This window comes from Larimichthys crocea, chromosome XV, assembly GCF_000972845.2.
Source record: "Larimichthys crocea isolate SSNF chromosome XV, L_crocea_2.0, whole genome shotgun sequence".
NCBI lineage: Eukaryota > Metazoa > Chordata > Actinopteri > Sciaenidae > Larimichthys > Larimichthys crocea.
Genome location: NC_040025.1, coordinates 21,956,143 through 22,028,231, shown reverse-complemented (window position 1 = coordinate 22,028,231; position 72,089 = coordinate 21,956,143). Strand labels below are relative to the sequence as shown.

The 72,089-nt window shown below is 39.9% G+C and overlaps 3 protein-coding genes across 8 annotated transcripts in view; 2 read left to right on the top strand and 1 right to left on the bottom strand.

Moving 5' to 3' along the window:
• LOC104935857 (dedicator of cytokinesis protein 3) overlaps positions 1-9,906 on the top strand; it is a 51,061-nt gene extending 41,155 nt beyond the window's left edge. For 3 of the 5 annotated variants that reach the window (XM_027288841.1, XM_027288840.1, XM_027288844.1), the window contains 14 exons: positions 29-170; positions 544-710; positions 2,555-2,641; positions 2,782-2,961; positions 3,043-3,126; positions 3,222-3,338; positions 3,411-3,553; positions 4,060-4,195; positions 4,427-4,508; positions 4,700-4,815; positions 5,036-5,120; positions 5,200-5,319; positions 5,482-5,564; positions 6,956-9,906. In XM_027288841.1, coding sequence (XP_027144642.1) covers positions 29-170; positions 544-710; positions 2,555-2,641; positions 2,782-2,961; positions 3,043-3,126; positions 3,222-3,338; positions 3,411-3,553; positions 4,060-4,195; positions 4,427-4,508; positions 4,700-4,815; positions 5,036-5,120; positions 5,200-5,319; positions 5,482-5,564; positions 6,956-7,564 — 2,151 coding nt within the window. In that variant the 3' untranslated portion in view covers positions 7,565-9,906. The remainder of the gene's footprint in view (positions 1-28; positions 171-543; positions 711-2,554; positions 2,642-2,781; positions 2,962-3,042; positions 3,127-3,221; positions 3,339-3,410; positions 3,554-4,059; positions 4,196-4,426; positions 4,509-4,699; positions 4,816-5,035; positions 5,121-5,199; positions 5,320-5,481; positions 5,565-6,955) is intronic. The other 2 variants (XM_027288842.1, XM_027288843.1) reach the window with 2 other exon arrangements.
• A 1,820-nt stretch (positions 9,907-11,726) lies between these two features.
• On the bottom strand, positions 11,727-46,945 carry LOC104935553 (poly(rC)-binding protein 4). The gene is made up of 14 exons (XM_010751419.3): positions 46,526-46,945; positions 34,020-34,209; positions 33,812-33,835; positions 32,561-32,593; positions 30,762-30,878; positions 26,532-26,663; positions 24,088-24,216; positions 22,823-22,897; positions 20,286-20,357; positions 18,041-18,082; positions 17,871-17,946; positions 17,326-17,375; positions 14,163-14,332; positions 11,727-12,928 (listed from the first exon to the last, which is right to left on the bottom strand). Exons 2-14 carry the CDS (start codon positions 34,125-34,127, stop codon positions 12,583-12,585), a joined length of 1,374 nt encoding a protein of 457 aa, XP_010749721.1. The 5' UTR covers positions 34,128-34,209; positions 46,526-46,945; the 3' UTR covers positions 11,727-12,582.
• A 16,410-nt stretch (positions 46,946-63,355) lies between these two features.
• The window catches only part of LOC104935580 (dystroglycan), a 10,727-nt gene continuing 1,993 nt past the window's right edge, over positions 63,356-72,089 (top strand). Inside the window, exons 1-3 of one of the 2 annotated variants that reach the window (XM_010751440.3) lie at positions 63,356-63,690; positions 69,128-69,694; positions 70,911-72,089. The exon at positions 70,911-72,089 is cut by the window's right edge and continues 1,993 nt beyond it. In XM_010751440.3, the coding sequence (XP_010749742.3) occupies positions 69,272-69,694; positions 70,911-72,089 (1,602 nt within the window). In that variant the 5' untranslated portion in view covers positions 63,356-63,690; positions 69,128-69,271. Of the gene's footprint in view, positions 63,821-69,127; positions 69,695-70,910 lie in introns of both variants that reach the window. The other variant, XM_019258574.2, reaches the window with a different exon arrangement.

Below are 72,089 nucleotides of genomic sequence, written 5' to 3'. Positions count from 1 at the left end.
ATTAAATCCAGCTGTCCCCTCTCTGCAGAACAAGGAGTTTGTCTGTCGTGGTTATGACTATGAGCGGCTTGAGGACTTTCAGCAAAGGATGCTGGGTGAATTTCCACAAGCCATCGCCATGCAGCATCCCAACCAACCTGATGACACCATCCTGCAGAGTGACGCTCAGTGTATCCTACAGGGCTAAAACCAACAATTATTTCCATTATGAATTAAAGTGTGATTTATTGTTAGGACTGACAAACAGCCACAAACCTCAAAGATCAAAATTTTGTCAATATTTGTCATTTTTGCTTGATGAATAACTTGAACGATTAATCGCTAATTAAATTTGTTGCCATTAATTTACCTCAATTAACAAACTAACAGATTACACTGTGAATCAGTTCATATAGGATCACAGTCAGACAGTGAGAGCAAAACCCTCTCTGTAAGCATTTCCTTTGAATATTCCTCATGCTCTTCCTCCTCTGTGAATATGCATGTCTGTCTGTCTGTCTATCTGTCTCTCTGTCTGTCAATTCCTTGACACTTGGCTTCTAGACTTGCAGATCTATGCGGTGACTCCAGTGTCAGACATCTCTGATGTGCCTCAGCTGGAGCGTGTGCCTGAGAGGATTAAGAGCTTCTACCGCATCAACAATGTCAGCCGCTTCCACTATGACAGGCCTTTCCACAAGGGGCCGAAGGACCGCGAGAACGAGTTCAGGGTACGGCAAGCCAACTCTCAGTTTCTCATTTCTGCCTCACAGTTAATTTTTTTTTACAAAGAAAAATTTGGATGCAAACAGGAAATGCATCAAACTTGATTTAGAAAAACCTAAAATACCCTTTAAGATGGATTTTTACAAGACATGCAGACATGCAGTAAATGTTGCGTGTAAAGAATAGACTTTTAAATTAAAACTACAGTATAGGGAATGATTGTTAACATAGATGGAATATAAGAAATAATGCATGACCCTCTCTCCTCCATGGAGACCTGGAAAGAGGACAGACTACGCAAACACACAAGAGGCAAAGCATGAGCACATCATTTACACAGATAGGGAACACACAGAGGGAGAGAGAGGCAAGGACAACGTGCACACAACGGAGAATGGAGGTGAGGCTGAATGTCCTGGAGGACGAATATGCAGATCTAAAACATCGAGAATGAGCCACAGACCACCAGAGGGAGAGACAGAGGTCCTAGGATGGCTGATGGTCCAGGCTGAACAGTCTGCCTGGGTGAAAATAGAGGGAGAGGACATTCATGTGGGACATTAAACAAACAGGGTCAGAGAGATACAGCGTTTTGGGTTTTTTTTTTTCATGTCAAACATGGACTATAAATACAAGGCTTAACAGATTAATTGGGACTGAGAGGAATATAAGGTTTAAGCAGATCAGATGGGCATGAAGGAGGCGAACCCATTTACAATTTTGTAAATCATCAGAAGCACCTTAAAATCTGATCTGACAGGGATACGCAGCCAGTGTTGGGAAGCTTAAATTGGTGTAACGGGGTGACATTTACTAGTTTTAGTGCTGCAGTATTCTGAACCATTCAAAGACTTTTAGTCTAATAAAACAACAACAAAATATTACAATGTTCTTTTGACCCTAATTCACGCCTTTGTTTCATTGTAAAAACAAAGGCGTGAATTAGGGTCTCTGTGTGAGCCATCAGAGTTTAACTAGGAAAACATGATTTATTTAATATGCTGATGAAAAGAGCCGGAAGGATCAAATGTAACTCCAACACAATCACATGAACTGAGATGATTTTTTTAGAGGTTTCTTCTTGGCACATCATATGATGTTTTGTTGAAATCTTAAAATTGTAATTGTGATTAGATATTCACCCAGAAATGACTTTCCTCTGTGGCAGCCTTTGCAACTGTGACTGACAGTACTTCCCTGCATGAACCTGCAGGTGCATTAGTCATAAACACTGCAACATGATGTAATGTAGCAAGAGGAAAAGTTTCCAGAATCATGACGACATAAGCCAGAGAGAGAAAACTGCACAATGGAAATGACTTGAAATTGATATATTGATATTTCAGTTAGTGATTATTTTAGATCCAAAATCCAAATCAAATTTTCACATTTTGAGAAGCAAGAAACACTTGATGTTAAGCAGTTAAGCATTTTTCCTTGAGAAATGACTTCAGTGATTAACTATTTACATTTTTTGTCAGTTATCACTTATCAGTTAGACGTTTTAGTGCAAATTTTATTGCAAGCTGTCATTACTTTTCTCACCCCTCTTGAATCTAGTACAACTGCAGCTAACAGTGCTAGAAAATCTACAACCAGCAGGGCATTAGAGACTTGATACTGTACTGTAGTTTCCTCTGACATAGTAACCTACATTTTGATACAAACCTCAGCAGGACTTTAACTCTTTACTGAACTGACCTACATGCTCCACTAAAACTCTGTTTTGAGGTTTCACTTTTCCCAGCCTGATTATTTATCCATTACACACAGTCAGCTCTCCGCTAGGCCTTCAGTATGTTACCTAATGTGGCAGACTGCCTAAACTCTGTTCTCTGATGTTTAACAGAGTCTGTGGATTGAGAGAACCACCCTGATCCTGTCCCGTCCTCTCCCTGGGATCTCCCGCTGGGCTGAGGTGGAAAGGAGAGAAGTGGTAAGGAGCTCAAACATTCGTTCTCTAGTTTTTTTGAAGTCACCTTGGTAGCCAAGCTTCTGAGGGAGTATGAAAACTTTTTATATACACTTCCTCCCCTTTTATCGTGGATTAGGATAAACGTATCTATTTATTTGCAGGTGGAGGTGAGTCCTCTGGAGAATGCCATTTATGTAGTGGAGAATAAGACCCAGGAGCTGCGGACTCTTATCAGCCAATACCAACACAGACAGCATCATGGCAACATCAACCCGCTCAGCATGTGCCTAAATGGGGTCATAGATGCTGCTGTGAATGGAGGCATTGCCAGATATCAGGAGGTAGAGTGGATTTATTGAACTTGGTTTATGAATTGAATTGTTGTTGTGAGAGATTCTCATCTTTTGATTTCTGTACACCAGGCCTTCTTTGATAAGGACTACATCAGTAGTCACCCAGAGGATACAGAGAGGATCACACATCTGAAGGATCTGATGCAGGAGCAGGTCAGACTTTGCTTTCAGTATTTATCTTATGTAGAGCTGCTGGTTAAACATACTCACATAATAACGGTGCTTTATCCTCTCATTTCCTGGAACAGGTGCACATTTTGGGTGTAGGACTGGCCGTTCACGAGAAGCTGGTGCATCCAGAGATGCGTCCCCTGCACAAAAAGCTTGTGGATCAGTTCCACATGATGAGGACAGGTTTACATCATGTGAGTAGTCCCACATGTGCAGAGTGCTGTGTGTTTTAATGCATGTGTGGGCAGTATAAATATTCAGAGCAGTATATGGTTGGGTCCCAGCAGGGTGTGCCCGGCGTGGATCGATTCGGCCCTGCAGGTTGCCAAGGGGTCAACTCTCCCAGAGGCATCCTCTCCTCCCACAGCCACATGAGCCCTGAGAGTGTGCGCCTCATACATAGACACAGGTCAGTCAGACACACGCACACACAGACACACACACACACAGACACAGACACACACACACATTTTGTACTGCATCTCTAATCTCTCTTAAGTGTTTTTTTCATTTTCTAAACTAATCATGTTCATGATAACCTGAACTTCACAGGAAATACACATAATAATAAACAGCTCCACACTAGAATTACTTTTTGGCAAATGGAGGAGAATATTCAGGTCCCAATTAGAGTTGCAGCCCCACCTGGCTCATAAGGTGGGTGTATTGTACATTAAAACATTTCCTAGAGAAAGACTTTTATCAATACATGCAGCATATTAGAATCTGAATTAAACTCTTAACTAAACACTTACTGCAACTAAAAGTAAAGTTTAACCACTCTAACAAGACACGAAAGAAAGAAAAATGTCCTCTCTTCTACAAATGTTTGAAAACTGGTACATAAAAGTTAGCTGCACAGGTTCTACAGGAGATAAACATTTGTCTCCAACATCATCTCTCTCTGTCTTGCAGCCCTCTGAACCTCCAGGGTTCGATCCGTCACTCATCCTCCTCCCTGTCCTCTCACACATCGAGCGAGGCGGGAAACCTCGTCATAATGACCGACGGCCTGATGGGGGAGCACCCCGAGGAGGCACTACACATGCAGGTAAGACTTGAAATAATATATTTTTTTAAATATGATGAGATGAGATGGAGATGAATTGGTATTTCACATTAAAAATAGCAACTACTATGAAAACTAGTCTTTTCAGGCTGTAAAACATTATATAATACTCCCATGATTCAACATTGATATTGTGGATATAACTTAGTTTCTTTATGAGTTTTCTGTTACAGGACATTATTTGTTCTATTTTGAATATATTTTGTTTTGCAGCCGAGCCCCTCCTCCTCCAGTCTGAGCTCAATCCGCTCCAACTCTTCCCAGATTATTAACTCTGCTCCCTCGAGCGCCAGAGGTGAGTAACACAGCAGCAGAAATGATATTGATTGTCATATGTTGTTATGGAGGTTTTATCAATGAAAGACGCTTGAGAGAAAAAAAAAAGATATCTCTAGAAGGCAGCAAGACATAAAATATCTGAACATGTATGTATGTTAAGAAATCTCTGTTGTACAATAATAAATGTCACATCTTTCGTCGGTCCAGGCTCTCCATCCTTACCTGATAAGGCCAAACACAACCGGGAAGTCATGATACTGTTGCCATCTCATCGTGAGAGGGCCAACAACTCCATGTACTACAACATGGCAGAGAATGGACAGGTAGGGCAGATCAGGGTGTGTAAAACATATCAAAATGTGTTCATAATCACATTGACATGAGACAATTGACATGAGATTCATTAAATTATACAGAAAAATACAATAATATTACCAACCATGATGTTTACAAACAGAAAATTGTGTTTTCTGAAGTGTGTTTGGACTTAAAAAAAAAACAAAACTGTCACCAACTTCTAATAACTATAAACTCTTTTTACAGAACAACCACATGCAGCGTGCCTTACTCCAGCAAGTTAGCCCCTGTAAGCCGTGTGCTGATCCTCACATGAACCTACCAGAGAAAGGTAAAGGTTGAAGCGTACAGTGTTATGTAGACGAGATGTGTCACAGTGTGTGCTGACATGTTAATGTATTCCTCCTCAGTGTTTCCAAACGCACCCAGCAGCTGGAGTCTGGACGGAGAGAACAGGGAGCAGGTGTCCTACATGCCAGCCTCTACTGGAGGGGTAATGCCCCCTGTCCCACCCAGGTCCTTCCCACCAGGTACTTTATCCTTTTACTTCACACTACACTAAAATGTACTTTTCTTCCTGCATTTATCAGCTACCAAACGAACAAAACCTGAGCTTGTGAGGCACTTTTTAAGACAATTTAAGCTCCTAACTTCTTGTATGAATTAATAATCATGTGACTTTCACTCTCCAGGACACTTCCTGATGCACTGCGATGCGTTTCACCATCAGAACAGTGACCCTCCTCCTGCCCTGCCGGTCCGCTCACTTCGAAAGGTACAGCCATTAAAGAAATATTATAATCATGACAACAGCTCTGTAGCAAAATATTTGTTTTAATATATTGTGAATATTTGCATCAGTTTTGTGCCAAGAAGTAATTATAGCTTTAATTTCTGGAACATGTTCTGGCAACTGGTTTTGGATCGTGTAGAATTTTTGTGGTTTGATTTTTGGTTTTGGTACTCTGAGTGCTTCTTTTAAGTGAAAGTAGCAATACAACAATGTAAGAATACTCCATGACGAAGTGAAAGTCCTGCGTTCAAAATCTTACTAAAAGCAGAAGTACAGTATTATCTGTATTCATTCTGCAGAAATGTGTCACTGTTTTTATGTTTGATTGTTAATACTGATGCTTGAATGTATAAAGAGCATTGTACTTGCGTGTCGAGGTGAAGGTGAAGCCAGTTTTAACTACTTTACATGCGTCTAAGCAGTTTAAACCAGTGGCTCTGAACTGAAAAGGGCCAACAGATAAATCTGAGGGGTTGTGACAGGACTGATAAGTTCTGCTGTGTTTCTTTTTATTCTAAAATAATAGTTAATTTTACATCTTAAGACCTCAAACAGTTATTTGAATAAAAACAATCAGAGAGGTTTAGAGGGAAATTTCAGAATATAGACATCAGAAGTACAACAAGAGACCCCTCATTTGGTCTTTGGTCACCAGCCAAAAAGATTGGGAACCTCTTTTTTAATCCATAACAGTGTGTTGTATTTTTGAGCTTATCATGTAATTGCTTGATGTAAAAAATGAATATGATAAGTATCTACTAGCTATAGCTGAATAACATTTCCATCAGTATAGAGAAGCCGAATCGTAGAAACAGTAGAAAATCTCAGTCATGTAGACATAATGCTGAAATGTCTTTTGTCATGGTAAACCCGGCCTTTACAGAGAGAAGCTCCCACACATTGTTTTCACTTCTAGTCAATTTATTAAATATATAACATTGCGAGGCTTGATGATTGAGTGTAGACACAGTCTAAGTCATAATTACAAAGCCATATTCAAGTGGCTGAATGCAGACAATGTCAGAATGATGAAGTAGTTGTTGACTCTGCTCTCATTTATTTAACTATATAATATTTCTGACAGCATGTGTGAAGTGAAATTCTGGTTGCAACAACACCGTGCGCTCCGTCCTTTAATGTAGATCACTGGTTCTCAAACCTTTCCTGGCATACCTGTCTTTAGAAGCTGAAAAAGGTTCATACCCCCGAGCGTAAAATATTTATTATTAACACTGAAGCAAGTAATAAAAAAGGTATCCAAGTTGAATTTCTATTGTTAGCACAAGAGCATCAGTAAACTATTGATTTTTTATTTTCCTACATAAATCATTTTCATTCAGCATCTCTCTCTCTCTCTCTCTCGTTCTTTCCAGTCTCCTCTCCACCCGATTCCTGGCTCCCCCACCAGTCCTCAGTCAGCTTTGGGTGGCAGTAACTCCACTCTGTCAGGCAGCGCCAGTAGTGGGGTTTCCTCTCTGAGTGAGAGTAACTTTGGAGGCCAGTATCCAGACCCTGGCCCCATCAGGAACGATGCTCTGGAGCCTCTTCCCAGTCACCTGTGGTCCCCTCCTGAGGAGTACTTGGCCTCTCCCTACCTGCACATCCACTACGGCGGACCAGAGATCGACACCATGGACCAGGTCCGCCCCTTCCACTACCGCAGCCCTGCCTCACACCCGCACACCCACCCACATCCCCACGCTCATGCCCACCCCGGGCTGGACAGCCACTCCCACGGGCCACCGCCTCACCACCATGCTCCCACTCACGGCCCTCACCACATCCCTTACCGCAGGCCTCAGCCTCCAGCCGTGCCACCTAAACCTTACCTGAGAGAGGGATGCATTCCTGAGGAGGAGCTGCCGCCTCAGCCCATCCCGCTTCCTCGCAGGATCTTCCACTCCCCTCACGGCCACAGGGAGGACCAGGGGAAACACGCCTGGGAGCAGTGCATCAGCGAGGAGCACGAGGAGACACAGTGATAAGGAGGCTCCAGCTATAGTTCAGTCAGAGCTTTCTCCTCCTTGTCTTCTTCCCTTCATTTGCACCAAGTTAAAGGGGCAGTAATAGAAAGAGTCTTATGTGAAACAGTGGAGTGTGTTCTCCTTCGTGCTTTTAACTTCAGTGCTCATGAAGGAAAGAAAAAAAAGGAGCGAACCTCAACGAATCTACACAAACTACAGGCACAAACTGCCGTCACTGCTCCGTGTGGCCTCTTAGATATAACTAAAAGAAAATTATCTGTTGAACAATGTGACAGATCAACTTTGTTCAGAAATTGATATTGATTGTACACACTTGTACAATTTGTCTGTGAGCATGTTTTTCATTCGAGAATAATACAACAACAGTTTTGTGAAATATGACAACCGTGATCATAACCAACGTGATCCCAGGTGCAGTATAAGCTCTGAACTCCCTTCATTTTTGCTTTTCATGCCATTTTCACAACACAAGGCTGCGACAGAAGGCGATTACGCACGGTGAAGTGACTTCTCTGCTTTAAATGCTTCATATATATGAATTCTTATTTTGATAAATAAATACATTATACAAAATACATTATAGTGTTTTCAAAGGCTTATCTCCATTATGTTTTTCAAAACACTGTTAAGTGCTCCTTAATAGTGAATCATATCAAATGGCACACTCGAATCGTGTTGGTGCCGGACTGTCATGAATCGCAGGTCTCTAAGGTTTGGACTCACAGCTCTCCTCTCAGACCGGCATCTCAAGGGACATGAACTTCAGTCACAGATGATTCCCCGTCCGTACCACGCGTATGGAAACCTACGTGAATGTATTCAGATGAGATGTTATATTTGTATTGCACAAGCTGCAGTGCTGTTTTTTTTTTTTTTAAGTGCTTTAAGTTCAGTCTTTGTTGAAGAAGTCTTTATTTGTCTCTCTTGTGTGACAAAGATATCTCTAGAGGAAGACTGAGGGGAAACTAAGGACAGTGACAGACACCCATCATGTCTCATGTTCATGGTGAATGAAGAGGGGATGGAACAAGAACTCTCCACACCTCAACCACCTGCTAGACACTGAAAGCTAACACAATTCTCTCTTTCTCTCTTTCTCCCCCCCATCGTTTTCCTCCTCTGTGTGGTTGTCAGACCATATTAAGCGGTGAGGGCTGAACTCTGGACGGCTGCAATGGCATTTCATTGTGTCTGATGACACTGTCTAGAACCCTCACCCGCTGAGTGGTCAGTCGATGAGCCCACTCAGACAGCGTTGGAAACGCCTACCTGCCTTAAGTGCACTCAAATGCAGTTTGACCTCTCCTCCGGACTGTGAGAAGCTCATTTAGTGACAGCCGCTCTCCTTTTCACTCTGTTCTTTCACTATAACACGCTCCCTGAAGGAAAAAAACAAAACAAAAAGATATCTACCTAGTGATGTTTTTGTATGGTTTTGTCCTGCTTTGGTTTCAGATTGTTGTTTGGTTTGTAGCGCTAATATTTCTTATTCTGCCTGCGGCTCTTTCTCGATCACCTTCTGTTGTGTGAAAACTAATGATGTGTTTCAAGAAGAAGGCGGACTTAGAGAGAGAGAGGTTCACTTTTTTTCGTGGAGCAGAAGAACAACACTGTTTATTGCAATGTAGTGGGGTTGGAAGGATATAGCTAATATTTTAACAATTACTAGTTTTCCTGGTTGTTTTTTTGCAGGTGGATGCTTTGTGTTACTGTACATCAAGTTGTCAGCTGACTAGACAACATCTATTTTTGTATGTGAGATCATCAGTTTGTGTGAACATATTTCAGAAACCGTACCGAGACAGAAGGCCCAGGTACCGCACAAGCTGCTGTACTCTGTATGGAGATGAACCTAAAGATAGATAGATATATACAATATGTGAGTATCTCCTGTGAGCCTGATGGCTGTGCGGATAACTGGTGACTGAAGGGATGCTCAAAATATAGGTACAATAGAATTTTTCAATGTAAATTCTGTTATTGTACATACAGCAGTATTGTGAAATATTTTTGAGAATTATTGCAGATGCCCCCAAAAAGGTTTATTGTTGTTTTGTGTATATACATGTACTCCAGAGATCAATGTAATTGATAAATATCTATAATCAGTGTTTGAAAAAGGACAAATCCATTAGACTGTGGCCGTCTCCACCGTTCTTGACTTTGAGTCTTCTCATATAAATACTTTATACACTTTTCAATGTGCTTTCCTGTACATATGGTGTTAGCATGATCAAACAGTGTTTGGTTGTAAAAGTGGTTTTCCTACTCCCATAACTGCTGTGGTATGGAATTCATTAACGATGCCAAACATTAAAGACAATCTTTTATCAGCTTTACCTTTGCTGTGCTGTGATTGGTGGAGCAGTATGTAAAGTGAACAGTAGAGGGCGCTGTTTGTCATGAAACTACCTGAAGGTTGGGTGAACGCATGTTTTTGTTTTTGAGTGAGTGTGTGAGCTTCAGCTTAAAGTGTCTATAGTAGTGATGAACCTTTAATACATTTAATTATCTCCTGAATCTACAGCCTCTTTTCAGCTTCACAGAGGCTTTATAGTGACCTTCAGCTCATTGTTTCAGCTGCCACATTACTGTTTTGATCACTGCTCTCACAGCATAGCATTGTCCCCCACTGTACACTACCTGCTCAGCACCAAACAGCAGCCAGACACAGTTAGTGATGAACACAGTGGAGCCTTTAGCAGCTAAAGAGACAGGATATCTCCCTCAGGAGTTCTCAGGAGACTAAAAATTGGGCTGAAATAAGAGTAAATATTGAGCTTACACTCACCAGGTTGGCCAGAAACACGACTCCAAATCAATGAAAATGTTGCTCTGCGCCTGCTGGGTGTGTCGATAAGCAGCTGTTTCCTAATAAATTCACCATGGCAACATAAAAGGTGATGATATGTTAATGTTGTGTTTCCTTTAGCCCACAGGCGGCCAAAGAAAAAAAAAAAAGACAGTTACTGCAGGTTTAAATAAAAGTAGGAAATAAAAATAGGCCACTACAAGTTAAGCAATATCAAAAGTATTTGTTATGCTACATATAAGGTACAGTATATATAAATGGAATATTATTACTGATAAACATTTTAAAAATCACAAGTAGGAGTGAAATAAATGAGGTGGAGTACAATAACTATCTGAAATGTAGTAGTGTAAAGTAGCCCAAAATACCTAATGATATAGTGTTTGAGTGAATTGTGTTTAATTGTGTTTACACATTATCACACAACCCCTGGGTCCACCACAAACTTTCACTAATATTACACTTTAATATTCAAACATATTGTTTGTTGGATATGTGGTAATTCAGCCGGAGTTTAAAGATTTCTTTGTTCTTACAACAAATATATTGTCGTCTGTGGAGCAAGTTGAATTTCTGTGAATATCATAAACACCATCTCATTAATGAGTACTGATGTGTGGCCAACAGGTGGCACAAGTGACCCATTAGGATGATTCATAAAACATGTTAAATACACACACATAGATAGATAGATAGATAGATAGATAGATAGATAGATAGAAAAAAGAAAATTAAGAATGTATTATTGATTTAAGGCTCCTCTGTGTCATATTTAGGCCTTGTCACTTGCTGAACTACAGCTGATTGACAGTGAAGTTGTCTGTTTGCCTCTCAAAGCGAATGCCTTTGCTAACAATGAGGACTGTGCACTCTCTGTGTCTCACATCTCCCAGATGCAGTCACAGAAAAAAAAAAAACAGAGAGAGAGGAGAGATAGGATGAAAGGATCCTTGCTGCCTCTCCAGAGGATGATGATGCTGTGGTGCATGTTGATGCAGTTACTGAATTTCATTTTTACAGCATCGCCGTAGCTCACCTTATTTTTCCACTTCTCGCTCTCTCTTTTGCGTCATTTTCTTCCTCACAAACTCCTTTGTGCTAAAGTCGCACTGTATTTTGTCTTAAGGGACTTACAGTGAGTGAATTCAGTTTTACAACGTCTCCACACAGCACAGAGCACTATGTGATTCTGTGTCTGCTTTTTTTGTGTTGATGTTGTTGTTGTTTATGCACACTTGCATACATGTCAGGGTTTTTTTTTTTGTGCCTCTTCTGGGGTTTGCTTGCTCTGTCTAATTCTGCTGTTATTGTTTGGGGCACAAGAGCACAAAAATGATGTGAAAAGCATCTCTCATAAATTCTGGCAACTGGAATGACAAGCTGCCATCCAGCCTGTGTTTGGAAGAAAACAAAAATAACCTGGACCTGGCATCGCACACAGTTAGTTTCACCCCCTCTGCTATATTAATTTGACACTGAATTGGTTCAAATACTGCGTATGAAGCAAATGAGCAGGCCCGCGGTGTTTTGTGTGTCAGTGCGCGACAGATAAAGATAAGGATAGATATAGGAGACAAATATGTCAGGAAACAAAGACTTTTAATAAATGAAACAATACTAATAAATAAAGATTAAACAAGTTGCACATTCAAAATAAAATCCAACAAAACAAACATAACACTGAACAGTAAAGTACAGTACCATAGCACAGATTATTAAAAAAAAAAAGAAGAAACAACCCCCCTCCCCTAGACATTTACAAATTTTCTTAAAAACTTCAAGAGGCAAACATAGACATTGTATAAAAGCATCATACAGTAGAGCATTTGTCATCTGAGTATAATTTACAAATTTATTGAAGGATAAATACTTATAGCTGATCTCTAACTTGAGATACACATGTAAAAATCTAAACATGTGTTTCTCAGGTGAGGTTCCAGCCCTTCTTTTAGTGATCAATAACAGTGATGAGGTGACGATGAAAGCAGTCCATCAATTCATGGGAAACTCACAAATTATCTATAACCGTAAATAAGTTTTAATAGCTTTATCCACACCTCTATTGGTCTCTTCTCTGTTGGTGCATCATAGGATAAAAGTCAAGAGCATCTCTGCCAGCGGATATGGCTACATCAGGCGTTTGTGGAAGAACACTGCAGCTGTCCTTCATCTGACTCTCCAGACACAGAGCTCAGAGGCTACGTCAGTACGGAGCAAACTTCTGTCTCTCTGGCTTTTTGATGCAGTTGGCTGAGGAGATTTTGGCGGTATACGCGGCCAGAGTGGTGTGGGACGGTGCTGCAGTGACAGCCACGGTTGGGGCGGGGCTGGACAGAGTCAGAAAGGGGACGGACTTCATCCCCAGCAGGCCGGAGAGGGGCATGGCACCATACGGGGTGCCCAACATGTGAGCCGGGGTCAGGGCGCCCACGGCAGCCAGAGTGGGTGTGGGGGAGGCAGCTGGGGAGGCTGGCTGGGTGAAGGCCATGTTGAGGTCGACCGGAGCTGCCATGGTGGCTGCCTGGGCTGTGGATTTGGCTGTCTCTAAACTATGAGGGCAGAGACGGGAAGGAGGGAGGAGAGAACATGGAGATTAGAGGATTATACTGTTGCTGCAACACTGGGAGAAGTTTCTTGAAAATAAAAAAGGGGAACTCCACTGAGTTTACACATCAAAGTCTGTTTATGAGCATTTTGTGGCTTCACAGGGTTCAAGTGGGTGTCATTTGCCTCAAGTGGTGTCACTTACTGAGTTTGAAAATGAAACAAAAACTCTGGAGGTGTGGACTTAGAAAGAAGTGAGGTTACCAGACCTCTGTAGGCTGGTCCTCGACTCTGCTTGAGGCCAACGACTTGAGGCATCTGAATATCTGATTTAACTGTCGGCTTTGCGTTGCATTATGGGTAATGGAGGCACCATGTTTTGATAAGGAAGAAGTATGTATCAGGGAAAAAAGACCGACATATCTGGTTCTGCTGCATCTAATTTGATGCTACATTAAATTAATACATACAATTTCTACATATAATCATTTTACTCATAAGAAGTGGAAATGTGTTTTAAAGGAATAAAACAAGTTTCATTTTGCAATTGTTACTTTTATTTGTACACAAAGAACTGTGACGTCTTTGAAATGCCAAATGTGAGGTAAGTAAATCTCGACGAAACACAAGGATTAACACTTTTGTTTCTCCTTTTTGTCCACGAGTAGTCAAAGGTATTTGAGAGTGGTTGCATAAATCATTTCTACACCATGTTTTATATTTCTCTTACAGTCTATATCCAAACAATATGTATTGTTGTTGTTCTCCGTCATTCAAGTGAGTTTGTTGAATAGCTAAAATTAATGTCATAATGACATTTTCTCTTTTTAGAAAATAAATATAGATTTTTTTTGTGAAACGTGAAGCCTTATTTTTGTTGTATTCATGTTGCATGTATTTTTTCTTTTTATTCTGTTTATTACTGTTTATTTTCTTTGTGTTATACAGATTTGTTCTGTTATCCTTTCTTCAGTAATTTACTATAAAATTGTCTTGTGCTGCATTATGATCTTGGAAAATTTAATTCAAGCTGCACTGCAAATACAGAATACCAACAAGACACTGCTGCTATGTCGAACAATACAACCAGGCTTTTACTCATTCCCTTGAGTCCAATTACCCACAGCACAAGGACATACCTCATTATCACTTATCAGTCCATAGTGTAACCTTTGACCCTTTTAAACCAATGCATTTCTCTTGTGGTGATTCATTAGATGACTGTACACTGAGCCTTACCAGGAGGTAATGAGGTACTGGGCCAAGTTGATGCTGACTGGTGTTCCTGTGATAGTGACATGACGGTCACTTGTCCCGTCCAGCTGGCTGCCGATCTTGATCTGAGCTCCTGACACCTGCCTGATCTCGTTGATCTTAGTGCCCTGACGGCCAATGATCGAGCCGATCAGCTGTGGAAGAACAGAGGCGAGACTGATCGGTCAGTTTTGACGGGGGAGATTAATTATTGTGTAGATATACTGAGGAGGACAGTGGACATGCTTTACAAGGAAGAGGTTCAATAAATCATTTGACTGAACGCAGCTTTTTGTTTTTTCCCTCATTGTTGCTGCTGATGAAAGTGATTCTGACGAAAGGGGCAACAGCAAAACACTAAAACTGTTGAGCTGACTTAATGCAAACCACTTCAAATATTGCAATTACATTGTCTTCAGTGGATTGGTCATCCATCATGCATGTCAAAAGCACTTTTTCCCCCTTGAGTCTTCCTTAATTGCTACTGCGTGCGCACCGGTAAAAGAGACAAGAGAAGGCACATTTGCCTCTCATTAATCTGAGTGGCTAAAAGGTTATTGATTCCTCAGAGTGGTGATGACTTCCCAAACAAATCACTTCCCAAACACATGCCAGCTAGATGCATCTCCGCACTAATGGAAAACATAATGGGAAAATAACTCAAATATATAATATACAGTCCCATCGGCTTGAGCGCTCCCTCTGTTGAGAGTAGATGAGACAATGACACGAGTTTTATCGCATTCCAAAATACATTATCACTTTTGTTCTGCTTTCATTACCCAACCTGGACCCCTGCCTATTAGCGCCGATAGATATTTAACAGAGCCGGAGCTCGGGGCTGCGTATCAGCTCAAGTGCAGGGTGTCAGGGCTCAGCAATGGGGTTATGCTGCCAGAAATGTAGTGAGTGGGACAGTGATGAAGTGCTTGTAGTGAGGGTGTGTGTGTGTTTGTGTGTGTGTGTGCGTGTGCTGGCATCTTAATGACGCATAGGTAGAAATATACAACACACACAAACACAGTGTTCGTGTCCCTGCATTTCACATTCCTTTCCTGAGCAGTAAGCAGCCTGTTCCACAATGTCTGATTTGTCACACAGCGACCTGGTTGGTCTGCCTGGCTATTATTGGCTCTGTAGTTTATTCAGGGGAGGGAGGTTAAGACACACACACACACACACACACACACACACACACACACACAGGGAGCAGACGGCCTAAAAAGCAACTCTAGAGACAATGGCCACTACAGACCTCAAATCACTGATAACGTCTCTGCCCCACTGAGACTAAGAATCTCCACTGGACCCTGGGCTTTTAAACCAGCTGTCAATAGATCCCAGCTGTCAACAGCTCACCCACTTTGGTGTGCATGACCTCAGAGAGGAGGATTCCTATATGAACGACCTTAAAAACACACACACACACACACAACCAGACCTAATAAATGACACAGGAGACACCAAAGGTATGCTGGCAGTGGCAATTATTTTTTCCTGAGCATACAAATAACATTAATGCAGCGTGGCGCTCCTGGTCTTCAGCTATAAGTGGCCTATATATTGTTGAGTTCCTGCTGAGGCATTCATTTGAAAGGACACAGGAAGAGGGATTGGATGGCGAGGGTGTAGCCATTTTTCTTCTGGCTAAATCTTCCTTGCGCAGGGGTACAGTACATACTGCTGACTGGGTGTAAGCAGTTTCTTAACACATCTGTGTGTGTGTGTGTGTGTGTGTGTGTGTGTGTGTGTGTGTGTGTGTGTGTGTGTGTATGCACAAGCCTCCTTCAGCATTCAGTGTGCGAGCACAGAGCGGGATTGTGTGGTCGGCCCGAGGGCGGACGGAGGGCTGAGGAGGCTCAGTCATGGCTTTAAGTCCTCTCTTCTGGAACAATGGATGGCGCTCACAGCTGTCCCTGTCACATATAGCACTGGACTCCCTCATTCCTCTGATGCATTGTGCCACTTGCCATGTGGGGGTTTACTTATGGAAAAAAAAGCCTTCCGGCATGCTAGAAATGTTGTTGCAGCGTCGTGGCTATACAGTACAGTGAAATCTAATCAATCCAATTCTGTCTTTTCTTTTCTTCTCTCTATTGTGAAACCAAAAACAAACAAAAAATCTATTTTATTCTCTGAAAATCGCTCTGTGTTTTGCAGATACTTGTAATTAAAGAAGTATTTTGAAATCCTAGCAGAGAGAATTCCAGGTCATGAATATTGTTTAAAAGATAATAGTATATTTTATATTTTAATTACTATTAAAATTTCATAAAAAGACAAAAAAAAAACAAAAAAACAAATGAGTTGCACTGGGAGACATGAACATGAGCAATGAGGAAATTATAAAGTATTGAGTATTGAAGGGCTAGCACATTTTTGAATTTTCAGAGAATTTTAATGTTGTGGTTCTGTTTTCTATGCTTGGATATAAAAGCTACAAATGAAATAGACTTTATAAATGGCTTCATTAGAAATGTAACTTCAGAAGAGAGTTTTCTCTCCCTGCCTCATTCTTCTTCATGAAATCGAATAGGAGGCAAATTACAACAATTAATAGCCTGTCCAAACCAGCCAAACCTAATACAAGAGGGCCCATCTGAAGGGGGAATTGTAGCCTAGTTTTTATTTTGAAATTATTCTATCCATTGTGACTTTTTTCCCTGTCAGATTGTAGAGATGTTTCATCAAACCCTGACGGAGGCTAAGTGAAGAGGGAAAGGATTTTTGTCTGTTTTCTTATTGGCTGTTTTGACAGCAGACAGCCTCTAAGTAGGTCAGGGAACATGAGAGGATTTACTGAGCACTCATGGGAGTCACTCTAAGACACTGCAACTGCAGCCCAGACAATAATGCGAAAGGATCCATATCAGCTCAGAATCCCTTTAACCTTGGGTTAGTCTGGGGTTAGAATAATGAGGATAATTAGTAAGTTGCCAACATGTCTCTCGTCTCTTTTGAAGTCACACCAGACATTTTCTTCATGCATTCGCAGCTACCGCATCAGAAGTCTCCTGCTCCTGCGCTGCGTACATGTGAGATGAGCGCTGATCTGCTTATTTTTCTTGCTGTTCATATGGGAAAAACACTAACAACATGAAGAATAGAAGAAGGAAAAACTCTAAAGTTTTGAGTTGCTTCTCCTTACATCATTGGGAATAAGTAGCTCCTGAGATGTCTGAGAGTTGGAGTCCATTCCTGATGAGAGAAAACACAAGCGCTGACTGAATAGAAATGACATATCAGACATTTTAATATTCATTCAACTCCACACAAGCCGCCATTGAGATGCTGGAAAAGCCCTTTGAGCAGAGAACTGCTAGATATAGTGAAGCAGTTAATTTCCATTTTAATAGACTGATGTTTAACACGGCACTCATTCTTTTCTTTCTCCCAGTTCTTTGACTCTGCGGAACATATCATTTCATATAATAGTTTCTGTGAGAGAGATATAAAAACCTCTTCTCCTCCTTCCTCACTGGCACAAGCATATAATCAGTACAGCTAATGATAGCAAGCTTTTACTCCTTACGTCTAAAAGGCAGGTTGAAAATCTACAGTGGGTGGAGGAGCAAAATTCTGCAAGCCGCTTATTTTCTTGAAGAAAATTTGTAATTGAAAATTGTTTAATTTTACCGTTTGTTTGACTCAGAGAGCAAAGCAAATACCGGCTATTATTACTGCTATACATACCAGGTATGATAGTCGATGCAGGCTGGGCAATTGGACTCAGGCCTTGCTGCATTGACAGCTGATGTAGCTTGGCCAGCTGCAAAACAAAAAGCAGGACTTAATGCAGCGTACACTAAACAATGGGCTACTCATGTTATATTAAAGTATAATATATCCACAAAGGCTCATACCTCTGAGTGTGGAATGCCATATTGGTTTTGCAAAGTGTAGGCCTGAAACAGAGCATCCTGCATTAGGTAAATTAGAGCAATAAAACATCACACACAGGCAATAAATCTGCAGACTCTTAATGGAAGTGCTTCACTGTCAATACATGCCTGTTTCTCAGACTAAGAGAAATGAGTGTTTATAGTTCAGGCATGAATTTATAAATTAGGAGAGGCATTGAAGCAACTGACTATAGCAACTATCCAGTGGTCTCTACTGTACCTTGGGTGGATATAATACCATAGATTTGCTTTTATGTGTCCAGGTTTTGAAACATAAATTTAATATCCATCTCTGAGATTTCTGCCTTCGGTCCCAATATAATGGAGGTGAATGGAGGTTTACTTGGGGTTTTTGCAGCATTAAAAATAAGATTCAACAGGAACATCTCTTTTTTAGACACAGTGTCCCTGTTACTCAGTGCAAACTCCTGGACTGCTAAGCAGCAATTTCAAACAAAGTCACTGTTCTCATGGATCTCCCGTGAGAAGTGTGACTTGTTTGAAATTCCCGCTGCTGTTGGATTTTTCTTTTTGTGTTGGGTGTTCAGTCTGACCTCCCCACCTCCCCATTGTTTTGGGTCCAACAGACTCCACTGCTTTATGTGTAAAAAATAACAAGAAATATAACAAGAATTGAAATAATAATTGCAAGAAATCAACCATTTTTTCTTACTTTTAAGAAGATTCTTCTATCCTGAATCTAGAAAAATGTATCTCTGAAATAGTACCCTTCCCTTAATACATTACCTTAACTGTTGTAATTGCACAAAATAAGGAAATGTACATGAACTAGTAAATATTCCCTTTTTTGCAGATAAATAAATGTATAATCTGTTGTCAAATTCTTCATGTCCCAGAGAGGTTTACCTTGCTGTCAGACCTCTTATACAAATCGAAAAAAACAAACATCAAACACATAATCTGTTCATTTGCTGTTTGTGTGCAAATTCTAATAAAATCTGGAAAATTTATTAAGTACCATGTCGATAAAACAATGCTGAGTATGTCTTTAAAGCTACTAAAAGAGAGCCTGGGGTCACCTGGAAGCTCAAACATCTCAAAACCAAGACACGTAAAGCTAAACTATCTGCTTGGCTGGATAGCACTCAAGGTATGTAAAAAAAAAAAAAGGCATTTTCTTTTTTCTGTAATTTGGCTGAAGTGACATTTACGGGATTCACTAAAGGCATATATTTATTGCAAATAGTTCCTACTTTTGTGCTTTCACAGATTATTTGATCAATCCTGCCTGTTGGCTGCATCTAAAATTCAGTGTGAAAGCTTCCAGTGTGGGGAAATTGTCTTCTTTGTCTTCTCTTACAATGGTTCATTATTTATTTATGTCAAATACTAAAATATAATCTATAATATTTGACTAACGTTCAGTCTGGTGCTTCATTTCTCTCTCGCTCATGAACAGTTCTCACATTGCCTTTGTTTCTACTTGCAGGGTTAGGGGTTAGAGTCATTCTCCCAATCATCTTAAATAATGCAGACTCACATATGTTAACCCCCTTTTCTCTCACTCATCTTTCTATGTATGATCTATGTGTAATCTGCCTGACGCCAGCAGTCTGGCTGCTATTAGCAGTCTGTCCTTTATGGTCCTAAACTGGAGAGATGTAGGCCCTCACAATGCATTAGTACATTACAGCTGTGTTTATATAGGAAAGCACAAAAACACCACAGATTAGCAGCAATAACCCTGTCTTTTACAGCATGAGTGATCTAAATTGCTAACTCTTTATATTTCATTACCAGCCATTAAATTTTTTTTCAATCTAGGGCTGTTTTGTGAGAGGCTGCTGTTTCCACCCTGATATTATGACAGTATCTGCTACTGCTGTCATGGGAGGAATATTTCTAAAGCCGGAATGTTTCTGGTGCAGAGCTAGGTGGGACTAAAAAAGAGACGGCAGCGCTCTGGCGGTGGTGGGTGATGGCATCGTGTTTCAGGAGGGGTTATAGCTCTTATGACAGGGGTAGAACAATAGCTACAGCTTTACACTCAGCTGTTGTTTTTAATGCCTCATGCCAGATGATGGACTGTGTAAATTTGGACATGCCACACAACCCCTGCTCTCACTCACCACCCAGCCCTGAAACTTATTCCTGCACTCCACAATGATGTTTATGAAGATTTTTTTTTTATATTCATAAGAACAGAGATTATTTACAGACTTAACATTAATGATGGTGCAGTTACCTGCTGGAGGTCCAGGCCACCCTGGGTGACTGAGTACATAGGGTGGGGTGCAAAATCTGATGCCTCAAACACCTACGGAGAAGGACAAAGGGAGAATATGTAGCTCATTACTGAAATATCTTCATGTTTACAAAGTCCAGTCATTATTTTTGCTATGGGAGAGATGATTAGTGTCAGTAAATATGTGCTTATTAGCTCTCCATGGTAAATTTGACGTAAAAATAATGAATAAAAACTTCCAATTTATTTTTTTTCCCTGGGCTTTCACTACAGATCAAATTTAGTCTGAGATGGAGGCTCTCCAGGCTGCATTTCTGACACTTAAACACACCTAACAGGCTTATAGGCCATGACTCATCCTCCAGACCCTTTCCCATTCCACTTCATTTTCTCCTCTGACAAATTATGAAAACATTCGTTATCACTGTGCGGCCTTCATCAGAGACATTTCCCACTGACCACGACCTCGCTCCAAGTTTAATTTGATAGTTTATTATGGGGAATATCAAAAACACAAAGCCATTCCATAAATTGACCAGAGTCTGAGGCAGCACAAACAGCGTCAGCACTGCTGACAGCTATGCAGAATATCTGACTGCTGCTGGAGCCAGAGGAGACGGCAGGTCTCCAGTCTCGCTCGCTAATCTTGTGACTTGCTCCATGGGAGGGTGGTATCTGTCCCTTCTCTAACAGTGGCATCTATACCACTCAACCACACCCCAACACAAACACACACACACGAAAAACATTCAGTCCCCCAAGGACCACCTACATGGCTCTTGTTTCCCCACAAGAGTGAGCCAAGAACTTTAGTGAAAGATCTGATCAATGGTAACAACCTCTACAAACATTCTCCACTGAACATTTCTAGTTTAACGTACTTATTTTTATCTTGTTAATTTATTTGACAAGGACAATAGATTTGTCAATAGCGTTGTTACATTTTAACAAAATGTCCCAGACGCAGAGTATATAGGACTTCTAATCAGAGCTGTATTGAAGACTTCATCCCTGGTTAGGCTTTTAAAGAGTAAAATACAACATTAATGAACACTAACACAATTAATACAGACACAGAGACTAAAAATAAAATAAATATTTACAAACAACCCCTTCAAACAGTAACTGAGACAACAACGACTGAAGATGTTAAAACCATCTCAGTGTTCACAGATTTACGGTGAGTGTGTTAGATGCTCTGAAATTTAGATTTGGTAATCCATATCTTGTTCTTGTTCAGTTAGTTTGAAACAGCAAAGAAGAGGCTCAGTGATGCTAGAAAAAGAACTGCTTTGTAAAAACTTTGCTGTCAGAAAGAAACAACAACCAAAAAAAGATGTTGGACACAGCTTCCCTATTAGAAAGGTTTGAGGAGGTTTCTGGTCTTCGAACATGAAGTGTTAGTGACGCATAGTGATACCTTAAAGAAGTAATGCACACTTGAATGTGTTTTTTGAGCCGTAAAAATAAATTACATGACTGTACTGTGACGAAAAACATCAATGCTGCTGTTAATACTGACATTCTTTGTGGGTTGAAAATGGGTCAATATGTCATCTCCTGCTTTTAAATGACCCTGAACCTCGCAAGGCCAATGCAACCATTTGGGACTTATTTACGTCATGAAATTTATATTTAAAAAAAGGGAATGTTAATGTCCTTTAATCAGACATGTGAACCGCGCTTGACGCACCATTCACAGAAGTTGCAGTGGTTCGGAATTCTTTTTGCAGAGGTGTCACCAGACTGCAGTCCCTCCCTTGATGCTGATCCCATGTTAAACAGCAGGTCTAAGGTTACGTACTGATGCTCCCCTACATAAGGGTGGTCACTCTGTCACCCTCTCTGATCGTTGTCGAGGCCTTGCCCCCTACAGTGGCAGCCCTGATCAGTCCTGTGCTGCCGGCATTTTTAAAATGTGCTGGCAGGGAGGGAGCTGGCAGAATTTGGGTGTGTGTAGTTGCACTTGACACACATGACATTCCCATCATCCTCAGCTGCACTCTGTTGTTAGTGCTAAGTCATTTGCAAATGCTAACATGCTGAACTAAGATGCATGGTACAAATTACCTGCTAAACATCTGCACGTCATTGTAAGCATGTTAGCATGCCGACACTAGGTCAAGGCTGCACAGCTACACAGAGTCACAGAGTCAGCATGGCTGAAGACACCTGGAGTAAACCCTAACCCCCCTAACCCTAACCCTAACTTTTAACAAATAACAGATGAGCTAAGCCGAATGTTGTTCTTGAAAATATCTAGAGAATAGATAACTTTGCTCAAACCATCAGCTGATCTGAGAGCAAGATCATCATATTTCTTACCGGTGTTTACAAACATCACCTCTTCCCTTACTTGCTTGAAAGCACTTTTACTATTCATTCAACTTCTTCTCATTCAAGACTCACATTCCCCCTCCACAGACCAACCCTAACCCCCTGCAAACCTGCCTGCCCTGTAAAGGTGGATTTGCCTCACAGTTTGACTCTTAGTATCATAGACATGCTGTTCCACTTACGTGGTTAAAATCTCTCACCTGGTTCCCCGCGATGAGGACTGTAGCTGGTGAGGGGCTCGGTCGATAGGGAATGGTGGCACCCTTCGGGGGAGACTGGGGAGTCAAAAATAGGACAATAAATTTGATTCTAAATCTCACAGACTTGCATGAACTCCACACTCTGAAATGACGGCGCCACTTTGGTGCTGAGTGCTAAATAGTGTTGGTAAATTACAGATACAATAACAGTTAATGAAGAACTAAACTGCTAATGACACGGACATTATTGCCTTCCTTATGTTTCTTTTGATAATATTAGTCATTCATTGAATAATTGAAGTAGTGTAGTGTGAGGTCTTTGTGGATAATAGCTCTGAGCTTTAGTTTGTGTCGGAGCTGCAGGCTCTGGAGTGGTTTGCCCTCTAGATAAATCAAGCATCCACTGACAAGGAGACACTTGAAGATAAAGAAAAGGAGATTACCCAGTTACATGACACTGTATATCTTATCAAGTAACTGCAACGCTGGTGATACAGCTTTTTGGCTAAAATGTAGAGCATCTTTTCTGTGGGAGCAGTCACGGCAATTTCTTTGTATAACTTTGCATAATTTAAATCTTGGTGCCAAAAGCAAGAGCCCGCTGGTACAGAATCCTAATGAAACTTGCAAGCCTTTGAAGGAAGCCCTGGAAAACTGGATCAAACTAGCAATTAGTCAGTCAGGTCCAGCTGCAATGCTAAAACAAAAAGGACTTGTGTACTTCCATGAACACACAGGGAGAAACTGTGCTTGGGGTTGTTTTTCTCTCATCTGCTCCTCGATTTTCTCAAGAGAGCTGTTGTCTAGAGGTGGACAGATTTCGCTGCAGGCCAGTTTGTTTTCTGTTAGCAGCTTAGTGTCCTCTCCAACAATCCTGAGCTCTGACCTGGGAGCTGCACCTTTTGACTCCATCTGATGTCTTGCCCGGCACATTAAAGCACAGAAGATCCAACGATAAACAAACCGTGTTTCATGATATTTCCTATGCTAGATGAGGATAATGCTTCAGCAGCACCTTGAATATAGTTGACTGCTACGCCACGCTGTCATAGGTAGCATTACATAACAAAGAAGACTTATACAGCCTACTAAAAATGCATTTACTTCCACTGCAGTGGAATAGACAATGACTGCATGCTGGTGAAATGAAAACATGCATGTCACCGGCAATTATTTTTTTCACGTAACTGCAGCAGCACAGCTCTGACAAAATGTCAGCTGGGTGTGGGTATGTGGAATAAAGAGAGGAATGGTACGCTTCCTACCTCCAGGATTACTGTGCAGATGAGCTTGACACACTGGATTACAGAGTCCTGATTCCCAGATATCGTCACTCCTCGCTCAGTCGAGTTGGGCAGCAAATCCCCTGCCACCTGTATCTGAGCTCCGGTGCTCTGCAAATGATAGGGGTTTTAAAAAAAAGATTAAGTTTGATTCTGCAGATAAGACAAGTCATGATTACACTGCCATGGCTCCTCTCCGTGCCTCCCTGCTGTCTTTGCTGACCTTATACCTTACAACTGTGCTGTGTTATGCTTGACACTGATTCCTGTCAGGTTAGAGATAGATGAAAAGTCACCCATGGTCAGTAGACATTCCCTCCATTTTAGCTGATATATTCCTAATATAACATGTCTGTAGGCGAGAGGGAGCGCTTTTTATGATTTATCTATTATTTGCTGATGTATGACAGGCTGCAGGGTTTTTGGAGGCCATTGTTGAACCATACACATCACAAATTGCTTCTGTAAGTGAACATGTGTCCTGTGGCAACCAAATAAACAAAACAAATCTGTAACCGAGGCAAATTTGGGACAAGAAAATCCGTCTAACCGCAGAAAATCGACTGAATGCCATTGCCGTTGAAGGTAAAGTCTAAAATGAGAGAGAGACTATTTGTAGATCGGTACAGAGCTAAAGTTACAGTGTCAGACGTCTCTGGCAACAGATCTGATATGTTTAATCCTAATGTTTCAACTGTGCCTCAATGTAGTCAGGAGTTTTTCCCTTTCAAAGTTGCCAGTGCTGAGTCATACTTTGTGTTGTGTAAGGTGATCCATCTGAACTGGGTTGTCTCACTAATTTCCTGCCTTAATAGTTGAAATCCAATTTTCATCTGGTGTCAACTGAAGTGCAGATATCATCACATTGGTGCAGACTGAAATATCTCAAACTACTGGATGGGTTGATATGAAATTCAGTACAAACATTCATGGCCAACAGAGGATGAATCCCAAAGATTTTTCATCTATCTTTAGATCAAAATCACTTTGGTTTTTGATCAAATCATTGATCAGATCAAATGTTTATTGCTAATTAGCAGACATTAATATGCTAACCAGCTAAACTAACCTGCTAAATGAGAAGAAACAGTAGGATGGAGACGAATAACTTTCTCAAGCAGCACTTTACTGATTTCCACACTTTATCAGCTTCAACAACAGATCCTTGTTCTGTTTCACACGTGACAGAACCAACCAACTGGAAGTTGGGACTAAGAGTACATTCAGACAGCATCAGGCGCTGCGGAAAATCGCTGCAGGATTGTGTGGCGACGTGTGGGGCTGCTGGGGGTGTGTCTATTTGTGCTGAACAGAACCACTGTGAAACAAACAAGCTTTTTATTCTGTTGATTAACCGACTTTCTCGATACCAGCACTCCTTCACTCTCATTCACAGTCTATATCTCTTGACCAAAGCTCAAACAGACCAAATTGCAAACCAGACACAGATTTAGATGTTGGGTACATGAAATAAACAAAGCCAGAACACAACAGGTAGAGTGTCAGAGTTTGTTTCCATGAATCCACCTGGATAGCCTTAGTTTCAGTGACATTTCCGGCTGACTGAAGGATTTGACCAATCTGATCGTCTGATTGGCGGCTGCAGGATGATGTCGGGTTGCGTTTTTTCCAAAGGCTGAATCCGGCTCAACTTTTCTGCTGCAGACAGGCTCAACTTCTGTTTTTGGCAGACAGCCCTGCGGTCCGCAATGCCGCGTCCAAAATGTACTACCCCCACTCAAATAAATGGAAAAACCTGAGTTTTTTTTTGTTTTGTTTTGTTGCTGCAGCACTGGATACTGTCTGAATGTACCCTTAAACTGAGGTAAACATGATTGAAAACATGAACCAGTACAAGACAGTAGATTCAGCAGAATATTGTGACTGTTTTAAAGATGCAGATTTAAACATGTAAATGTGTAAATAAGATAAATATGTAAATAGTTAATTATGTAACCACTTTAAATATGTTTTTAGTGAATTAATTCAAATATAAATTGCATTTAACACCGCTGTGTCCAGCTGTTCTCTTGTTATTCACTATTTACTAATGCAGCTAAAGCATATTTTGTATTTTTTTTATGTAAATTCTTGTCATTTGTCTGTAGAGGAAGCTCTGATACAATTTGCATTTTCTTTTTGTATATGGCTAATTATTCATATATTCATTTTTTTTTATACCATTTGGTGCTGTAGATCAACATAATCACCACCTTGCTAAGATATCATAATATTATACTTGGGAGGGCTCACACTAAAAAGTGTTTACAGGGCAAAAAAAAAACAGCAAAATTGTATAAAATGAAATATTTTTCACTTCCAGCTGCAGTTTTTGCTCCAGCAAATCTCCAGAAACAGATTTGCTCTCTTCCTATTTCTGTGTTCGACCAGCCTGGATGGAATAGATTTGTGTTCTGGCTGCTCACCTCTCTGATCTCCTTTATTTTTGCCCCTCCCTTCCCGATGAGAGAGCCACACTGGCTGGCAGGGATGACCAACCGCAGGGTGACTGGTGGCTTGGAGCTGATGGTGCCGTTGGCCACCAATGCAGTCAGATCCTGGAGGGAGATAAAAAAAAAATGTGGTGAGAGTCAGCAGGAAAGAATGAGGAAAGAGAGTCCCAGAGGGAAAGATCAGACAGCAGAGGTCAAGGTGGAAAAGGTGGAAATAACTCCACTGAACGGGCATTCAATCTAGATCCTGCTCATTTTATTGTTCAGTTTGAGCTTCACAATAATCTAAACACAAGTTATTACTCATTAGGTAATTTTACTGAATGTTTTGAATACTGTAAATCAAAAAATAAAACCCCAATTATACAATGTTTATAACTGCCCATTAGCATTACCTCATAATCTAAAAACTGTGAAAACTAAAGCAAGTGCTATACTCATAAATGAGACTGAACCAATCACAACACAGCAAAGCTGAATTTCTACTGCGTCAACACAAACAGGACAACAGAAAAAGGCAATGAGATCAGAGCAAAGAGCAATCTAGCATAATTAACCTCCACCTCTGTATCTGTATGTTTCATTATGTGCTGCAGTGCATGTAGTCCATTCCAGGGTGAAGTCTGTTCAATCATTTATATGAACTGCTGAATTCTCCATGAAAGGAGAAATATTCATTTCAGCACTGGTCGTGAGCAAATTGTGCTTTGAGTTTTCAGATATTTTTTTTTTTGCCTTTTTGACCTTCATTTGATAGAGGCAGCTTGAAGAGTGACAGTAAATGTAGGGAGAGAGATATGGGGAATGACGTGTTGGAAAGAGACACAGATCGGATTCAAACCCTGGGCCGCCATGACTGAGGACTGAGCCTTTGTACTTGGGGCGGATGCTCTACAGACTGAGCTAAACGACACCCCTGTGCTTTGAGTTTTAAACTTAGCTGCATAAAACTGAGCCAGAACACATTGTCCGCATGTCCTTCCTGCTGCAAGCTGCTCACCTTGGGATTTCTTTTCGAGAGATCTTCTTAAAACAACTGAATGAATGGATTTGTATGAAACATATCTTTTTTTTAAATTACTGGATGAAAGGAATGATTTTAGCTTGGATGGCCTTCTGTTGGGTCTGTTGTTCTGTAACTTTGTAAACCCTGTTAGGTCCTATATTAATAAAGTTATTATTATTACTGTGGAGAGATGTACGGAAGCCCTAAAAGGCCATACATACATACATACATTTTATTCCACCCGTTTTCCTGTGATAACGAGATAATTTCCTCCGTTTTCCTGTGATAACGAGATAATTTCCTCCGTTTTCCTGTGATAACGAGATAATTAATTTGAGATCTCGAGAAAACAAAACAATAGTCTAGTGTATTAAATGAAGTGCGCCCGTATTACAGAATGTATGGTAAATGCATGTAGTCCATGATACGGAGCAAGCAAACCTAAGGTTGATATATCAAAGGTTGATATTATGGATCAAAGAGATTTTACAGTAGAGTAAATTTTGTACATAATGCCCTTTTCAATTCAAAATAATGAACTTTGAGGATGAATTGCTCCAAAATGATCCAGTAAATATGCTTGATACTGAGTGAGTGAACTCAGGATGGTCCTGAGATCAAGTGTACAAACCTTTGTCAGAAATTATGGATCAAAGGGATTTTACAGTAGCATAATAGGTTTGCTCGCTCCGTATCATGGACTAGACTATCGTTTTGTTTTCAAGAGATCTCAAATTAATTATCTCGTTATCACGAGAAAATGGAGGAAATTATCTCATTATCACAGGAAAATGGGTGGAATAAAATGTATGTATGTATGGCCTTTTAGGGCTTCCGCAGAGATGTATTCAAATATTTACTTTTATTTCTAATTGCTGCAAATAACAGCTGTGAGATTTAAATGAATAGCTCAACAATTTAGGATATACGAGAATACGATATGAGAATATCAATGTGGTAAATACAAAGCTACAGCCAGCAGCCCATTAGCTTAGCTTAGTATAACAACTGAGGAAACGGAGTGTCTCCGCCAAAAGCTGAAAATATCTGTCTGCTTTTAAAGCTCAGTAATTAAGACAGTATGCTTTTTTTTTTTTTTTTTTTTTTTTTTTTTTAATCTGCACAAGAACCGAAAACAACAAGATGCAGTTCTATCTTCAGCTTCTTTATGCTGAGCTAAGCTAACTCTCCTGGCTCCAGCATCATGGTTAAATCACAGATACGAGAGTGGTATCATCAATTTAAAGGAAGCTATAAGATTATCTAACATCAAGCCCTCAGTGGCTCAAGTTAAAATGTATATTGACATATACAGCTAACAATGCATAGTGTCAGAATATGTCTATGTTTATCTGTATTGTAAGTATTTGTAAGTCTGGATTGACAACCTCGCTGACTTGAGTATTTTTACAGTGCAGGTAGCAAACATCTTGTTTGTCCTCTGCTGTGGGTGGAGACTGAGCTCTTTAATTAATGAACCATCCGTCTCTGTAAAGCTTTGAAATGTAAATACACAGCACCGTCTGTCTTCACATCGAGTTCAACTCACAACAAATGTGCAAAGCATGCCGCTTGTTTTTGAATGGTTTCTATTTGCAATAAAATTTGCTGAGTTTCGAGAGGGGACTGTGTGAATGATCAACATCAAGGGATTCTTTCACTTGGAGGACTGCATAACGTTTCCGATAACTGTGAACTTTTAAATTCATTTAAAAAAGCATATTCTGATGTGGCTCGTGTGCCTCTCTGCTCTGTGTCTATATTTAGTGAAGCGGATCAGCCTCTTTGACGTCTCGTCTCATTAGAAGGGGCACACGGCGCGTCTCTACAATCACAAGACTCTGGGCGTCATTTTCTTGATTTGATCTAAAAATATGAACCACATTTTAACAACGTTCCCATATTTCCCATATTTCCCATATATATATATATATATATAAACGATACTCAATGCAAATTGCCGGAAATAAGACAGGAGAGGTTACACAAGCTCTGCTAACAGAAGTGCTGCTTGGCATAAATCCCCAAAGCATATTGTATTGCTGGTGGGATAAGGACTCCAATACAAAAAGATTATGTGGCTTTCATGCATGCTGTGCCTCAACACCTGGGAACAAAATACATGTATGATACTGTAGTGAATTTATTGTCATTAGGGCATTTTTTTTTCCAGATGCACTCATGCTGCAGCAGTTGGGAGAAAAATTAAATTCATAAGACAAACACATAACTCATACCAGTGATCAACAGCCAAATGTGTGATCACGAACTACTGAGACAGAAACAAAACGCCAAGTCTAATACTCAGTGGCCAAAAAGTAGATTATTCCCCTTTGTTTCTAATTAAAGGTGTCAGACATACAATAACTCAACGATGAGGCACGCAGTGGGTCAGCCAACCTGTTGCCATGGAAACTCAAGAGTTTCAGGGTTGAAAAGAGGTGAGTGTGAAAGATCTTTAATGAATACTGCACTGTGCTCCCAGCCAGCGTATGTTTACTGAAGGCTGTCGACCTGAGCAGGGAGGCACCTGTTTCCTTGCCAGTGTCTGCTGTGATGCTAAATCAGAGTGAAGCTCTCATTCCACCATATTAATTAGTGCAGTGATGGGCAGTCGCCATGGGGATTAATAGCACAAAGGACCTGTCATCTACGTCTCATTAGTAGACGATGAGAAGATGTACAAATCCTTCTCGTTAACGGGTACAAATTAGTTTTTTTGTTGAATAAGCATGTGCTGCCCAGTGAGAAGTACAAACATGTTTATGTGAAACTGCACAACGCACATCACGTCATTCCACTTACAATCCACTTATCCTAAATTTTCATCTGCAGTGTAATCTTATCCGAAAGAACATCAAGTGCTATGAAACACAGCTGAAAATTTTCCTTCCATCCCTTCGGTTCAGAGTACAATCGATAGCGATAAAAGCGCATTAGTGGTAATGTTGGGATGAAGCACAGGAAATGATTTCTTGTAATAATGTGGTGAAATTCTTTTTTCACCTCTCAAAAACTTATTATTTGTTATTTTGTCTCCCAACTTTGACGACTCACAAAAACTTGCCTCGTCTGACCTCGAGGGACATGGAATGATGTCTGCTTCTGTTTTGGTTTCTAAAATTGTTGCAGTGACTTGTTTATGAGCTGGATTCCACTTGCTTGTGTGCGATGGCATGCATTACAGTTACAGTTACCTCCTCCAATTTGTATGTGATCATGGTGAAAGCTCTGAAGACGCAGTCTGTGGAGCCGGTGATGGTGATGATCCTCTCTGGACAGGAGCCCTCTGAGATGTTGACCCGAGCACTGCTCTGTGGAGAGAAAGAGGTCATGAGGTCAGTACATGGTTAACATTCCCAGAACAGTTAGACATTACGGGACAAAACAGGATTAAAAGATCGATACCACTCTCAAGTCTGTCTGTTAAATATGAAGCTACTGTAAACAGCTAGTTTGGATGAAACAAAAACAATAAAATGGGTTAGTTGGTCAGTGGAAATGGTGTTACCGACAATTATGTTATGACAATTTCTTTTATTACAAGAAAAAAGACTAAACAAATGAAAATACACAGAGAAAACCCCTCTATACAGTAGCTCACAAATGAACACATTATGTGTTTAAAAATCACAATTAGTGGGTATCCGTGGGGTTATGTGCCTGACTATTCTTTGGCTGGGTGCGGTAACACCCTGGACATGCTGATAGGTGGTTGTTTTTCAGCTTTCAACAGACTAGCTGTTTCCAGTCTTTACGCTAGAGTAAGCTAACCAGCCATGACTGCTCCTTCAAATATACTGTACAGACACGAGAGTGGTATTGATCCCTGCATTAGACTCTCGGCAAGAAAGCAAACGTAAGCGTATTTTCCAAAACCTAAACTTCCCACAAACTATTCTGTTAATATTCCTGTGGTTAGGTTTCAAAATGTCAAAAGTGTTTACATTGACCAGAGACCTGCAGTACAGTACAGCACACCCCCATGGGTAGAAAAAAACAAGTGACATGAGGTAAAGGAGGTGAGACTGAGAGCTCTTACAGCACATCTCTGTTTCTCAGACTGACAATCTAATAGAGTTTCTTCTCGGGGCATTGCCCTCTGACGATCAATCTCCTGCTCCTTTATTCTTCCATCTTGTGTCCTTGTATTTCTCTGAGTTGAAGTCACGTGTGGATACAGGACAGTGCTGTGACCTCTGGGATATTTTGTTCAGTCATGCTCCCACTGTGACTGTAGGGCCTAGGGATTGACTGACAGGATAAGGCTCGTACAGTTGGGAAGTAACAAAAGCCATAACTGGCTGGATGAATGGATGGATGACTACCATGGGTGAGTGGTTTATCCGGCAGCTCTACAGGGATGTGTTGTCCCATGACCTCACTATTCCTCTGTTTATCCTTCCGCCTCATAAAGTACGACATAAAACCTTAGCACAGCCAGAGAAAGAATCAAACCTACCGCCACGGCATCAGCTTAATTACCTTTTTATACAAAGAGTTAACCAAGCAGCATTAGTTTGACTGCAGCCTTGAGATTTCTAAAGAAGGGATGGAGGGGCAGACAGAGAAAAGAAGTTGTTTTAAGCAGGAAAAGGGGATTTGGTGAGAGAGTAGCCAGAGGAGGGGTAGTGAATTATAGGGAGAGAGGATTTAAATTGAAAAGGTGCCGTTATTGCCAAAAGGCAATTCGGACAATGTACCTGTTCTGTATGCTTTTCAGACTCAAAACTACCAAACAGTCAGAGAGCACTGAGCTTTATTATTAATATATACAGAAAGCCTGACCAATATTAGAGGCCTTCAGAGATTTGAATTATGTTTTCTTGTGGAAGAGAAGGCAGAAAATAAAACAGACATGGTCGGCTCATGTCTTATTAGAAGAAATTGCTTAATTTGGCAGTAAGACTCGGTGACACGCACAAAGCAGTAAACAGCTATGCAGGTAATTGAAACATGCCAACACTGATAACGCAGATGATGAAAAGTTACATACCTCTTCTCGTATTCGCTTCACTGTCTCTCCTTTCTGGAAGAGACAAGATGGAGGGCAGCTTTAAACAGAATCAAATGTGCTTCAGTCTGAAAAACATCACAGTGTCCCCGACCTCTATGTGAAAGCCTTCAAAACACGAAAGTCTGATTGGCATTCAGCAGAACAAATTTCAGCTCCATTTTCATTGTGCAATGTATCACAGTGCACTGCTGTCTCCAAAAGATACCAAATACATCTGAGCATCTGTAATGAGTGTATAACTAGTGTGTGTAAAGACCTCCTGCCAGACACAAGAACATTTTGTCAGACTTTTGTCACATGTCTGACAAACAGCACATCCTCTACTGTTTTTCTTTTTAGATTGGGTTTTCTCCTGTCTCCCCCATTAACTTTTGGCTTAAGTCCATACAAGCTATCACACCTCTGTTCACACCTCCATGCATCTATTAATGAACACAAGAGTATCAAAAACAGTATTCTAGAGATAGGATGGGAAAAAAGGGCTTGGAGGATGGAGTGACAAGTTATTAGCCCAAGTTCTGCAGATCAAGTGCCTCCCTCTGTCGAGCTGCACAGTATGTGCCAAACTCATCTCTCAATTCCTTTCCCTTTCTTTTCATCCTCTATTCTCCCTGAGATATTTTGATTCCTGCAACACATTGCTGCAACCATCGTGACATCCTTCCTTAGCGGCGCCCTTTATTTTCTGTGTTCATTTATTTTCTGTCCCCATTCTTTCTTCTATTGATGTCTTTTGTAGGTGTTGCATTACAAGCCGTGATTGTTGGAGCTAGTGAAGCAGCATAGAGCATAGCCAGGCTCTTCCTAACAGACACTTAAAGTGCCCACAAGAGGCCAACGGTAATATGTCTTCGGAGCTCAGTTTCAACAGGAGGCTTGCAGTCGGTGCACTAATGTTTTTGTGTTTGATGGATTACTGTGTTGCATTATGGGTGGTAGGGGTGGGGGTGGGGTCTTAAGAGGGTTGGTTTAAAGCAATTACATTTAGGATGGGGGTATTCAAAACAACAATTGTTTGTCAGAGAGTGAGGGCTTTGAGGAAAATTATTCTACAAAGGCTTATTCATATAAAACACATCAATAGGATATTTGGTTTAGAACAATGGATAGTAACTATAGCTTTACATGAGTTCAGACGTCATCTGATAAAGGAATATTCCATGTTTCATGAATAATACCTTCATACATATGCAGTATTTTGTGTAGGAGAATAAAAGTAGGAATTCTCACCTTTCCTATGATGCTGCCGACCTCCTAAAATATAAAGAATTCAAATAAAAAGAAGATGAAAATAATTACAAATATAAAAGGCAAAAACATTTCTAATCTTTCTAGTATCATTTCATTATTTATCAATTCTTTATGGTTTATAATTCATGAGGCTGGGAGCAAGCAAGCGTTTGTTCATTCGTAAACAATGCGAGTGGGAGGCTTGTACCTTTCCATGCATGAGCAGTCGTAGCGTGAGGGTCACTCCCAAGCCCCCGTCTCCAAAATCCTGCTCACAGTTCATAGTTATGTGGGAGTGGCACGCAGGGAGACGCATGAACAAGGCTCATTCGCTGGTCACACAGTTAAACGAAGGCCAGCACTCGTTCTCTGGCTCTCCGAGGTCCTTCAGTGCTGCTCTGAGAGATAGAGAGAAAAAAAAGAAATAAAATAGCGACTGAAGTTTGAGGAAAATTGTTAATTATTTTAAAAGAATTTGCTGGAGAAAGGTATGAATTAGGTCACTCATGTTCACCACTGTTTGCACACAAGATGTAGAAGGAAATTCATTAGGCACTGAACATCACGTGACACTATTAAAACGAATGGCCGTGTTCTAGTTCATTTCTCGGAAACTGCTTGCTTGTATTGTATCTAATTGCACCGTTGACTGAATGATAATTCCCAGAGATCAAAGACATTCAGATGCAAATCAAAGCTGAAATCAAACAAACTCATACAATTGAACACCTTTGAAAGCGCACTGAAATCCAGTATCTATGTGAGGAAATTCTCTATTAGTTTGAGTCGATATAGTAGTGATGGTGATTCATAACAAAGTCATAATGAAGGCCATTGTGTGTGTGCAGGAAATTGACCAGAAGCATCAGCAGCGTCAGCGCTGTGAGCTTTAGGAGGCCTAACAGACGGTGGGTGGCCATCGATGACTAACACACTATCTTCATTAACTGACAGGCAGTTTCTCTCACAGTGAGCTGAGTGAAATCTGAAATTGGATGCAGCAAAAAAAAAAAAAAAGCCACCCCCTAAAAAACATGCTTTCAAATGAGCGTGGCATGAGATTCATGCAAAGTTAATCAAATTCAATTCGAAACAGTTTTCATAAAATTGAAAATGTTTGGAGTTTCTACAGGGACCTGTTTTATCTACTCCATCACAGTGAGTCGGAGAGAGAGAGAGAAAAAAAAACACTGTTATGGGACGACAGAGCAGAATTTATCCACAGACAGCAAATGAAAAGCATCTGCGCTGATCCCAGAATTACAATGTGGCAGCGTCCACGTGCATGTCAGTTATGTGTCATACGGTATGATGATTAATGTGTGAGTCACCTGGCTGCTCGAAGTCTCAGCATGATGTGTATAATTAGTTCATAGAATTATTCATGTTTCTCCTTGATGTATATTTGCTTACATTTGTCAGCGTGGACAGCGGACGTAGATAGATAAATATGTGAGGCATAAATATAGCTGCTGTGGATTTAGCACAACTTAAAGGCAATGATTTCCCAGAGGGCATGACAAATGCTTACAAATGCTATTAATTAGGGCTGCAACTAAACAACTGTCTTCTTTATTGATTAGTCAGCTGATCATTTTCTCAATTTTGGTCTATAAAATTGTAAAATAAATTATGAGCACAATATCCTAGAAACATAATATGTAGTCTTGTTTTGTTAGAGCAACAGTCCAAAACAGATTCAGTCACATTGATCAAAGTAAAGTGGCAAATCCTCACACTGGAGACACTGCATCCAGAGAACATTCAGAATCTTTACTTAAACAAGACTAAAGCTGTCAGTATACGTTGCCAGAAGTGCTACTTGGACGGAGGTGCGGGGCTGTGTCCACTTCACGCTGTCACTGGTCAGCTGTGAGGAGTTGAGAAAGTAAACATGATTTGAAATTTTCTCCCAAGTATCCGTTTTTCCTTCCTGACACAGTTATTTCTGTCACTGTTATTTTGAATGACCAAGAGCAACACTATGAACGTCTGCCAGGTGAGACTGTCTGAAAATGTGAGTCATTATCCCCTAATTTAAACAATATCACGTCAGTCAGCTGTGCTTTGACACCGGAGAGCTTTTGGAGAGTTTTCTGTTATCTGAAATGAGGGTCTTAGGATAGAGAGTGTCATATGCTGTACAGATTGTACAGATTGTAAAACCGCTTGAGGCAAATTTATGATATTAGACTATTAAAATAAAATTGACTTTGAGCTGATAACATTAACGTCAGCATGCTAACAAGCTCACAATGACAATCATAACATGTTCATTTTTGCAGGTACATTATTTGGGGATCATTAGTCATCCAGATACGTCACCTGGGGACCATAAATGATGTCTCTACAAAATTTTGTTCCAGTCCATCTGGTGGATGTTGATATATTTCAGACTTGCTGATGGTGCTAAATGAAAAGTCAGGAAATGAACAGAGTGATTAGGATTCATCCTCTGGGCACCATGAGTGCTTGTACCAAATTTTATGGCAATCTATCTGATTGCTGTTGTCGATCTCAGGGTGGCACTAGAAGAAAGGACACGGCATCACCAAACTCATTAGGATTTATCATCTGGGAACCATGAATTTTGTGTCAATAAATGTCGAGATATTTCAGTCTGGACTGAAGTGGTGGACCAGCCGACTGACCCCATGTTGACACCTCTGGAGATGTGTCACTAGTAGGGCTGCAAAATTCTGGGAATTTTCAAAGTTGGAAACTTTCCATAGGAATTAATGTGAATCTATGGGAACAAATATGAATAAATCAGGAATTTACAAAACTGAAGGTTGGCCCTTAACAGGGAACTTACACAGGGGAGTACACATGAATATTAATGCTATTCTTCCATCACATGCACAGATGCTTTCCAGAACCTTGGACCAGACTTTTGATCACAGAGCACAGAACTATTGAAGCCACACATTTGAGCCTGTGGACGATATAAAGTGAGGTAAGCTTTGATGATATTATGGGGTAAATGTATTTGATGTATGGTATTAATGTTTAATTTGCAAATAGCACATGAAAAGCTAGCATCATTATATTGACAATTTATCATGATGCTAGCTTACCTCCAATTACTAAATTAGCCCAAATTTCCAGTTAATTCCAATAAATTCCCATAATTGCCATGAAAAGTTTCTGATTTGTAATATTTCCAAAATTCCCCAAGTTAAATTCCCATGGAAAGTTCCAAGGAATTTCCACCCCTTTGCAACCCTAGTCACTGGGGTAGCTAAAAATGCTTCATTTTCTAGTGAATGACTTACGGATTCATTTACTTTTGGTATCAGCTCTACTTTTAGTAGTACAATAAATTCAATTTGATCTTAATGATGCTTTTTTAGATATTTCAGTAAAACAACACTCTACAGTTGATCATCCTGCACTGTGTTAACCAGTCCTGTTCAGTAACAAACTATCCTCTCCTTTTTCACTCATCAAGGCCACTTGTTTGTCTGCCAAATGCATTTTCAACCAGCCTACAATGCCACTGTACACCAGCCTACTGACACAATCCTGCTGACACCGCCTCATATGTGTGTGGTTTTTATAAATCTGCATGCCGTATGTAGATTCGATGAGCAATGTGAGGAGATAATGTTTAATAAATAGGTGTTATTTTAGATGAGATCCACTTCCTGAGAGACTTGTAGGCAGGTTTATTGCTTTTGCTTAGTGCACAAGGCCACCGCTGCTTTGCTGATTTTATTTATGCATTGGATGCCTGCAGAGACACATTCTAATGCTCACAAACATCCTTCTTAAGATGTCACAGAGCTTGACTGCCTGTATGGCTTTAACATTCCCTCCATTCATGTCTTTTTTTGCTGGTCTAAATTACACCATATCAAACTTCCTCTGTTTTTTTTTGTTTTGTTTTGTTTTTTTAAGAGAGCGAGAGATGCTCATTGGATTGACTTACAAAACCATTCGTTAGAAGCTCATCTCCATACAATTCCCATAAATATCAAACAAAGCCCCCGGGGAGTCGACTGGAGATAAACAAAAAAATGGCTCATTTTGCTCCCTGTCAGCTACAGATATAAGGCCAAGTAATCATGATTTTAAGTTGGATCGATGCATCCTGAACACATGTGTTATCACAGAGCACATTTGTGCAACCCGTGGGCATAACTTCATTATGTTTAGGCACTGAAGGGCATGGCTAAAATGTTAGCACTTTATTGCATTACGAGCTAATGGTTGGAGGGATCATTATGTGCTGCTCTGTGGGTTGATAACAAGGCATGTGCTCTGTGTCTGTGTGAGGGCGGTGAGCCTCTGAACTCCTCATTTCCAGAATCCCAAGCAGCAGCGTTCCAGGATGAACAGAGCTCCTCTGTTCTAAATTAGACCTGGTAACTCAGAACAGGGAATTAGCAAAGTGCAGACTGCAGCACCAGGCTGCCAAAATACAGTCAGAACAGGAGGGAGAGGCGGAGAGCACATCCACTGTCCTGCTCCTCTGTCACTGACTGTGTAACCTTGGTCCTGTTCTGCTCTGCCTGACTGAGTCCTGCGAGAAGGAGCTGCTGTATTCATATTTATATACAGTGAATTAAGCATGAAATCAAATGACTGACACAAAAACAAATGACCATGAGAGGCAAATCTTAGGTCAAGTCAGTAAAAAGAACTGTGCTTTAAATATTAAAGGAGACTAACGTTTATACAATCCATGCAACTGTGAAATTCACGTCCTTCTCAGGATGAATTGTGTTCCTTTAGGTGATCCTCTGACTATTTTTATCTGCTGCCATCATTACATCAAATGTTTCATGTTTTTTAGTTTGTAACCAAATATTTAAAAAAATGAATTATGAATCTCATCGTAAAAGTATACTTTGTGTTAAATCACACATGTTGGCACTTACTAAAATCTAAGTTGGTGAATGTGGTAAACATTAGCACTGTCACTGACTTAAGCATTTACATCAAAGCACCACTACCCCTAACTCACAGAATCCCTTGCATGCATGGAGACTATTAGTCTTGTTTTCTTCTAAATAACTAACTAAGTTTTTTCAGACCTCTTCTCAGAGTGCTGTGATTTTTCTTAGCTTTGATTTCAGTTTAATTCAACCAACTTTCTTGTGAATGAATCCAGTGAACTCTCAAATTTAGAAAAGAGAAAAAGAGCTGGGCGCAAGTTTAAATGTCTGATTGTAAACATCATCAGATCAGTCTATTTCCAACTTCATGTTCTATTCCATATTACACACTATTACCTGACGTTACCCGCTGTTAACACGGCCAAAGACTTGTTTTTACATCTGCACCAAATATTCTTTCTGTCAGAATGCTGATTCTAGCTGCTCTGTGTGAGGATTTTTTATTCTTGTTTTTTTCTCTTATCAATTTTAAAGATAATTAAAATACTTGAGTGTTGATTTAGACAAAATATGTCATTTAAATACCTGTTACTATTACTTTGGGGATCATTAGTAAATAAAATACTAATTTGTTGTTGTACATAATATAAACCGATTTTTAGCATTGTCTAACTGTGTCATAATTCAAAATATACATAAAACTATTTAATGAATTTGACTCAGAACACATGGATATATATAAAATGTGATAACATAAACAATTTACCAGATGTTTATATATGTGCTTTACTGGGTCTTGTGAGTACAGTGTGTAACCTAGGTAAAAAACTATAAATAAGTAAATCCCAATGCTCCCCAGCAGATAAATGTCTGAACTCTTAATAACTCTTTAAACAAGAAACTGGAACTAGAAGAATAAATACAGATTTTTCTTTTCTTTATTTAAAAAACTGCAATACAAAAACAAATTTGTTTAAGCACACCTGTGTGTCTGTGATAGTGTTCATACACTTCAGGCTCCAATCCCAACCTACAATTTCTGGTTTAATTAATCCCACTTGTTCCAAGTGTTATAATTACATATAGAAATCATGCCAAACATCACAAAAATAAGACCCAGTTCATTACCGAAAGCTGTAATGAACTGAACTTATCCCATAAGATATAAAGAGGTGTTTTTTTCAGCCTATCTTGCATGAAGCATACATCAAAGATGTCAGGGATGAAAGCAACCAGCATACATCTCTTGACAGCCGCCAGCAATATTTTTTTCTCCATTTATTTATTTATATATTTTCTGGCAGTGTTTTTCAGGAGCATCTACGCCAGAGGGACTGTCGAGATGAAAAGGATGTTGTACAACCCGCTTGTCTAGGGGACTGGACACCTGTTCTGAGGCAAACATGTCCCTCACACAACCGGCAAACAGACGACTTAGCGGAAATGAAGAAGGAATGAGGACATGGCTGATCTCCATGGTGAAAGGGTTCCACTCTGCATATACATATACAGGGGGTCGTGGGGTATTGAGTGTCTGCTCGATAAACACAGAGACAGAGAGAGGATGTCCCCCGGGTGGGCACATATAGAGCAGTAAGTGAGAGGGTGTCAATGTGTGTACACGTGTACGGTAAGGGCAAGAGGTGAGAGACCATTCATAGACATGCCTGACACAGAGACAGCCATGTTCATAGGTCTGTGTGCACCAAAACAACATACACACATGCCAACATACAGCTGCCGGGATGAAAGAAGCCAACAATTCACACACACAGACACAGAGCATGAAGCTGTTGAAACACAACAGTGGACAAGCTTTGATCTGATGAGATGTTCCACAGCAGGAGAATCTATTTGACATTAACGAACTCAAGTACTGCCATGTTTGAGTACATAGGATGACACAATAACAGCATCATCTCCTGAGTTGATTATAAATAGAAAAAAAAATACAGAGTTGTGCATATGTTCCTCTACATCAGTGGTCAGCCAATCAGAGTTAAATCAGATCCTCGGGGAACAAACGTGTGCACACAAGTGCATTTAAACAAGCCATTTGGAGTGGAAGGTGGTGGACTAACAACTGCTCATTCAAAGAAACATCAGCTAAATTACAACATTTTGCAGAGGCTTCCTTATTAAAGGAACTCAATATCTATGTGAATTAAATTTGCAAAGAGGAGCTGCGTGTTTGAATTAGCTTTAACCACATCATAGCAACAAGTCATGCTGGGATTCATCAGTAATATTGCTTTATGAGCCGAGCCGAATGGTGATTTTAGCTCTGCTAAGAGGAGGCTGTATGTGCAACCAAAAAGTCTCATATAAATGAAGCCTACTTTAAACCTCCTCTCAGAAATGATATCGCATGCTCTATCAGCTGTAACTACAGTAAACTAGGCTGCTCCAAATCCCCTGAAAACTTTCTCAACAGTAATAAATAGTCAGATTCAAAAACTCAGCTAATCTGCTTCCTCACTGACAGTGCAAAAAAAAAAAAAAAACACAAATACAGAAATCTTGCATGGGAAAATAACCTAGCTGAAAAGTGGGTGCTCATGAGTTGCCAACAGTCAGATGTTGATTGAGAAAATCTTGTTTTCTGACAGTACATACAGTATATACTATGACACTTTGACAGGCAAAGTTTAAGACTTTAAGACACATTGTTTAAGTATAAAAAGGTTTCTTAGCCATTGTTACCCTTCCACAATCTCTCTACTGAGATGAGAGAGGGAAAAAAAGAAGAGACAGAAGGAGAGGGCTTTAGTTGTGAAACAGGAGAGGCTTGAAAGTAAAGAGCAGTGTTTCATCTCTCGCCGTGTCTGTCTCAGCTCTGTCACATATAATGGGAGGGGTCAGCCCTTGGCGCAAAGGGGACCGTCCTCTCCCATCAGCCCCCGGCTTCATCTGGTGTTAAAGCATAACGGTGTCAGCCTGCAGTGCGAGCTGCCTGTCAACCACAAGGCCCCAGAGAGGGTTATCAGACCCCTAGGCTGCCTGCTGCTCCTGGAGCCAGATCGGCTTCCCTGCAGCAGAGAAGAGGCCAACAGGCGTGTTCACTGCATCCACTGCACCTAAATGTGGGCTGACACTGATAAGATTACCCAGAAGCTGTGTGGTTTTAATCCATGATCTGTGGTGCTGTAAACCATGACTACAACTACAAGATTCCCTGCAGATTGTATTAAAAAAATCTAATGATGTCGTAATGAAAGCTTTACTGATTTTCTAAGCAGCTTCGAAAAGTGTCATTTCTGCCTGACATAAGGTACTAATTTATGACAATAACAAAATACTGTAATATCTCTTAAACTAAAAGTCTCTTAACTATGCACAAAGATTATCTCTCACTATTATTCCAAGGTCTGTCATATCTCAAAGTGGTGTGAATCAATACTTTCAGGGCTTCTTCATGTCACAGTAACTTACAATCATGTCAATCTGGCCTCCGAATCTGCATAATTACGAGTGAATTCAATAGCTAATCAACAGCGCCGTAACTGACACACCATTATTGCAGTCTTTCCTAAGCCATCAGTTTCTGCGGCTGGAGCAGTGTTTAGTTAGTTCTGGCTCAGTGGTTATTAATAAGCATATACCCTTGAAAGAACATGGCCACTCTGTGAGAAACATACATCGATCAAGTGTTGATGCAGTTGTTTTTACAAAGGATCCCATCTTCTCATTAGAAACCGGAGTTCCTTCTTCGTTCTCATTATTGCCAGGAGGGATAAAACAACACAAACATACAGATAATGAAGCGTACAGGGCCGTGTTTCTGGCCTGTCAATTGTTTTCTCCCAAGCGGCTGCTGGTTCCAGACACACAGTGACACTGTCTGAGCTTGTATTTACACTGGCATTAGTTAGCATGGGGACAGTGTGGCCCAAGCCTATATACTGTACACTTGTCATTTAGCTTTCTTTATATTTATCTTAGGTTAGGCTTGCAAATAATGATTTTATGGATTCATCATTTTGTAAAAATATTGAATTTTTTAAATATTACAGCAGGTGACATCTTCTTCTTCTTTTATCTGATAATCAGTCCCAGAATTATATATATTCTAATTATACATTAGCAAATCACCACATTTTAGAAGCTGAAACCAAAAAAAATTGGGTTTATTTTTACTGAAAATGAAATAAAAAAATGTTGCAGATTAATTTTCTGCATATTTCAGACCTCTAACAGCAAATTTAGAAAACTGGTTTTGTATGTCAGTGCTGTTTTCATTCGATTAAACATTCCATTCCTCTGGATTCAACGCTGGAATTTTCAGTTCATTTACCTTGCCTTGACTTACAATGGCACGCTTCTTATTATTAGAAAGCTTCTATTAGGACCGTATATCATTCTGAATGTTTTTTTTGGCATGCTGGAGAATACACTTTGGCAGGGTATTAACTCCAGCTTTTATCCCATCCCTCTTACTGGATGAAGGTCACTCTCTCTATCTGCAAAATGACTTTCCTCTCTTCTCTTTCATCCCTGCTTTCCTCCCATCCTCCACACCAGGGCATGAGTCAGAGAATCTGACACCTCAGAGGAGAGAGGAGAGGGGAGGAGGACAGTAGAGAGAAAAGAGAAGGAGGACGAATTGAGAAAGAGAGAGGGAGAGATTGGGACAATTGGAGGGAAGTGAGATGAGTTGATCGATATCTTAGAGAAACATGAGAAGATGTGGCTTGGCCTTGCCTCTTTGACGTACAAAACACCATCTTAAAAATGGCAATTAAATTAATCAAAGCACAGATGGTGCATGAGTCCTTGCTCCTGTGGTCTGTACAGTATTCTTTGAAGCGCTGTACATCACACCTGACAAAATATTGTTTACAGCATCGCTACACTTAAGTTAGCCGAGTCTCTCCCGTGTTATTTGGTACACAATGGCGTCATGCACGCTGAGCTGAAACTACATATTACATAAGCTCCTCAACAAACCGAGCACAAACCCAAAAATAGTGCAGTCCCTGTTAAATATTTCAGGCACTCAGCAGCTGAAGGGGGGGGGGGGGATAAAAAGCTTCTCTCCTTCTTGGTCGCAATACAAAAACAGACACACACACTGATGCAGATGGCCAGTTGAAAGAAAACCTCCATTTAGTGTACTGTAGAGCAAAGCGGATTACTGTCAGGAAGGCAGTCTTTTAGTTCATTCGCTTGATATACAGTACTTAGTCACTGTAGTGGCGTACTTAGCACACACCTATCCTTATTTGTTAAGTCACTTTCTGCTCAGTATAGACAGCATGAAAGCTGCTCTTTGAGGGTAACTTCTGAACTAAATAAATCACGCTCATGGGACTCTTTTAAGAGACACAACGGGAGAGTCATGAGGCCTGCTGGGTCAATCTTCTGAGTTCAACACAGTGCTATCTTTTCATAGGAAGGACAGCCTGCGGCTCTGTTAGCCACAGGGTCAGTCTTAAGAACAGCAGCGAGGGGTCACATTCTGTTTCAGAAGAAAGGCTCTCTTCATAACAAGAACAAGAAGGTCTACAACAAAAGGATATACACTGTTTGTTTGCATGGAAGCTGCCAGATCGCAAAATCAAAAACCACATGTGATTTTTGTGCTTTGGCTTTCTTGTATAACACAGCCGACTTCATATACATAAGGATTATAAAACTCTATTTCAATCGACTAAGCTGGAAAAGCGGGAGTTAAGCCTCAAGAGTCTGTAGTTATTAGATAGCGACAAGCACAGGTTAATTGTTAAAACGCAGGTTAATTGCTACAGGGGATTTATCTCAAATATTGGAGAGGATATTAATTTGTATCACAACAACGCTCCTGTGACAACAACAATTAAATTAATGCCTGAGTGAAGATGATGATACTGGCGTGCCTCATAAAATGTGTCCAAGTCCAAAAGCACTACTAAAGTTATTACAGGGATTTTTACAGTCCACGTGGTGGAAAACACAAACAATGATATTGGCCATGAAGAGAACACAATAAAAATCTGCACACGATTCAAGATGTTTTGTCAGTGGAAACAGTTCTGTTCCCATGTGCTGTTAATGGATAAATTATCCAGGAAAGCTCTTGTTGTAAAAGGTGATTGAATATCCATGATCTCTCTCTGCAGAACTGTTTAATAGAGTAAATCTGCTGCACCGGGCTACATTTACTTGATGACTACAAACTAAAACTAAGCACTGTGCCTGTTTCTTTTCCCCCTTCAGTCTGCAAGAGCAGCATTTTAGTAGATGAGAGGGATTACTGGCAGTTCCCAGACGTTGGAGCAGCACGTGTCAGGTCTGGTTTCTGTTATTTATGAAGCCTCACGGCCCCAGCCCTCACTCTGCAGCAGAGATGCAGGTGGGGTTTCATTATTGAAGATGCTCTTCCACTTCTTATTAGATCTCTGACTCTCAGAGTGCATTAAGGAATTACATTTGGACAGAGAGTCAGCAACACATGATGGTCTGTCTTTGTTCCCCCTGGAGTACCTCTAAAAGATATGTGTGCCTCTCAAATCAGCCAAATTGTATGTCCTATTCCCTTTTCCCTTTTCAGGAATAAATAGTGCATTTGCACTCAAGCAGATGCCCCCTTCACATACACAGAGTTTTATTCCTTATTGATCTCTGTTATGTGCTTGGAAGTATAAATCTGAATCATGTTTTCCTACTTCCCCCCTGGTAAAATAGTCATACACTGTATTAGATCCAAATGAATTCCCCCACAAACAGCTTTCAGTTACAGTCTAAGTGGTGTGCAATTCTCCAATTGTGCCCCATTTATCTCCACTTTTGTTTGAGTGTAAACATACTGGAGGTGCACATGCAAGATTCATGAGCATATCGAGGCAGCCAGGTCCATGATTTTCTGAATCAATCAGCTGGTCCACTATCAGATGCTGTTTTATCGATTCTATTGTTCTGAAGAGTCTGAAGATGATGAAGTCTTTTGTATTTCACGTGGGCCTGCTGTGCTACAGTGGATAAATGGGGGACAAAATATGTAATATATGTAAGTGTTAGTAACACTAGAAGTGTAAACAGGGCTCATTTTATTTCCAGCTAAAATATAATGTAGAGAAATATCAAGATTCACTTGTTTTTAAGGATAATTAAAATGCTGACGTTTCTATAAATGCTAAAAGATTGTGTCAAGAAAACAAAACACTGAGGAAATCTTGAAACTAATTAAAGAGTGTGTTTGTGTAATATAACTAAACTGCACGAGTAATTTGCCAAATGTGACCAAAAAAATCTCCAATTCAATGGCAGAACTGAAGCCAAAAAAGCATCTGTTATGGTTTTCATATGGGTCAGCTTATCAGGACAGTTTCTCTATCTAGTGTAAGACTAATGCAATTAGGCATCTTGGTGAATAATGGTGCTGTCACACACACTCGCTGCCTCAGCACCAGGCAGGCGCCCACAGTACCGGACTTGTTGAGAATGATCTTTGTGTTCAGGACTGGCCTGGCCAACGGAGTCCACTTTCATTATCATAAAACCGTCCACACACACACACACACACACACACACACACACACACACACAAGAGACCGATTGTCTCCTCGGTCTTATACTGTGTGTCCCCCCCCTCTCAACCCCACCCCCTGCTCATCTGGCGACTTTGTGCCATATGCCGTATTTAAACAGCGCAGTCAGTTTATGGCTTCATTAATCCTGTCTAGGATTTCAGTTTATATTCTTGGAAGTAAAAAAAACAGCAGGCTGTAGTAATTTGGAAAGGCAGTAAAAAATGTAATTCCAGGTATACAGACGCTAAATCTGGCAGTGGATAGCGATTAAGAATGTCACCCATCGGACGAGAGCTGTTTCAAGTTGGAGATTTGGGAACATGCTGTCCAAAAATGTTCCTTTCTAAATAACACAAGTCACTTACCTGTTTTCATGTAAAAGGTCGCAGGATGCAGTTCCCACTAAAGTATCCCCATGGATCTGTGTTGACCGGGCTTTGTATCCACATAGAGTCCAATGACACGGACGTGTAGTGCGGACTGTCCTCCTGGTGTGTCAGCAGACTGGAGTGCAGGGCGCCTGTGCGCTGTGGAGGGGAGACACGCACACACACGCGCGCGCGTACACACACACACAGATGCAGGCGGCGACCACCCCGCTCACCCTGATCACAATTAACCGAGGCAGCCCGTTTGGGAAAGCCGAGTGCTCCCTGGGTAAAAAAAAAAAAAGTGCTATGGTTCAGCTGCAGTCAAGCCTCTCCGGTATGTTTATCTCCCCGCCTCGGCCGGTAGTGTGGTGCGATCCTGTCCCTGCAAGACCTCTGCTAGGAGCGCAGCGCGCTTCTCCCTGTGCGTCGCACCGCAGATCAATGAGCCTGTGCACGGTGTGAAATCATAGCATGACCGGGGAAATTACATTAGCCTGAATCAATCAGACAGTGTTTTACCGGAGAAATTGACAAAGCATGCGTGTCTATTTATATTTCCTTACACAACATCACATGTTTTTAATTCACACTGAAAATATTCCTTTAAACTCCAGTTATCCAGTTATCATCACAGGGTTTGCTGTCAGGTTTGAGGCTGATAAAACACGTAGACCTAATTAAAAAATAAATAAATAAAATATTCAAAGCAAAAATACTCTGATTAAATCAAACTTGGTGGTACAAATGTAAAATTTAAGCTTTTGGTGTTTTATTTTGAAATTTGTAGTGAGTATGTGATCAGTAACTTTCTCTCACATAACGCCATCTAGTGTTTTTATATTGATACTGCAATTTCTCAAAACATTACTGTATTCATTGCATTATATTTTACATTATTATCATTATTCATACTCGGTTTGTACACACTCTTCTCGAGCACAGCGTCTCCCACTGTAATATTCTTGTAAATTATACAATAACAAGTCCAGAGGCTCACATTATTTTTCTTTGATGTAAAACAAACAACATGAAAAGGACAGAATGACATAAATAAGTCTATTTCACATCGAGAAAAACACATCTATCATAAATATTCACTTGACGGACGCGTCATTAATTCAAAGACATTCAAGCAAGACAGCTCCCACTGCTCCTGTGTGAAGTAGGGGTAGTTTGACCATGACATCTCCATCTATTTCATAAATGATCTCATTTGTTTCTTAGGTGCCTCTCATTTTGCAGCAAAAAGAAATGAGAAGAGGATGGATGTGAACTCTGTATTTACATTTCTAAATTAAAGATTTGTATTCATCACCGCTTGACATTTTTGCTACCGTCTCTGTAAGCTGTTACATTCTGCTGCTTTGTCTGTCTGATGGTGACATTTTCTCTTGGCGGTGAGTCAAAGAGAGGCTACAAAAAAGTGAATAAGATCCGGGGTGGACAAATGAGTACATATTTACAGCAGATAAATTCAAATAGTTTATTATTTCCCTGTTTATTTCCCAAATGTATAATGTGAATAATGTTGAGATGCAGCACATTTTCAGCACTTAGAGGGTCACTTATTGAGATGAAAGAAATGCAATTATGTCATGATTACCCACAACTCTAACCCAGTACAGTACCACTGAGAGAATAAAGCCATATTAGATGCAAACCTTGAGGGAAGACACTTTACAGTATGTCTTAAATCTTTTGACAGGCTAACGTAACTTTGAAGCAACCAGTAGAAGAATAATATGACCTATAACTGTTTAATCTGCCACCCATGCAAAGGCAATCTATGGGAGTTTTTACATAATGGCACCCTATGAATCAAGCACTTAACCATACAAAAGCTTTTACTGAGTAACTTGCTGTGGTCCATCGGCTCCAGTGATGTTGTTTTTCAAACAGTAGGAGGTGCTGTGTGATTTCAAATCTATCTTGCAGAGACAGGGTGCTTTGTTAAAGAGAAAAAAGGGGGGGAAAAAAACAAAAAAAAAAAACTGCCACCACCACCACTAGGGGTGTGTGGGTCAGAACGCTGCCAGACATCAGTCACGGTGATGTGGCTTTAAAATAGCTAAGGTGCACTGTCAGATATGACACAGCAATCAACTGGGAGAAGGAATTGTGATTGCATCAATACCCTTGCCACATATAATGCAGGATATAATTAACACAGTGAGCTCTGCAATGAATCACGGCTGGACAAGCACAGAGAGCTGCACTAGGAGTGGGATTTCTTAAAAATTAATCAGATTTCCTCCCTGCTATGTGTGTGTGTGTGTAGATGTAGTATTTCTCTGAGGTGTGAGGCTACAAGAGAGAGAATTACATGTTCATTTTGGTTTAATTTTATGGTTTGGATTTTAGTGACTGAACTGCACTCTGGGGTTATGCATCTGTTTAGGGAAAATTTCTAATTTAGTCTGGTTAAGCCTCAACCTCTTGCATGTGCTTTCTTTGGAACATCATCATTTCGAAACTCAAATCATGCTGGAAATTAGATTGCAATGTCAAATTCATAAAAGCATTACGTGTGCTGAAATCAGCCATGGCATACAGACCCCCCCCCACTCCTGTTTGCTTTGGCAAACACAATATATATCATCCCTGCTTGTCTGGGAGCATTCAAGCTTAACAAATACCTTTCATACTAAATGGCACTCAAACAACGAGAGATGACACCAGGGCAACAACTACAATTACTCATCCGTAGAACATCTCTCTTCTTCTTTTCGACCCTCCCATGCACAAACAAACATGGCTTCATATTTGCTGCACTGAATTTCATGGCATTTTTTAACTTGACAAATGCTGATTGAAGACATATTCTGTTTTTGTCTGCTTCCACATGCCAGAGCGCGCAGAAGATTCGCCTTTCATTAAAGTAACTTCTGCAGTAGCTTGATCTTCTTGAAAGCCGCAGTCGTCTTTGATTCCCTCTCAAGCAAAGAGCAGTGATTAGAAAATTCTTTTTTTGATGTTTACTTACCAAACATGAAAGTGGTTTATTCTACAAACCTACAATAAGTTTCTTTAAAACTTACATGTTCAGACTACAGAAGCTACAGGTGTTGTGATGCCTGCTGGACTGGTTAAAGAACCACGAATAAAATGCACATATATGCACATGCACAGTGAACTCTTTTATAGGGTTTAGGCTACCACTGTGCATTTAGATGCAGAGTGGTGATTTATATTAGAAAGCACATTTCCATATCTTTCTTTGAAGATATATGGCTTTGCTTTGAAGCGAATGCATTATTTCGAACAATGGAGTCGAAGGAGACATTGGACAGAGCAGGCTGGAGTTGGAATACTAATAGGAGATTTAGTATTAAATAGTTTACACAACAAGGATTATGTTTGCCATGATCTATGAGTTTTCTGTTTGTATGTAATTAACGGAAAAAATATCATGCAGAACAGCCACCAATGATAACAAGGAACCATGTGATGCCAAGACGCCGTGGATGAAATGTGATTATGACACAGTTCATCCATGGCATCTTTTTCAATCAGTCAAAGACATTTCATTGATGCAGGTCTTACAAATACGATAAAGAAACATGAAAACTACACAAAGATAAAAATAAGTAATAGATATACCGCATAGATTTTTACAAAAAGACATGGTTAAAGTAGATACGTCCACTGATGAGCTTCCCTCAGAACCCCTGAGGGCCTGTTTCAGGTGACTAAAGGCACTTTTAGTTATTTATTTGACATTCATAGCAAAGCTGAAAGAGGTCACTAGCAGTAATAAACCTACAAAGAACTATGCAGTTTGTATCAGAATCATTTTAACGTTAGTAATGGAGTCCAACAGGGCATCATTTTCTCTCTTTCTCTTTTTTAATGTATAGATGGATTTGTAGATGGACAGTTAAATGCATGCAACACAGGGCAACACAAATATTTTAATCAATCATTTTATGTATGCAGATGATTTAGCAATCATCTGTCTATATAGAGAGCTGGTTTAACATCATATATGATGCCAAGAAGAGTAATATTGTTTGATTGATTGTTAGTAGTAAAGAAAATAGAAAATCTGTTATTGTTTGTAATATCTCAGCCATAATATTGTCAATGATTGATTAGATAATAAAGATAAGACTATAGTCAATACCTTCAATTAGCTCATTTAAAAATGTATGTGCGTTCATACTCAGATATTTGTTTATAGCAGAAATGAAGTGTCTTTCTTGTCATTCTCACATATCATGTTGTTAATCAGACAGACAAAGTCTTGGATATCCGCTGGCTACACCATAAACACAGCCTAAATTGTCATGACATGATAGCTGATGGATTTGAAAAGACAAAATAGTTATTGTGGTGTCTTGAATCTGGCAGTTACTTAAGTCTAATCAACATGGTTTCTGTTATTGTGAAACAAATACTAAAATATTTCTCCATGTTTTTATGTCTCCATGTTTATGTCTCTGTAGACAAAATTGATAACCAAAAACAAGTCATTTTATGGCACATGGACCAAAATATGAAAAGATTTTAGATATTTATGACGATGTAATCTACTAAGTTCTTACATCAGCGGAGCAGTGATAGCCTTGTGGTTACAGAGGCAAAGGTCAAATCCCAGCAACAGCCAGTAAAATGTGACAGTAAAATGTGAATTATGAATGCTCCTGCCTTTCAGCTCTCATCAATATGTCCTTCAACAAAGCTTGCTTTCTTTAACACTGCCTGAGCACAGCTGAAAGGTGCATGACTGTCTGCACAGTTAACATATTATTTAATAAAATTAATAAGCTAGATGGCAACAGCAACCAAAGAGGTGTGAAGGGACAAATAAACATTGCACGCCATGTTTACTTTGTTAAACGTACAGAAAGTGTTTTTAGATGATAAAACAATTATATTTAAATGGATGGAATTAATCAGTGAAATGGCATCCTTCATTGTGACACCACTTAGTGCCAAAAAAATCCTTCATTTAAACATAAGAGAGGATTTTAAAAGCACTATTGTGGATGGGTTGCAAGACTTCCTGTAAGAACCTCCAAGGTTTTATAGAATAGACAGATCATTACTGCATTTCTCTTTCATTTAATAATAAAAAGTCTCTTCCTGAACCCAGATAAATGAAGCTTTGTTCAAAACCATGTTCCAGTTTTAATTGAACCACTTAAAAAATGGAGATTTCAGTCAAGTCCACACCTTTTTCTTCTTCTTCTTCTTCTTCTTCTTCTTCTTCTTCTTCTTCTTCTACGTGCAAGTGTTTAATGTTTCAATAACAAAGCCATAGCCGTGGCTTCAGTTCATAGATGCCTTAACTCAGTGTCTGTTTAAAAAGGGAGGGGGTAGGATGAGGTCATGGCAGATGTGAGAGGAAGTGCTCCTCCAGGCTATGTCTCGAACAGACCAAAGGATAATGTGTCATCCGCAGGTGCACAAATATGCAATGCAGGCAACATTATGATGGTATGGTTTCTAGTGTTGTGGTTGGAAACAGCCTGTAGGCAGGAACTTGATCTGATAAGCATGGTGGAAAGTGTGGGAAATTCTGGCATTCATTTCAAAGAGGTGCAAAAGAGGGAACAAGAACTTTAAATTCCATACAGCAAATAGAAACGGGAATAACAACGTCAGGGAATAACTATTCATTTCAATTCTGCACTAATAAAGTCTCTCAAATGATCTGATTCTTATTGACAAATGTGGAGCAGATTTAATATTGTAACTATTGAATCTTCACTTTGCATTTTAAAACAAAATAAACCTTTCACATAACTTTTTAATAACTTCCTATACCAGGACCCCATCAAAGCTCCTCACTGTAACTTCAGAGACATGGCTATCTGCTGAGTCTCATGTATCAGGTATGATGAGTACCTTCAAACAGTGTTTGATCTTGAAAGTGCACCGAGGTGGGGAAACAGGTAATGAGATCTGGTGCTGGAGCACAATACTACACTTTTACACAATACCGCAATAGTGTGGCAAGACCAACTATTATGAAGTTCTTTTGTAACTTTGGGAAGTGCTGAAAGTTGGTAATTGAACAAAATAAGAGCCTGAATTTGCTGACACTGACACCGAGAGAAATATGCATACAAATATTTAAATATGAATACATTTGCATCTTCAAATAACATAAAATCTAACATTCAAGCAATGGAATAACGAGCCCCTCATATACTTGTTTGTGTGACATCTATTGAGAGCAAAGGACAAATATTTTGTCAGGCCTTAATCAGTGCAGATGATTTGCAGTGAAAAAGGTTCTGACATGAAGGATAAAGGCTGAATGTTTGTAAGTATGCAGCCAACAAAAGGACAAAAACAATTAACCAAGAAACACTCCGTTAGAGAGCTGATTAGCGTGCCAGTTTGTCCCTGTTTCTGTGCCCAGGGCTTTAATTATTGAAACCATTGTTTATTCATCGTTTTTAACCCTTGGTTGTACCATGCAGCCTTTTCCTGGGTACATGTACAGTTTACATGTATTCAAGTGGAAGCTAACTAGCATAGCCACAATATTCTGCTGTTGGCAGCTGAATAGCTGAACTGGAAATTAGGGCTGGGGAACCTTTGGTAATGAGTTCAGATCACATGCATGTACTATCATGTTGTTTACTTATGCTTTGATGATACAGACCATGATTTTAAATCTGAATTTTTATTATTATTTTTTAAAGTAATAAAGTAATATTCTTGTATAGCTTCTTTTATTCAACTTTTAAAAGGGGTTTTGTAGAAAAACATGTTTATTTATTTATTTATTAAAGTAGGGCATCAAAATGTATCGTTTAGCACAAATACAGAAACTCAGGTACTGCATCTGCGTCTTTGCACCCACATTGCTGCACTGCATGGGACTATGTTTCTTTGTTTGGTATTATACTGCAGAGTGAAAAAAGAAAGAAACGGCTGTAATTTACATATGTAAGAATACAAACAATCCTTGCTGATAAATAGAATAAATACATTGGAATTTATATTCTATAACACACTCGGATACTGAGGGGATAAAAGAAAAAAAATATCCTTGAGGTTTTGTTTGTCTGCACATGCCTATACACATTCCAGGAATGTGAAGAATGGTGAGCAAGCGACAAGAGAGGCCTTGTATTTGTAGGTCTATCTCCTGCCCACCCTGTAGATTAGCCTCTTATCTGCTAAATGAGACAGTGCCGACAGATTTGGATAACAGGACTTTGGCATCAGTGCTATGCTCTGTGCACTGAGAGTTCTGCTATATCACAGAGAGTTCCTGTGCCAGAGCTAAGCAGCACAGACAGCCTTGGACCAAGCAGTGGGTGGATATGGGGAGGCACATAATAGGCAGCTTCAGATGCTACCATTCCTTTTACTTGAATGCAACTCATGATTTTTTTTTCTTCTCCTGGTCGTCTCTCATTGAAGTGCAGTTAACATGAAATTATGGGTGATACACCCGAGAATCTAGATTAAATTCACACCCTCCCACATATCACCTGGATTGATGTGTGGCTGTGATTCCTGTAGCTGTTGACTCATTCCATCTCAGTCTGCGCTGTTGCCATGTGACTAGCCAGGCAATAAGGGAAGCTGAAATGCATCCTGCAGCTCTGACTCATGATTTGACCTGGCTTGTAGTCTCCCTCACCCTCGGCCAGAATTGATAGGTAGCGTTAAGTGTACACCTGGGACCCAAAGCTGTGTATGTGCACTTTCTCCCCATTTCCATCGTCCCTAAGCCCAGGGCGTCAGCCAGACATTACGCAGGAGTACTGCTCCACACACTTGGCAACCCATGCAGACTTACTGAGACAGAGCTGCCTGCCACGTTAGGCGTGAGTGCCACTCACCGTCAAGTCCAATGGACAAAAGTGGAGCACATTCCTGAGACCTTACACGTAGCTTGCTAGTTAATAAATCTCTCAGCCCGCAGAGAACAGAAAACACAGGAAGGTGATTATTATCTCGACCAGAGAGGTAATAAGAGAGGACAGAGCGTCAGGTTACACTGAACAGGCTTGTCACTCTGTGCAGGGACTTGACTCTCCCAGATATGTAGGCCACATACTAAAGGTAAGTCCGACATGTAAGGTTACCTGGAAGGACTGAATGAGTCTGCAGCCATGTCAGCATGCTAACATTCTCAGGCAGACAATGCTAACTTTAAACGTTAGGTATGAACTTTAACATGTTTACTATCTTAGTTTTGTGTGTTTGCATACTAACATTTGTTTGGTGTATGTTTCTCCATAAAGTATTGGACACATTTAAAGTTAAACCTCATGGTGGTGCTAGATTAAAGGTTAATGGATGACCAAACTCATCACAATATCTAAAAGAGAACATTAATGTCTGAACTTTTCCATGTGACAATCCATCCATTAGTTGGCAAAACAATTCACTAAAAACCAGACATGTCAAACCTTATGATGGTGCTAGTGAAAAAGTTAGAAGATCATCAATATCAGGAGGCTTCATCCTCCAAGGATCATGAATGATTGTACCAAATATAACGGCAACCCATCCAATATTTGTTGAGATAATTAAATCTAGATCAACAAAGAGGCATGCATTGACATCAGTTTAGTCATCCCACTTACATGGGAATTTTTAGTCATCCTATTAATCATTCCATTTAAATGATTATGGAAGAAGAATTCCGGTATGAACTACAGGATATGTTTAGATCATACCTATTAAACTGATTACTTTAGTTACATAACTGGCCCAAATAAGGAATAAATGAGAACTTGAAGGTAAATCATAGTTAAAATGTGCAATGGCTAAGACATAGGGCTGTGTAATGATATTACTGTACTGATGGATTGGGTTAAGGGTATTTCAGAGAACTGCTAAAGACTCACAGTACACATTTAGAGGCAATTGAGGTCGTTCTTATTTGATTACTGCTCTTCATTGGGGTCATCCTGCGTTCATTCCATTTGCTGATTTCTATATTTGCTGATGTCCTCTTGATGTGTTTCAGAATCATTACGCCTGTTTGTCACTGATAACTAAACTATTACCCAAGTCACATAGGCCATTAGAGGCTTTTCAGCAGGTTTCTATTTAGCACGAGGTCTTCTGAGGAACTGTTTACCCTGTAATGGACTGGCCTGATCTGCCACTGGTCAAACGTACAGAACTGCTAACAACCAATCCCGTTTAATTGCCTTTGCGGTCTCTCATGGCGGATTAATTATGCAGTGTGATTTTGCAAATTATCAACTAACTTACCTCAGCAACACTGAGCTATATCTAAACATGACAAGATGAAACTACCAGTTACCAATTTGCATTTCAGTAAGACATAATATTTGATATATTTGAAATAATTAGCAGTGTACTGGCTTGCTATTTAAGTGTAAACATGAGCTAGTGATGATGGTACCTCTCCGAATACCTTATTTGGGTTAAGCAGCGAGAACAGATAACAGGGGGCAGGCACAAACAGGAACAGTACTCTGGTCTAAGAGCTGTGCTGAAAAGAAATCCTCCTTGTTCCTATTCTATTATCAGCTCAACATAACAAGTAACAGAGTAAGCAGACACCCACTGCAGACACAAAAAACAAAACTTCTAACAGATAAATGATGTGTTCCTGAAATGTTCTTCAGTGTTTCAAGTGTTTCAAATGACTGTAGCCCTGTGCCTACTCATGTGAAAACCACAATAGTATTATACGGCAGATGAATTATGACCATGACAGAAAAAATGTTGGTGAAAGGAAAGATCTGTGAGCACAACATATAAAGAGCAGAAAGGGTCTATCCGTTTGTTATTGAGTGAAGCCGAGAAGGGTTGTCTAAAGTAATCTAGCATTGTGAAAGAGGAAAGATTGGCTCTATTGAGGGTCTCACTACTCAGCCAACCCCCCTCAGCGGTCCAACAGTCCACTCAGAATAACCCTTCTAATAAGTCACTTGGAAGAAAATGTGGGGAGTCAGCTGATTTGTAATCCGCTCTCTTTCTCGGTCTGTGCTCACACATCAAGAGTCAGACTGATATGTGCAATCACATGAAAGACCCTCTGCGTGCGGTGGAGCGATCATGGTCTAGTAGACCTGCAGGTGTTTTTGTGTATGTGTGTTTGGCAAAATGAGAGCTGGGTGATGCATTTGCAATGAAAATCCCTCATCCATAACATGCCTCAAGTGTAAACAACAGGATGGAAGAACAGCAACAGCTAGAAAATGCATGTATTTCTCTCAGCTGACAATGAAAATACACTAAAACGCTTGTATATATCAACACAGGGGTCTGAGAGAAATGGCACTTTGATCCTTTATATGCCCTGTACACATGGCAGAATTGACAATAAAATTGACTTTGAACCTTGATAAATTTACATGTCTGTGCTGATTCATTAAAATTAAGAGTAATATGTTATTCAATCTGCTGTTAAAAATGCATGAAACATATTCTGAAAGAGTTTCATCACCTGTTTGAATAAACACATAAACATTAATTTATTCTAAATTTTAAATATTATCTCAAGTCTACATGCAGATAATACATACATACATGCTCTTACTTTCATACAGTTGCCTTGCAGTGTGCTTCAGATGATTGACAGCTCTGTGAACTATTACAGACAAGCTCCATTTTTCTATCTTAAAATCCTAATCATACAGTTGGGTTGCCGAGGGTTTTATTAGTATATGATTGTTTGTTACCATGAACATTCAGACAGTTTTTGCTCCGTTTTTGCAAGATATTCACACAGTTTATAGTTTATGATAATGCATGATGATGGCATCACATAAATGACACCACATATTTCACGCAAATATTTTCCGCAGAGTAAAAGACAGCTTATCGTTTGTTGGCTAAGCGAATTATTGGAATACCCATTTCCACTGTTTTATTTGGCAGTATAATGACATCTGTGATGGCAGGTTCATTTTTAAGTTTTTTTACTGTGCCTCTTCTTCAACTTGAGCTGTCAGTCTGGGAGATGTTTCTCTTTCTTTAAACTTTCTCTTTCCTCCTCATTCTTCTTTCAAGTATCGCTCCCAATAGAGCTTGTGCCCTATTTAAAACCATAATAATGCAGGCTAATATAACCAGTCATTCACACAAGCTCAAAGAGATCGCAACAAAGAAATGTCACCTTCTTTGTATATATTTGTTCCACCTTAAAAAGGGGAAGGTAAGAAGCCGTCAAGGTGAAGAAAAGTAAGCTCAGGGAATCTTTCGCAGTGTAGAAAGCCTGAGAGCAGGAACTGGTTGCTGGAGATTTATAATAGAAGTCATTATTTCCATGACTGCTATAATATTAATTCATTAGGTATGAAGTGTACTTGAACATTTCAACCACAGGCATGCACCTTGTGACTAATGTCACAGTTGCCTTCACTTAGAAGTCAGTTCGACTGAATGCACTGTAAATACACATTATTGCAAACTGTGTGCTACATGTTTCCATGATAAGCCTTTTTCTGAAGATATCCCACACAACACGTCAATAAAATCTCATAATACTGCTCATGCTGCTGATGTTTGAAGCGTGATTTTCACACGGGACGTTACAAGTATTGATACCAAAATCATTATTTGTATTGACAAATAAACTTGAGTTTAGAAATCGTTGGGTGGGTAGAAATATTTTAAAGATAAGATATACTGACAGAATTTTTCACCTGCACAAACAGCAAATGTGTCGCTGTTGTTAATTATTTTAGCAAAGAACAAATATAACCTTTAGAACGTGAACGTCATCTCAACTGAGTGACTGACTGAGACTGAGTTTCTGATTTTAGAAAACAAGAGCAGCATTTGACTGGGCAATATAAGTCTATTACAATAAATGAGGTAGAAGACCAAGCACAGATAGTAGCAGAGAGATATCTTCAGGGGTATATATAACTTTTGTTACCTAGTACAGCCACTACAGGACATTAATGTAAACTGGAGCACTATCCATTATCCTGTTAAACACATTTCCTCTTACTCCCATTTAATGCAAATTTATTGGAAGACTGTCTTTCTACAACTTGTCATGGACATTTTCTACATCAAAGAATATGCAACCACAGAATCTAACTTATTTTATCCTCTAGACATAGCACAACAATTTTGCTAAAAGCCAAACAGCAAGCAAAAAGACATAGCAGACAGCTAATATCAACAACGAGAAACCCATCTTGGCGTCTGTCTTTCAGCTTTTTAATTCACAAAGCTCTCGCCAACAACTAAAAGACAGTTCCAGATTTAGTTTTTCACTTTTATTCTTATTTTTCTCCATCAATGTTCAATCTTTTCACCTCTGACGTTATATCCACAGAGGCTGCTAGGCCTGATTACATTCTCATTTCAGGCATGACGCCAAGCCAATTGCCCGTCGGCATTTCCTGCACACCCTAGACCTGAAAACCTCCTCTCTATGGTGGTTCAAAATGCCTACAGTACAAACACCCCTCACAGTGTTAGTGTTAGCTCACAGTCCGGGAAGCCAGGCTAACAAACCGAACGAAGATTAGCTAACAGCAGCTATAATTTGCAGCAGATTACGGTCCTTAGGGCAACTGCCAAATGCACCAAAATCAGTGAAACACTTTGTGGTGTGACTTAGTGGCGTAAAGAGTTACGTACTTCTCACAGGTGATCGTACCCAGAGTACAAAGGGACATAGTGTGATAATAGACATACAGGGTACAGAGTGGGAATGACAGATACACTATTGTATGTGCGTGTACAATCGGATGATTTGAAATCTGTTATTTTTGGGTGGGAAAGTTACACAGTATTCCTTTAACATTATATAACATATTTGATACTTCCCTGGGGCTGAGTTCTTGCATTTGGCCAGAGTCCTCTTCAGCTCCTCCAAGGTAAATGGGACATTGTACTTGTCTGCTGTGTTATCTTTCCTCTATAAGGCCTCAGCATTTTTTTGCTCTTGTCTTCTCTCTACCTCGTCTCCCTTCATCTGACCTGAACCCTAGCAAAAGTGTTTACCATTAATTCAGCTTTCTCTTTATTGCACACTACAGTTTGGTATTGGATAGTTTCACTCTCCTCCATCCCCCATATGTCCCCTATAGGTGTAAAGCTTCCAATTAAGTCACAATACTTCCTCCAATATGTTCTTTCTGTCTTTTCTTGTCCTTCTTGCTATTGAACTTGCTTGTACACAATTGTGCTGGTAGTTATGAGTTCTCCTTATTACTCTGAAAGCTCTCTTCCTTCTTCTCGCCACAGCACTCCTCTTCTAATACCTTCTGTCATCTAATTTTCAAAGGTTCCTCTGTTTCTTTCCTTACATTTCTCCCAATTAGCCTTTTCATAGACCCAAAACTCACTTCTGTTTGACCAGAATTCTAATAACATTTATTTTGCATAGCACAGGCTGATGGACACTTCCTATTATACACCATACAGTGGGCAGAAAATGTCTGCAAATCTATTATAGTGGGACATTTTAATTTCAAGTGTATTAATTGAATAAAACTTCTTAATTTATAAGTATACACCTCCTTGAGTTAATATCTGACAGCTTTGACAGCAACCACAGCTTGTTAGTTTTTGCTGACCGACAGCTACTTTCGAGTCATTCCACAGATTTCTGATTTAGGTCAGGGCTTTGACTTGGCCACTCTAGGGTAACCACCCATTTCTCTGCAAACAACTCCATGATAGCTTTGCTCTTGTACTTTGAATCATTGACCTGTTGGAAGAAGAATTTGCGAACTATTTCCAGTCTTCTTTGCTACCCTCTTCAGATTCTTCTCCAAAATCTCCTTGTTTTTTGCTACATCTAGTCTAGATAAGAAACATTCCCACAACATGATGCTGCCACCAGCTTGCTTCACAGCTGGGATAGTATTGTTTTAGTGATTGCCAGTGTTGGTTTATGCCAAAAAATGTATGTTTTTTTTTGTTTTCATGAGATTGCTTTTTTCTTTGATCCTCCCATATAAGCCAGATGTGTGCATTATCTTTGATGTACTAGTGTGACGCGCATGTTGCCCTCTGTTAGTCATAAAAACCTGTTGGTCTCACGTTGCTGGTCATCTAGTTTAAATGGACGGCCTAATTCTGGTAGGTGGTGGTAGATGTTGCTATTCACCTTCCACTTTTTAATGATGGTCTTAACGGCACTTTGAGGGATTTTCAAAGCCTTGGAAATCATTTTATGTCCCTCAACTGATGTGTATCTTTCCACAACTTTATGTTAATTGTTGTGATTTCACATCGGTGTTGAACACTTATTAAGACACTTATTCCTGGGATTTAAGTTTAAGTGATGCTTTATTAAAGTTATTGCACTTATTTGTTTTTAATTAATGTTAGAACTTTTTTGCATTTCTTTTTAGCCCTTTAAATGGATTGTGTGTATGTTAGTATGAAAAACACCTAGACTAATTTGATTTGTAATTCAAGGCTATAAGTCAACAAAATCATGAAATTGTTCATGTCCACTGTACCTCCCAGTCACATCAGTCAAGTCCAACACTTACCTGTGTCACCAGACTCCTTACCTGTCCTAACATTCACCCTGATCTTGTTTCCAGCATTTAAACACACCAAATTACCTCCATTTAATACTTCCTCTATTACCTGCCCATTGTCTGACTTTTCACTGCCCCATAAAGTGTGATGTGCATTTAAGTCCACACCAAATAACATTAGTTCTGGCCTTCTGTTTTCTCTAGTTTACTTAGCTCTAATTGTAATAGTTTATCACTATCAGCCCCTTTCCCTAAACCACACCTCTGCTACAACATATTCCTGCTCCTGCCACACTCCAAAGACCAAGTATGGTATTCCTTTTTTAATAAAAGTGCTGCCCCTGTCTTTTCTGACACCACCATAATCATATGACAGAATCTAAATTTGGTTTCAACCAAATTATGAATATATATCTAGCTTCACTCTCTTACAGTCTTGAGCATCAAACTTCTTGCATACCACTGTAGTATTAACAATAGTAAAGACAGTAGTTGACTCATATTTCCTCTCTGCTTTTAAAATGAATAATTTCTGTTTTGGATTTCACTATTGCTGTTGCAATTACTACTCCTGCTGTAAATGTAACCAGGTTTATCTTTGCTTTCCCTCTTCCTTTGTTATCTCCATTGTATCATGCTTTCTCCTGACCCTCATCTAATTTCTTGGACAAGCTATCTTCATTGCCTCTGCATATGATACCTCTTTCTTTCACTCTTGTGTGTTGGATTTCAACTTCACCTTTCATTACTTAAGTATGACAAGCTGTGCGCCCTGCTGCAACTACACCACTTTGGTCACACCCCTTCTAAACAATGCCCACCATACCTTGCACATTTCATTTCCCTTTGCTGAACTGTATGTTCACATTTCTGACATTTGGAACACCTCATTGGCAGCATGAATCCAAAATTGAGCTGTTTTGCAGGAGCCTCAAACTCAAACACTCTTCTTCCTCTGCCCCCATGGTCATTCTTTTGTCAAGTCAAAGCTCTTTTTTAGGTTTTTAAATAGCTCCTTCCTAGTGCCTTTAAGAGGATTTCCCCTTACACCCTGCTGTTCTCCATTCCCCCACTTTCACTACTTTAGTAACCTTTTTGTCACCCTTGATCATCTTCAATGCTTTTTCAACCTGGGACTCATTGTTACACCTTATCATCATGTTTCAATCGTCCTAAACTTGAGCATATTTTACTTCCTATACCTGTCCTCTGATGATTTTTGTCAATATATGTTATTCACTCCCCCTCCTTTAAACCTCTCTGCTACATTTAATGACAATACCCTACTATAGATCCTTCACTACACACTCCCCAACCCCCACTCTTCCCTCTTTTTCTGTCCTGGCCCTACCCCTTTGTCCCCACTTGTTCTCCGAAATGTTTTATTCAGTATGTGGCATTGACGTGGGAAGCAGGGGTGCTGGAGTAAAATCAGGCATAACAAAACCCATCGGTTAAACTTATAATGACTTTCTTCCTTATATATTCATTGTGTGCTAGTATTTGTGGTAGAGGTTTGACTGATTTTATTTTAGATTGAGGCAAGACAGGTTGGATCTATCACACATGGGCACATAGAGGTGTTTTATAGAGTTTAGAGTGTTTTGACTACTTAACTGCAATTACAGTCACGTACAGTGGCCATTAGTAGGTCATTAGTACAACAGTATGCGTGATTTGGTTTTGGAAAGGCATCAAGTAACTACAGCTTGGTCTAATTTTTTTTTGAGGGATAAAAGTACTGTACTATCTCAGCCTTGATTCTCCATTTACAAATGTAACTCTGTTAACAGCAAACACATTGCTGATTAGTGAGCTTTGGTATATCAACTCAACTCAACTCAAACTTTATTTAGAAAGCACATTTAAAAACAACTGAGGTTGACCAAAGTGCTGTACAGGTTGATACAAATAATATACATATAATACATAAAGGGTTAAGACAAATGCTAAAATACTTAAGTTTGGTTAAAAGCCAGGGAGAAAAATCGTGTTTTTAGGGAGGATTTAAAAACCTCAAATGATCCAGCAGATCGGATGTGCCAGGGCAAATTATTCCAGAGTCTAGGGGATGCTGCCACAAAGGCTCAGTCACCTTTGGTTTTTAGTTTTAATATATATAGTATAGTATATATAGTGTTTTTAAGAATTAGTTGAGTGTTCATGCTTGTGTTGTTATTGTGGCTGCTTTGATAAGTTGGTATCTGTGTTTGCTGTATATGTGTGCACTATATGTGTGACTGCTGCCCATCATTAAATAGACTTCAATTTCTCTCAGTACCCTCAACTCTGACTGACTTCCAACTGAAGCATGAAGACACAGGAACAGTCAAACCTTCCACCACAGCTCCAGTCTTCCTCCCCCGTTGATCTTTTCACCTGCATGTCTCCGTATAAAAGGGAGGCGGAGTCATGCTGGTACACACACGATTGGCCTCAACCTGTAGACCTGTCTCTGCGAGGAGGACAGAAGCAGCAAGGGAGGGGTTGCTATCGACATAATTACAATATAGAGCAGTGAACTATCTGTAGACTAAACCAAAAAAAAACAACAACAGAAAAAAAACAGAGAGGTATCACTTCCCCTTGACTGTCCTCAGATATCCTGCTTAACAAATACAAGATATCTGCCTGTGGCGTTGAGTGGAAAGCGCATGTTTAATGGCATTGTGGATGTCTCCGCGGCGCTCTCCGGGTACAAGAGGAGACATTACGGCGCGAGTTAGCTAACGTTAGCTCCCTAACAAGGTCAGTTTGAATTTTGGGTTGTGTCGCTGTTTTAACAGTAAGCCTCGTTAGAAATGCCACATTGGTCTTGTTCGCTAAATCGACTCGTTTATTAAGAAACAGCACGGACTCCTGTCCGCTGACGGGGCAGGTAAGGAGCTATTTTTGTCATCGGCTTACTCTCTTGCAGTTAGCTTGTTAGTTAGCCTCGCTCTGTGGGCTATCATCGCTCTGATTCGACTTTGATGGAGCTAACGATGCTTTATGGAGCCGAGAAGCTCCTTTATTTTGTTTAGTTAGTACATCAACAGAGCAGACTAAACAGAGCTAATGTTAGCTGCATAATTATGAGGGAGCTAGGCGAGGTTTGTGTGGTGGGTGCCCCAGCAGCAGCAGCAGCAGCATCTCGCTGCTTGTGTCCGCCTATAATAAAACAGGTGCATCTCTGCGCTAGCGGTGGGCAGAAGTAGGGTAGCGCTTATCGTAGTCGGTTACAGTGTTTTATCAGCGTTTTACATTCGGACATTTTAGAGGTTAATATTCGCAAAAAAAAAGAAAAAAGGCAGAGCTTACTGTGGGCTGCTAAATGATTTATCAAGGTTGAACGTCGTAGGTGGCGTTATCATTCATAAAGGCCTCGTCTACCGACTCCCAGTACAAAACAGGGCAACTCAAACGGGCCCCGGTAGCTAACGTTTTAGTTAGCTGTAAGACACTTAACTGTCTTAACAAATATCCGTTCACCCTGTAACATTTGTTTATGATATCGTTTTTTTGTGTGTGTTTAATTTCAACCTATTAAAAAAAACTGCATCTGTTGTCAATCACAACAGGGTTTGTTATCGTTGCAGATGTTAAACTGGGAAGAGCTGGTTTAGCCAAAGTTACTATTGTGTTAGCGTGAATTCACCATTACAGCAGCTTCGCTTTTAACTATATATTGGCATAATATTTACATATGGTCATATATGTCTAATAATATGTCGAGTACGTGTGCGTGTGTGTGGTAACCTCACAATTATCAACCGTTGAAACCGTTTGTACGAATTAAGAAAATTAACGTTACCTCGCAACAACAACGGCTATTTTTCAGATACACGTATATAAATGTCCCTCGTTGTTGTTTTTTTACCCTGAAAGTTTTAGTCCTGATTATTATTATTATTATTTTTTTAAACTCCTGAATCATAAAAAAAATACACCACACAAAGTGATTTGTTGACTTCTAACACCAGAGGTTTTGACCGCATACAGTACTTTTTCCCGTAGACGTTAAACAAGTTGCTCTCAGGTCATCATGCCAGGTTAGACTTTCACTCAGCCAGGGCAGATTTTTCTTTGTGTGTGTGTTTTCTCGCCACATATTTCATTTACTGTGTAGAAAGAGGGCAACACAAGAGGAAACATCCAATTGCAAAGCAAGCTTGTCTTGTGGATATGTTTGTTATTCAGCTCAGGCACTATCTAGAGGCTGCTTGGATGTGGTACGTCAATTCAATTGGCCCGGAGTGCCACTGTGCATCGGAGCCCTAATTATTTTTGATGGTTTTCAAGTTTTAACTACTGTAGAACTGCAAACAGCATGTATAGCATCGTTGTAAACAGTTTCATCCCCCCTCCCCAGTAGTGCAGGCCTCAGTGTGACGGAAATCACCCATACTCAAATCTGTGTCATTGTACTGTTTACCATACATTAAAAAAAGGACTTGTCAGAGAAAAGTGAGGGTTTAATTAAAGCTCTATTATATTTAACTCTCAAATAAATATTAAACACTTAGCACTTTAAGTTTAGAAACTACGTTTCCTGAATCTTTTAGCGTGACTGCCGTATACCTCAGCGTCAAAGATATTCTCAGGGTGATAACGGTGAGATGCAATTATCCCCTCTGTTAGCAGTGAGAAATGTGAATTATGCAGGTAGTATTTTAAAACAAAAATAGGCTTTGAACAGTGCGCTCTATTCTCAGAGTGATAGTGATAAAATGCATGATATAAAAGTTTTACCTGAGCCTTTTTTCAGGCCATTCCTTTCTAACAACAGGAAGTATTGCTTCGCATATTAATTGTTGGCCTGACACATCCTCACATCTGTCGAGGTTTACTCATCTCAAACGCATCTATTATGCTTCATTTCTAATATTTGTTTTGTTGTTCATTGTCAGAACGACGCAAATCGACGCATTAAAACATGTCACATTTCTTAATGAGGTGTTGTTTTAATTGGATTTTGAATTACTCACACTGAAATGAGTACGTGATAGAATCTAGGGCACGTTGTGGAGAGCTTACTTTGATGCTCAGATGTTTTCTTCCACACGTGTGTGGCAACAGCCCTCTGAATTAAATGAAGCTTATGGGCAAACCTATTTTTATGTTAATGTTGGTTTTACATATAAACACAAATGAATAGATGAATCAAGCAATATGTTTTGTCTTGATACTCACCTAGTATATCATAGATCATTGAAGATTCAGCCTTTAAAACTCCTTGAATCCTTTAAGTATTCTTGCAGGACCATGTGTCTTTAAGAGGTTGCCTTGTGTTTTTTTTTTTTTTTTTGTTCTTTTATTTTGTCTAGGATGGTTGTAAGTCAGACAGCTGTACAGGCGGAGAGGGGCACGAACTGACTCAGTTGATGCCAGATAAGGTGCATGTCTCAACCTGGTTAATGGGTTGGGTGAGACATGACTCACTCATGTATTTTGTCAGTAGTTGCTAAAATGTCAGATTAACCAAACAGATAGCCAGTGTGTCGCAGAGTGACTTTTTCATCGATATATTTGAAATGTTATTTCTTTGATACATCCATCCTTTCAAACAGCAGGATGGTGCAGGGTACAGTAGCCCCATGGATGTGAGTTGATTGTATGTTATAGTTTTCCCAGCTGGCAGTCTAGTCATAACAGTCCACTTCTGTACCGGAAACACCACACTGTATACCTGCAGTAGATAACAATAATCTACACTGAAAGTAGAATACACAATTACACAATGTGGCTTGAGTTGTTTTGTCTTGCATACATTAACCTACATGCATGTACTAACAGTACATGATCTACTGACACAATAGATTTTCACAGAAAACAAGTAGATGCCTGTGTATGTATTATTTATTTTTTTTTTGTTTAGTGATGAATCATAGCAAAAGCAGTAGGTCGGCCTGTCTCATTACCACCGGCTGAGCTGTAAACCACCATAGAGACACTGGCTCCTTACAACTGTATGACCAGATCACAGCAATGTGGGAAGTTATTGTAAAAGGGAGGGGAAGGAGTGGGACTGTACTTGTATCCACAGAAACTAAAGTTGCAAAGGTAGCTGTTAGAGGTGTGAATTTAGCAGAGGGCTAGATATTGATTTTTCCAGGTCTGAGATAATTTAAACTATCCACTTTATAGTAATGAGTATTGTTTTTTTTTTTTTGTTTGTATTGGCTGACAAATCTTTCTTTCTCTCTTAAAACTGAATTGAGTGACCACCAAACATTCAATATGTTTTGGCGTAATTAAATTATGATTACATCTACGTCTATGTTGTAAAGAACTGTTTGTTCATCACATAAGAGTTGAGCCTCAAAAGATTTTCATTCTTGTATGTTTGGCATTTTAGCAAAATGTTCTGAAAAGATGGTATATTTTATTCTAATTTTTTTTTTTTTTTTACAGTTTGAGATTGTGATAGAGGTCTGCACAAATCTTCTGGTTTTCCAATCATTGCTGCCAATTCCCACAGAGAATCTGATTTCTACTAAAATGTTTCTGCCCCATTCAGCAGGGAAAATACAGTCACTTAACTATTTAATAAACTGCCTTTTTAGAATGCATAAATTGCAAACAAGCCTTATTAAATGAGCTGTTAGGCTAAATGGGGAAAAAAGCTAGATAATGGGAACTAAAATGTTATGGATTTTGCCCTAGTTTTTTAGATATTTCATTTAATTTTCCATAGGATCCATAAGATACAAATCAGTTTTTCGAATGTCAGATGACACCACTGCAGTAATATTATTGCTGTTAGACTTTAGATTGAAGTGCTTATTGTAATGTTGTTCAGGGTTTTTAATAATTAAAAAAAAAAAAAGTATGTGATTGAATGTCTGACAGAGAAAGGGAGAGTAAAACAAGCAAACTAATCTTCTGAAGCTTAGTGTTATTTGCTGCCCCGTTTAGAGGTATAGACTACAGTTTACTGGAAGACCAAGCGTTTGTGTACATAGTTGATTTCAGTAATGACTACCTCTAATTATGTTCATTAAACTTTACAGTCGGGACAGCAGGCCGAGAGTCTGTTCCTGCTTATCTTTGGGTAAATGCGTGTTTATTTTGTGATTGCAACATTTGTGTTGGTTCCTGCGAGATCCCTATCCCATTGCAGTTCAGCCCAGTGTTACTGGCTGTTTCTTGTATGAGTCATCCAGATATTGCGGGGTTTAGATAAAATGGTATAAAACATTCTCAGAGGTATAAATTTTGGTAGGGCTGGGTAATCTGATTATTTTATGTTAAGATTATGATCTAAGGCGTCCACAACTTTTCGTGCTACTAGACCGTCTTTTAAGGAAGATTCATCCTTCTGAGTTTGAAGCCGTTTAAGACAGACGGTATTTTGAAGTGTAAAAGTTGACGTCACAGCCTTGTATCAGTCAGGCATTAGGATTCAAGGCGATTAGATGACCCTACTCTGCCCGTTTCTGAGTGCTACAGGATTGAGGTTGGCTGGGTCAGCACAACGGAGACTCTTATGCCAACCCCCAGGGCACCTAATTAAAACTTACAACCAAGACAAACAACCTTTTTGACACATGCATATCGTGAGAATCGCTATTATTGAAAATGCCATGACAGAAGCGAAGATCATCGGGAGATCAGCGTATTAATTTTCATAATAATGTTTATGACTTTGAAACTACAAGTTTATAATCTAAATAGGAAATAACCCTGTGATTTGGTTAATTTCAACTCTAATAGAAAATAGCTCATGTTTTTGGTTCAGTGTTTTGAGTCTGTCTTCTGTAGGGTGATTTATGAATTTCAAATATTGCCTCAGTTATAAATTATAGTGGGAGGACAGATACTGTGTCCAATGTCACTCCTTCCATATATAATACACTCAATACTTGTTTACTCTGTAGAAAGCAGTAAATTGAGATTTGAGATACTATGAATCATTGTTATTTTGCATTGTTGTTGACAGGTATAGTGTTACTCTTCTGTCATTTGTGCATCTATAAAATACAATGCATTGCTTCTCAAAGTAGGGCGTAAAATGGATAATGTGCAATTTAATTTTGTTACATAATATACAAACTATGTTGGTAGTATTTGGGTGGGAGAATTTGTTGATAAGTTTACTGTGTACTTGTATGTTTGCACTGAAGTTCTTTCTTTTTTTTCACTCTTTTTGTCACTTCTGTCACTTTGTCACACTCATGTTTGTTTTGTTTTTCTCTTCATGCAGCTGGCTGACATGGCTGTCTAACAGGCTGCCAGAGATCTCTTCATGGATCACAGAGGACAACAAAGAAAAACCACTGCATCTGTGAGCGTAGCCAATAACTAGAGAATCTCACCCACAAGCATATCATCGGACTGACTTCAGTGCATGTGGCCTCTTAAGTTGTTCACAGACATCTGTTGGGCAGCCCAAAGGCCTATTGCTATGCACCATAAACGGAGAGACATGAGCTGTGGGGATGCTGGGAGGAGCAGGCTTCTTTCGTGCAGGACTATCCCTCTGGTAATAGGGCTTCTAGTGACCATGGCCCAGGGCACTGTGCCAGAACAGCAAGAGACACTGGTGGAGATGATATCTGTGGAACTAGAGGCTTCTATGCAGTCCTCTGTGCTCTCTGAGCTTCAGGCTGCAGCATCTTCGGTTGGTGAAGGGCCTCCTACAGCTATCCCTGAGTACTCTGCAAAGAATGGGGGAGTGCACACTGGCATCCCTGACTCCTCTGCAATTGTGGGCCAGGTGTTCCAGTTGAAGGTCCCACCAGGACCTGCCAATGCAACCTGTAATGTCCATGTAAGTACACTGACAATTAGAAATAACAAGTAAAAGTCAATGTTGAGATAAATCTATTGATTCCCTTGTAATACAGTATCAGCGTGTTAGTATTTACAAATAGGTACTTGTAAATAATTTAGGCTGAGATCAGAATTAATCTGTGAGCGAGAACAGTTTTTGTGTTGAGAACGCAAGGGAGTATGGGGGGCCTTTGTTGTTATACTGATAGACTGAAGGTAATTCTTCTCTTTTTATTTTGGAGGTGCCTTTTTATTTGAATAGACACAATCCTGGTAGTATATGTGTACTAGCTTGAGGGTTACTAAAAATCTAAAATGTATTTCTCCCTAATCTTGATTTTAATTCACAATAAAGGCCTGAAACCTTCAGGTTTCAAGTACAAGGTTTAAAACAGAGCTGAATCATAATTATGTTGAGTTAGTTATACTCAAGTACAACTGTGTGTATAGGTGAACTTTAGGGTAATGAAACAATGAAAAATGTACTGCTTTTTTTTATTGTTCTTTTATGTCCCTTATGGGTACTACAATGTCTGTGCAGTTTTTGTAGCTGTGGAGATACATATTTATCCCTTCAGTTTTTATCACTGTATCACTGCTGATTGAAGCAGACTGTGGTGCAATTTGCTCCAGTCTGACTTATGAATGAGATGAGATTATTATTGGCCCAAGTAGTTATGCAGAATGATATCCTGTCATACAGTAATAACTCAAAATGAATAGTGATGACTCACATAGTTATTATGAATAGAAGCTCACTCTGCTTCCTGTTCATATTTGGCGAGATTTGATAAACTGAATGGAATATGGAGGGACGGGCGGGGGTTTAGGAGATGCTGAAAGCATTTCTGCTTGTACTCTAGATATGTGAAAGATTCATATCTAATCTTTAATCATTTTCACTGGCAACTCAGTCACTATCAAACTGAGAATTAAATAAAACTTTTTATGTATGTTAATTAATGCATGGATTTAGTAATTACCAAACATTTCTTATGTACTACTTCACAATTGTTCATATTTACTTCTATCTTCTATCTTTGGGTCTTCTAACTTGGGTCCTGGTAACTTTTAATGGCCATTCCTAATTATTTTTTAACTGAATTATCACTTAATGAAATAAGTAATTAGTTTTTACTTTTCTGACTTAACTTAAATCAGAGAAATATCCCTATAGTATAAAACAGTAATAGTGTTTCTTTTCCCTCCTGTAGCTCACTGAAATGGGAAAGGAGACTTTACCCTCCTGGCTATACTGGGACAAAGAAAGCTGCATTCTCAGAGGCTTGGCCCTGGAGCAGGACAAAGGTGTGTATCATATTTTGGTGTCTGGAGAGGAGATAAATGAAAAGACTGCCAACCAAGTGTTCCCCAGCACAGTCTTCTCTATTGAAGTATACCCAGAAGAACGGGCAGACACTGAACCGGCACTGCTCACTCTACAGTCTGAGATCGTTGGTATCCAGCCTTTCACCTGTGGCTCTGAGGAACCTGTCACTGTCCTCACTGTCATCTTGGATGCAGACTTGACAAAGATGGTTTCTGAACAGAGGGTCAGCTTACTGGGTATTATGAGAAAATTCTCACATGTGTCCCTGGAGCACATGAGGGTGGTACCTGTTGTCAACAACCGCTTATTTGACATGTCTGCTTTTATGGCTGGACCAGGGAATGCCAAGAAGGTGGTGGAGAATGGGGCCTTATTGTCATGGAAACTTGGATGTGCCCTTGACCAGGGCAGTATTCCTGACATTAGCAGTGTCCAGTCCTCAGCCAAGGATGGGACCATGTCAGCCAGGCTGGGATACCCAGTGGTTGGCTGGCACATTGTCAACAAAAAGCCTCATGGAGTAAAGCGGGTCAGGCGGCAATTGTACAATACTCCTACTCCAGTGCCCTCCCTGCTTCCTCCAACTACTCATCCAGAGCCCCCAGTACGTGTTGTTCCCACTCCAACTTCGCCCTCAATTGCCCCGGCCACAGACAACTCTGCTCCCCCTGTCCGAGGCCCTTTGCCTCTTCCGGTGAAGCCCACTATGAGGGTCAGAGATCAGATAGCCCATACACCTGTCTTTGGACCTCCCCAACCAACAAGAGTACTAGGGACTACAAGCACTATCCCTATTCAGCCTACCATGACTCGCCCTACATTTGTGGAAGCTACTGCTTTGCCCACACCCCCAAGCACGACCAAAAAACCCAAACCATCTGCCACAAGGAAGCCCAAGAAACCCAAAACCTCCACCCCAGCTCCCCGGGAACCCAAGTCCACCACAGCCAAACCGCCCAGACGCACCACTACTGTATCTTTGGCTCCAGACTTAAATAAAACCCCAGAGATTCGCAATGCTATTGATCAGGTGAATGCATGGGTTGGCACATACTTTGAGGTT

Excerpts from the sequence above, each read along its gene's own strand:
- LOC104935553 (XM_010751419.3), bottom strand. The coding sequence starts at position 34,127 with ATGCGTCTCCCTGCGTGCCACTCCCACATAACTATGAACTGTGAGCAG. Across the intron at positions 32,594-33,811 it reads TCGGCAGCATCATAGGAAAG|AAAGGAGAGACAGTGAAGCG; the intron begins GTGAGAATTCCT and ends TGTCTCTTCCAG. Across the intron at positions 22,898-24,087 it reads TCTGCACAGTAATCCTGGAG|TCTCCCCCGAAGGGTGCCAC; the intron begins GTAGGAAGCGTA and ends TTGACTCCCCAG.